We start from the raw sequence: 72,089 nt of genomic DNA, 5'->3' as shown, positions 1-72,089 counted from the left end.
TTGATAACCTATTTAGTGTCTAAACATGACAATTTTGCGTCGTTAATGAGTATATTGTACTATTTAAAATGAAGCAAGGCCATCATATTAGTTAATCAAATTATTAATGATATCTCCCTTCCATTTATTTTTATTTATTTTTAGTGGTAAATAATAATAAAAATTGAGTATTTCTACACTTTAAACAATAATTTGATTATTTTTACTGATTTTATGAGGATATCTGTCAAGAATAAAAACTATAGTATTTCAAAATTCCCTACTTATTAAAGAAAATATGTACTATGAAAATGCAATAAAATCCTCAATATATCCTATTTGACAAGAGGAGGGGAGATATATCTCATTTTGAATAAGTAATTTTTAGATGTAAGTGTGTGAACAAGTAATTTTTCTATTCTATGCATTTACAGCTGTTCTCAAACAAAACAAAAAAAAAAACAAGATCAAACTTGTAGGGTTAGTTGGATTTAATACAAATAACCATTCTATATTATCTTTAATTATTTAATCAATCATATTTTCATATCATTTAAATTATTAATTGAACTATTTTTGTTACATTTTTTAATATTGCATACTTATATTTTAGATTTCAATAACTCTAATTAATTATTTTTTCAAATAATCAATTACTTAAAAAAAAAAATACATCAACAAGCTCTTAGACAAAGAATCCATATAAATATAATACATTGAACTTGTTAAAGTCTTCAAAAACTGGATTCAAAATATAGTTTCAATTAGTTACAAAATACTGATAATAAATAAATTTTTAATTTAGTAGAAACTATAGGTGAATTTAGTTCATTTGTTAAAATGAAATTGGGCTGTAATATAAAATTAGTAGATAAAAAAAGTATTCGAGAATTTTAGATTATGTCATATTCTCTTCAAATTTAAATTTTTATCAAGTTTTGAAATAAAATATGTATGCCTAAAATCGTTTTGCACTTATCTCGGCTCTCTTTTGATCGGTACTCGAGTCGCCACCTAATTTGTTTATGAGAAATTATGATATAAGTGTTTGATTTTGTTTCACGGACACAAAATTATTATTATTATTAACTAGTTTTGAAAACTTAGTTTCAGTCTTTTATAAAAAGAAAAATGTATGGTTGACAATTATTTAATTTTTTTATAGCATTAAGCAAAAGTTTATAAAAAAAAACAATTTGTGTTATTGAAAACTAGAGCTTTAGCTTTAAGAACATTGTTTTAGTCACAGTTTTCTATTTTTTAGAGTTTCGAGGGATTAGTCTCTCGTGGTGTTATTTATGTTCTAATCTCCTTAATAATATTCTCTTATATTATATGTGTAGTAAAATTTATTTTGTTGAATCGTGTTAAATTTGTGTTATTTATTTATTGTTTATGGTTTCTTTCACAACACGTTCTAACAATTTGAGTGATGTAATCGATAAGAAAATGAATGAAATGTTATTTGATTATTAATTTTATTTTATTTTAAACTTAATGAAACCGGCTGAAATTATGTGTAGAACAATTACACATCTATATATATTAAAGATTAAAATGAGATTTATAAAGATAATTAGAATGTATAAAAACTGTTTGAATAGTTCATCCACCAGACTATTAAAATTAATACTAATGTGAAAATGATAAAACAAATAGGCAAAGGATAATTATATTGGTGGGTAGTAAAAATATTATAATATGTTTGATTGGTTTATTTATAAAATATCAATTTATGATAATTAAAAAAATTCAAAATTTTAGATAAAATTATATTTTAAATATTAATATATAACAATAAATGTTACGTGTTTGTTCGGATTCAAGTTGAGTAAGCGAAAATTATTATTTTTATAAAAACACTTTAAGTATTAATATATAATAATAAAATTATTTATTTATTTTAAATAATAAATGAAATGAAATAATATATGAAAAGACAGTGAAATAACGTTATATTTGTTTGATTCTAATTTCAATAATAAAAGAGATTCCAGGCCAATGTTTTATTAAATAAACCAATCCACAAGGCTTATAAAGAAGGCCCATTCCAAAGACGACATATTTTGAAAAGTAGAAAATAAAAATAAAGGATAAGGGCACTTAGAACGACTGTCTTTCGTAGTCATGTCGGGGCGTATCATCCGCACTTGGCACTGCTCCCTTTGGTTGCACAACATTTGTTGCAATTTCGAAAGCAATTGTTATTGCTCACGTTTTTATACAATTTACATATCCTTGCACAATCTATTTTACATATAGTCGTGGGATTAGGGGGCTTAACGGCTCGCTTAGGGATCGGCAACCATTTAGGCCACCAAGTCGGAGGCCACGTCCCACGGGGCCAGCTCCACTTGGCCGCTAAAAAAAAATTGTTTGAACTCGTCAGGTTAATAATAATAATAATGTTAAATTATTTAAACAACTATTCTATGAAATAAATTAGTAATAACTATTGTATATTTTCAATATAAATACTTAATATATATATATATATTGTAGGGAAAAAAAATAGATACCTTCGATAGGGAGCGGCGGCACAGGAGCTGCGGTGGAAAGAACGAGTAAGGAGAGAAGGAAGAGAGCGGTGAAATAAGACATGTTAATTTGAGGTGTGAATAATTAAGGATGAAGATCTAGTATAAATAGTAAAAAATTATGGCTGGTTTGATTCTTGTTTTTTATTTTTTAAGAATTTGTAGACATGTAGGCATATAAATAATTATATAAATTCAAAATATAATAATACTAGTTGGTGGTCGCGTCAGTACTATTTAATTATTATTATTATTATTATTAAATAAGCCTAGCCATGTCGAGATGGAGCCCATTTCTTTCTCATAATAGTAAAAACAACATTTTATTAAACATTCTTATCCTAATTTGAGATGACGACGATGGTGGAGGAAAAATAAAACATCTTATAATTTTAATTATTTTTTATATTAGAGAAAAACACAGAAGATGGTCCATATTGACAGAACACATCAATTATTGATTTTTTCTTTTAAATTTATAAATTCATCAATAACCAATTATTATTAATCATTTAATCAATCATATTTTCATATCATTTAAATTATTAATTGAACTATTTTTATTACATTTTTTAATATTGCATAATTATATTTTAGATTTCAATAACTATAGAATTAAATCTCTTTTCAAATAATCAATTATACTTAAAAAAAAATACATTAACAAGCTCTTAGATTGAGAATCCATATAAATAATAATGCATTGATCTTGTTAAAATCTTCAAACACTGGATTCAAAATATAGTTTCACTTAGTTAAAAAAAAATACTGATAATAAATAAGAATATAGATAAAGAAAAAAGTATTTGAGAATTTTGATTATGTCATATTCTCTTTAAATAAATTTGTATTGTATTCAATTTTGAAATAAAATATGTCCGCCTAAAATCGTTTTAGGCTTATCTCGACTGTCTTTCGATCGGTTTTTGAGTCGCCACTTAATTTAATTTATGAGAAATTATTAAAGAAATGTTTTTTTTTTCTTTTTCTTCGGATATTGTTTTCTAATTCGGTATTTATTTGCGTATCCACAGTGAACCATCACGTTAAATCTGTATTATATGTTTATTGTTTACGTTAATTTTCGTACCTATTGCCATCCCTAATTCTCGGATTATTTGAACTATAAGAATTTTATAAAATGTCCAAAATATGTAATATAAATAAATCAGGCCAATGACCTATGCTTGTAGAGAGTTTTGATACTAATATTGTATTTTTACGTTTTGCATGAAAATAGTCGGGAAAATAAAATATATATATATATAATTTTTTTTCCTGAAGGGCTCACCAAAAAACTACTATGGACGGCGGTGTTGGGCGGCCGAAGCCAGAGCGTGGCCATAAAATACTGTTAGAAGGAGCGATCAGCCGATGAGGCAGAATTGGTCAACTAGGCGAGAGGCACGGGTCAACCCAGGCTCAACCTAGTGAAATCGTGTAGAAGAAATTTGGGTATGAAAACCCTATGCATGTAAAGATCACGTGATCCTCTTCTTTAGGGACGAATCAATGATTTATAGTTTGGTTGGGTTTGGAAAAAAATTGGAGTGAACTTAAAAAAATAACGATTTTTTTTTGGATAAAATGAGTGGATAAAGTTAAGTTTTATAATATTTTAAATAATTAGATAAAAAAATAGTAAATTATATTGAAATTTTGTAAGAAAGTAGGGGTGATGCCACATTTCTGTCGTAAAAAATATTTTTTTTTCAGGATAGGTTTCAGCCCACTCGAGCCTCTACATAGATCAGTCTCTACTCTTCTCCGATTGAACTCTCGTTGAAGATGTTCTTCATTTGGTAACAATCCTCCAACATCAAAATTGAAGACAAAAAACTAAAAAATCGACTTGACAATTCACATGATGGGGATTTAGAGAGAGAGCGTGTGATATAAGTAAGTTCGTTCTTATTTTTTATCAACCAACCTCCTTGTATAATTTCTTCTGCCTTTTGGGAACCTTAACCGTCATAACTGCCTTATTACGCTAATTTCTAATTTGACCCCTCATCAAATTAGAAATACCTCAAGATATCCACAATTTAACATTCATAACAATAACGTCCTTAAGTCAAATCCCAACATCCTTAGATCACATAATATTGAATTATTATAATCAATGACCATATATATTCATTTAAATATTTAAATGTCCCTTTAAATTCTAACAATCTCCCACTGGACATATATATTTAAAAATGAATAATATATCCTTATTGTGCACAGTATTTTCATCGATTTCGAGAACATTAACAATCTCGTCCATTAATCATATTAACAAGGATCAAGGTGGTCTTCGTTGTATCAATCACAACTAAACCTTCAATGGTCACAAATATCAATATGACTAAATGACATAGATTAATCATGAATTTTTGGCATGAAAAATTACATTCAAGGTGATCTATTCATGTCAATTTTCAACTGGTCTTACCTTAACTTTAGTGAGATCAAACTTTAACTTTATTGTACAAAATGCAATAAATCGTACAATACTTTATCTGATCAGAAACTGAATTACATAAATATCCATAAAACAAACTGAAAGATAACTGAATTTACAAACTCCCACTTAACCTAGAGATCATTCATCTCTAAAACACCCATGTTAGTAGTGTGTTCATTTAAGACATTAGACGACAGACCCTTTGTCAATGGATCAACTATCATGGAGTTTGTACCCAAGTGTTCTATAAAAATTTGACCACTTTGTACCCTTTCCTTCACAACTAGGAACTTTATAACGATATGTTTTGACTTAGTCGAGCTCCTATTGTTATTCGAATATAACACAGCTGAATTATTGTCACAAAATAACCTAAGGGGTCTTTCAATCCCTTTCAAAATATGCAGCTCAGTGACAAAATTCTTTAGCCATATTGCTTGATTTGATGCCTCATAACATGCTACAAACTCTGCTACCATGGTGGATGAAGTTGTAAGTCCTTGTTTGGAACTCTTCCAAGAGATTGCTCCACCAGCCAACAAGAATACATAGCCCGAAGTGGATCTTAAACTATCTTGGCATCCCGCAAAATCAGAGTCAGAATACCCAATGATCTCAATATTATCCGACCTCCGATATGTGATCATGTAACTTCTAGTTCTCTTTAGATATCTCATAAGCCTTTTAACTGCCTCCAAGTGATCCAAACCTAGGTTGCTCAAATATCTTCCTAATACGCCAACTATGTACGCAATATCTGGACGCATACAAATTTGAGCATACATTAGATTTCCAACTGCCGAAGCATATGGAATCTTTTACATTTCTTGAATTTCCAAATTTCCTTTAGGCATTGTTGAGGACTAAATTGTCTCCCTTAGCGACCGAGGTATTTCCTAATTTACAATCTTGCATGCCATATCTTTTAAGTACTTTATCAATATAGCTCATCTATGACAATCCAAGAATTCCTTGAGAACGATCTCGATGTATTTGGATCCTTAATACAAATGAGGCCTCACCAAGATCTTTCATCTAAAAATTTCTCGACAAAAAAGTCTTAGTTTGGTGCAATAAACCAATATCATTTGAGGCAAGCAAAATGTCATCAACATATAAAATTAGATATATATGTTTACTCCCACTGAGTTTATGATACACACAATCATAAATTAAATTCCCTCCAAAACCAAATGAGAGAATTACCTCATGAAATTTATGGTACCACTAACGAGACGCTTGTTTGAGCCCATAGATGGATTTCTTTCATTTGCAAACCATATTCCTTAAATCTCCTAACACAAAGTGTTTTGGTTGCACCATATAAATTGTTTCATCAATTTCTCCATTGAGAAATGTTGTCTTTACATCCATCTGATGTAGCTCCATATCAAAATGTACAACGAGTGCCATGATTGTTCTAAAAGAGTCTTTAGTTGAAACCGAAGAAAAAGTCTCTTTATAATCAATCCCGTATTTTTGAGTAAAACCTTTAGCCACAAGACGTGCTTTATACTTTTCCACATTACCTTTAGAATCCCGTTTGGTTTTAAAAATCCATTTACATCCAACAGGCTTCACCCCTTCTAGTAATGGGACAAGTTCCCAAACTTTATTGTCTTGCATAGATTTATACTCTTCATTCATTGCATCAATCCACTTTGGAGAATTAGAACTATCTATGGCTTGTTGAAAGTTTATTGGATCATCTTCCATAATGCCAAGATTATCCTCATGTTCTTGAAGAAATACATATTCATCCGACATAGTACTTCTCCTTACTCTTGTGGATCGTCGTAATGACACTTATTCCTCAATAATACTTTCTTCTTGAGGTTGTTGAGTTTGTACCTCTAGGAGATCAACGTCGTCTTGATTTTCTGAAATTATTCCAATATTATCAATGATCAGATGAGAATCTTGATCATTATCTATACAAATCGGAATAGGAGTCAACTCCTTGTTAACCAAATTAGAAGTTGACTCTTCCTCAAAGACAAAATCCTTTATTTGATTCTTCACCCCAAACTCAACATCCTCAAAGAATACAATTGTTCTTGTCTCGAAAATTGAATTTAAGTTTGGATCATAAAATTTATAGCCCCTTGATCGTTCAGAATAGTCAATAAAGTAACTACTAACTGTTTTGGGGTCCAATTTATCCATATGATGCTTATAAGGCTTTGCCTCTACTGGACATTCCCAAACATGAAAATGTTTTAAACTGGGTTTTCGCCATGACCAAAGCTCATAAGGAGTTTTAGTCGTTGTTTTTGTTGGCACTCTATTCAAAATGTATGTTGCAGTATTTAGTGCTTCACCCTAGAGTGGCTTTGGTAAGGATGAATGACTAACCATATTCCTCACCATATCCTGTAAAGTACGGTTTCGTCTTTCTGCTACACCATTCATGCTTGGAGAGCTCGACATGTTGTACTGAGGAATGATACCACACTCCTCTAGGTATTTAGCGAAAGGCCCTAGACGTTGTTCACCTGAACCGTCATACCGACCGTAGTATTCACCACCACGATTGAATTTAACTTCCTTTATCTTTCTGTTGAGTTGATTTTCAACTTCAACCTTAAATGACTTGAACACATCCAATGTTTGAGTCTTTCTTGAATAAGAAAATTGTATGCATATCTAGAGAATTTGTTTATGAATGATACGGAATATCGCTGACCATTCCAAGACGGAGTCGGAAACGGCCCACAAACATCTATATATATATCAACTCAAGTATTTATGTAGCTCTATGTGCATTCAGTTTTCTATCTTTGGTTTTTTTTCTTTTAATACATTCAATACAGACATTAAAGTCCGTAAAATCAATGGAATTTAGAATCCCATCTAACACAAGACGTTCAACTCTATTTCTGGAGATGTGACCTAAGCGTTTGTGCCATAATGTACCCGAATTATTATTATTCATTTTTTTTTAGTACCTTTTGATTCCACATTTAGGTTTTCATTATATAAAGCAATTGTATCAAGTAAATAAAGATTGTCATAATTCATTAATGAACCGGTTCCAACATCCGAAGTACCAATAGATAACTTAAATTGACCATTTCCAAAAAAAACTAGAATAACCATGTTTGTCTAAATAATGAATAGAAACCAAATTTCGTTTAAACGAATGTACAATAAAAGTATCCTTTAAGTCCAAATAGAAACCAGAACTACGCAACAATCTAAAGTGTCCAATTGCTTCAACTACTACCAATTTTCCATCGCCCATAAAGATACGTCTTTTAGCATCACTTGGCTTTCGGTAGCTCAGGCAACCCTGTATTCAAATACTGTTGTTAGTAGTAGCACCGGAGTCTAACCACCAAGTATTTCCAGGTACTGATGCTAAATTAACTTCAGAACAAACCAGATTAAGAAATGTACCTTTCTTTTCGCGTTATGCACGATATTTAGTACAATCCTTCTTTAGATGTTCAACCTTATTGCAAAAGAAACAGTCATTGTTAAACTTTTTCTTTTCATTTGGACCCTGAACAGCATCAACATTCTTCCTTTTCTTGCCCTTATCCTTAAAGGTGCTTGCCAGATGAGCACATTCTGTCCTTTCTTGCTTTAATCTCTCTTCCTCTTGAACACAATGAGAAATTAGTTCATTCAAGTTCCACGTTTCTTTCTGACAGTTAAAACTGACCTTAAAGTGGTTGAATTGAAGAAATCAGAATGAGATGCACAAGTAAATCCTAATGCAAATCAAGCTTTAGTGCCTTAAGTTTTGATGCAAGATTAGACATCTCTATGATGTACTCTCTTATATTACCATTGCCCTTATACTTCATTGAAATCAAGCTCTTAAGAATAGTGCTTGTTTCAGCCTTATCGCTTTTAACAAAACGCTTTTCAATTTCTACAATGTAATCTTTAGCATTGGTGGTGTCTTCAGACACAGCACCCCTAAACACCTCCAGAATTGCACGCTTTATGATCATAAGACTCATGCGGTTAGAGCGTTCTCATTTCTCAAATTTAGCCTTCTCTTCAGGAGAGCTAATAACCGTAGGAGTAGTGGGTTGCTCTGTCCGTATCGCAAGGTCCATGTCCATGCAACCGAGAACTATTTGAATGTTCTCCTTCCAATCCTTAAAGTTAGAACCATTAAGAATTGGGACTGAACTTAAGTTGGCATTAATATTTACAACATTAGATGAAAACATAATTTAAACTGTAACTAACATGCTCAATTCTTTAATTTTCAATCAAATTTAAAATAATCAGCAAATCCCATCCAAAATATCTAGTGCACCATTAAATTCAAGTCTTTGGACAATGAAATTTAACTGTTATTGATATTTTGTTGCAATAATCAAACACTAACAATAATGCATGACAAATAACAAATCTTTTTTGGAATGATTTGATATTCTCATGTAAAAAAAATCTTTATAATTGTTATGTGCTTATTATCACATGTAATTGTGAATTTCGATCAACTAGTAACCTTCTTTTGGGTATTATCACAGGTAATTGTGAACTTCGGTCAACTAGTAACCTTTTTTTGGGCCGATTATCTAGTCACATTAAAATTCACCATTACAAACATTCAAAATTCGAGCTTAAACAAACTAAATTAGAGAGGTCACTTTGGTGATGTACGTAATAACTTAACTTATTTAATTTAAATAAAGAACAATCCGCTGAATTATTTAATAAGATTAAAACCTAAATAAAATTAAAAGAGTTTGACTCTTCTTTATATTAATTTAAGTAAATAAATAATATTATTTCTTAAAAAAATTCTAAATTGAATAATATTATTTCTTAAAAAATTCTTAAATAAAAAAATTATTTTCCAATAAAATAATTATATAATATTATTTTCTAATAATTATCCTCAGTAATAATATTATTTTTCCCAAAATAAAATATTTTACTGATTTTTTTTAATAAAAGATAATCAACTTTAAAATAGGAATTGAAATAATATTATTTTAAAAAAATATATTTTACTGAATTTTCTTTAAAATAAAAAAAAAATATTTTAGAGAATTTTTAATAAAAGATAATGAAATAAATTTAAAATAGGAATTGAAATAATATTATTTCCCGAAAATAAAATATTTTACCGAATTTTCTTTTAATAAAATCTTTTAATAACAGATAATGAAATAAAATTATTTATTTTTCAAAATAGGAATTGAAATAATATTATTTTCTAAAAACAATATTTATCATCCATTTAAACTTACGGTTTCTTATTTTCAATTTATGATTGCATAACTTCAGGATTTACCAATTAGGGTTTCTCTATAAAACAAACTTCAAAATTCAAAATAATGAAACCTATTATTTATTTTCCTCTAAATTCATGACAAGAACATGTCTTCCCTAAATTCATGTATAATAATAAGTCTTTATAATTCAAATTCAAGAACAAGTCTCTTATACCAATTATTGGAATTAATTAAAATAATTCCATAATAAACTTAAATCATGAACTATAATACCCTAAATTTTTTCCTGAGATATGAAAGACAAAAGCAAAGCGGAATATATATGCTGGATCCTTAGACATGCATGATTAGATAAGATGGTCTTCCAAAAAGGTAGAAATCCTTTAGCCTTATTTCTCCGATGATGGAGATTTAGAGATAGAGCATGATAAAAGTAAGTTCGTTCTTATTTTTTATCAACCAACCTCCCTTTTATAATTTCTTCTGCCTTTTGGGAACCATAACTGTCATAACTACCTTATTACGCTAATTTCTAATTTGGTCACTCATCAAATTAGAAATACCGCAAGGTATCCACAATTTAATATTCAGAACAATAACGTCCTTAAGTCAAATCTCAAACATCCTTAGATCACATAATATTGACTTATTATAATCAATGACCATATATATTCATTTAAATATATAAATGTCCTTTTAAATTCTAACACGGTGAAAATCGAGTCAACGTTAGCTGAAGTTACCCTATACTTTTTTCCGAAGAGAAGTCCAAGTACACTCGACCATTTGAGCTCCATAAGCTATCAAATTAAAGGTCTTTTGAGTTAGCTATTGTTTGACACCAACCATGAACTGTCATGCATATCGCATCAACCGTAAACTTACCCGTAATTAGCCCATGTCCAATTGAGGGGGACAACACCTTCCATCAGCGATTTGGGGAGTTAGGAACCACCTTGCCCGACGATCTTGCTATCAAAATTGAAGCCCCAAGGATAAACAACACGTAGGAAAACTGGGCACATCCTGCCCTTCTCTATGAGTAGACTGGGAAGTGTCACGCAAACTGGTAGATGTCCAAAACATAATGTCTAACTTGAGCTACTATGCATGGTTTTGGGTGAACAAGGAGAATATCAAAAAGACTAACCTAGAATTGGACTATCATTCAACATGAGTGACCCAAGCGTAACCCCTAAACTTTTGTCCAAGAAATTTAGGTGGAAAATAACCGCCTCTTGACGGGCTACATAAGACAAAATTCAGCCATAAGCTCAAAAAACACCATGACCAACCTCAAAGAGAAGTTAGAGCGTCTCATTTTGCAAGCTCAAAAAACACCATAACCAACCTCAAAGAGAAGTTAGAGCGTCTCATTTTGCCTCTAACTATTCTCGCCATTTCTGACTACTTTCCTTGTTGAAGCTTCAACCTCGTCGCAGATAGCATCGTCGTTGCCCTGGGATCCTTAAATCTCTTATTTATATTAGTCATAAGTCGGTTTAAGGCATTGTATGTTCTATTATCCAATGTAATTTAGTTTTCAAATAAAATGTAATTCATCAGTCATTTATTTCAATTTGTGATTCTATGTGTTGTTGTGTGTGTAATGATTGTATAATTTCTCTATAATCATCGATTACACGTTTGATTGTATATTGTATGTCTAAATAATTTGTGAATTTTCATCTTCAAGTTTCTGTTGAAAAACCTTGTTTGAATCCTCCGGCTCAAGGACACAAGGTCGGCCCATTGGCGGTGCAAGATGTGCACTTGCACAAGGTCAGAAAAAATGTAGGGCCACCAAAAAAATTATATACATATATATAAAAAAATTAAATACATATATGATATATTTTAAAAAAATGAGGCTCAACCCTAGGGTCGGCTAGTAAACCCATCCACTCTAACACCACACACCCAAGCGACAAGCACCCAATTTGTGAATTGTGACTAGCCGAAGGTTATCTCCAAAGTCCAACCCCGTCCTCTCTCCAAAATCCGACGTTCAACCATCGTCTCATCTCCTCAATTGTTGGTAATCTCTACTTCTTGGATTTTAGCTTTAATCATTGCAATTTTAAAAATCAATTCATTATTCTTCCATCACAATTTATTTTGTTGTCATTGTCATTTGTCAACTATGTTTATTAATGCGATGAAATTTAAAATGTTAGAATGACTCCTATAACTATAAGAAAACATGAATGGGGTAATTCCAAACTCAAAAGAATAAAGGAACGAGACAAATTTATTCAAAGTCAATCAGGGGCTATGGATAAATTTGTTTTCAATAAAGGGAACCAAACACAATGTTCAAGGGATATAGGGGTAGATGTAGACATTAATGTTGATGTAGAGGAAGATGTTGATATTGGCCTAGAAGAAAATATAGAGAATCAAATGGAGGAACCTTTTGAAGTAGATATTGATGTTAATGTAGAAGAAACTATGGAGCCTGGTTTGAAAGGGAATGATGATATTTCCAACATCTTTGATTCTAAAAATTGGGATAATCTTGCTCCTAAATTGAGGGATTTATTGGTGATATTAATTATTGTTGTGATCTTAATTGTTGGTGTGCGTAGATATTTATTTATGATATTATGTTTGTAGTTTTGGTGTTTTTCTTTTTTTGGAGTATTTAAGGCCGCATTTGATATATTGCACAAGACCTTCAAACATATTGGGCCGGCATTGCAAGGATAACGTCTAAAGTATCATAAAGTCTCTAGCTAATCTGTTAGAAAGTGTTAATCATACAAATTCGAAGGATTCTAAAGATTCTTCGATCGATTGTTTTATTTTGATTAATTAGACATTAAGATGTTTATTTTAAGATGTTTATTAGGTTTTCATTGATGATTATGAGATACTTAATTAATGAACTTAAATACGATCATGATCATGATGACAATTACTAGAATCCCTCATCTTCACATAATCTAACTAATTAAAAATAGGATACAACCAAGAGTTCCTTTCACGCCAGAGTTATCGATCTTCGTCTAGTTTTCTGGCTTCAAACCGACAAGGAGCGTACTAGTAGCTAGACGATGTTTGTTTGTGTTTGCTAACTGTTTCAGTCTAATCCACAATTCAAATGAGAAGCAATTGATTGGAGGAACTTGTCGACTGGAGAAGCAACTATTTTGGTAAATGTTGCGATTTAATAGGGTGAGGTTGATCTTAGGTGTCAAAAGAAAAAGAAAAATGCATGGCTAACAAACTTGATCTACGTGCATGTTGATTTCCGTTTATTTACAAGTTTGCCATTAGGCATAAAAAATGAAACAAAGGCAATAAAAAAATAAACGCATCTCCTTGATGTTTTTTTCTCAAATATGCCACTATAGTTGCATAATTTCCTCAAATATATATGCATCCATGCACCTATATATTCTCATTGCGACGGAGTGATGATTTAAAATTTACCTGGGCTAACACAATGTATTTGTTTCAATCGGATAGATAATGTAAGAATTATTGGTTTTAAAAAATGATGAAATATTATTTTTTTGTCTTCCTCTCCAAATTTGACATTAAAGAAGATCGTTGAATTTCAAGATTCTCAAAAATTATAATCAGAACATTTAGAGAATGAAAACAATTTATACATACACAAATAACTATAAAATTGAAATTATACTAACCTGGTGATAGAATAAATTTCGATCTAAGTCGGCCAAAAACTCATTTGTTTCATTTATTTATTCTTTTAATTCTTCTCCAATTAAGATTTCGAATTTTTTTCTAAAACTTTTAAAAAATATAAAATTATTTACAACGTTTCTCTTCACAAAAATAAAAAAATTATAACTTAGAACTCATTTGAATTTTTTTCTCAAAATTCATCAATTTCGGTATCTTATAATTTAAGTTATATTTCTAAAAATTATTAGAAAAAATTCTACATGTTTCTAATATTTTTCTCAATATTTATATACTTGAAAATTTTAATAATGGGACAATTTTGGATTTCAGCCCTACTTTATGCCTTCTAGTGACAAATTCTAATTATGGACAATACTATTAGTATTCTAGACTCACTTCTATAAATTGAATAAGCATAAACTTTTATTTTATTTTTGTAGGCATAATCTATATCCTTAAAAAAATCCTCTTTTCTAGCCTAGCGGCAACAATAGGTAAATATTATTAACTTTAAAGTTTTGAGTTTGAGCCCGTCAGACGGCAAGTTCTACGCCTGGTTAAGTGTGTTTACGGGTTATTTACTTAATTCATCGTCACATTTTTTTAGTAGTAGAAACAGTTCGTTTAGAACAAATGTGTGAGTTATAACGTCAATATTTTTTCTCACACGTAATCAAACACCGGACCCTTAAAATAAAATTTTAAAACTCTTTTTAATAAACAAATTTAGTACCGACTCTAAAAAGTCGGACAAATCGACCGACCGATTTGTTGAGAACACACATACATACTCATAAAAATCTATGTGTTTGAAAAACTTAATTAAAAAAAATACATAAGAATTGGTTGTGTTTTTTATCTTCTATTTTAATAAATTATAAATGACGGTTAACAATTATTTATATTCGATCTTATCATTTTCGTTATGTTACTTCTTCTCGTAATATTAGTAACGTATTTTAACATTTTGAACGAAATGTGTCGTTATAATAATTTGTAATTTGAAATTTGAGATTTTACATAAATACACTCAAATTAGTCGAGTTATTTTACGTTTATTTTAAAATATTTTAATCAGTTCTTGATAACCTATTTAGTGTCTAAACATGACAATTTTGCGTCGTTAATGAGTATATTGTACTATTTAAAATGAAGCAAGGCCATCATATTAGTTAATCAAATTATTAATGATATCTCCCTTCCATTTATTTTTAGTGGTAAATAATAATAAAAATTGAGTATTTCTACACTTTAAACAATAATTTGATTATTTTTACTGATTTTATGAGGATATCTGTCAAGAATAAAAACTATAGTATTTCAAAATTCCCTACTTATTAAAGAAAATATGTACTATGAAAATGCAATAAAATCCTCAATATATCCTATTTGACAAGAGGAGGGGAGATATATCTCATTTTGAATAAGTAATTTTTAGATGTAAGTGTGTGAACAAGTAATTTTTCTATTCTATGCATTTACAGCTGTTCTCAAACAAAACAAAAAAAAACGAGATCAAACTTGTAGGGTTAGTTGGATTTAATACAAATAACCATTCTATATTATCTTTAATCATTTAATCAATCATATTTTCATATCATTTAAATTATTAATTGAACTATTTTTGTTACATTTTTTAATATTGCATACTTATATTTTAGATTTCAATAACTCTAATTAATTATTTTTTCAAATAATCAATTACTTAAAAAAAAAAATACATCAACAAGCTCTTAGACAAAGAATCCATATAAATATAATACATTGAACTTGTTAAAGTCTTCAAAAACTGGATTCAAAATATAGTTTCAATTAGTTACAAAATACTGATAATAAATAAATTTTTAATTTAGTAGAAACTATAGGTGAATTTAGTTCATTTGTTAAAATGAAATTGGGCTGTAATATAAAATTAGTAGATAAAAAAAGTATTCGAGAATTTTAGATTATGTCATATTCTCTTCAAATTTAAATTTTTATCAAGTTTTGAAATAAAATATGTATGCCTAAAATCGTTTTGCACTTATCTCGGCTCTCTTTTGATCTGTACTCGAGTCGCCACCTAATTTGTTTTATGAGAAATTATGATATAAGTGTTTGATTTTGTTTCACGGACACAAAATTATTATTATTATTAACTAGTTTTGAAAACTTAGTTTCAGTCTTTTATAAAAAGAAAAATGTTTGGTTGACAATTATTTAATTTTTGTATAGCATTATGCAAAAGTTTATAAAAAAAACAATTTGTGTTATTGAAAACTAGAGCTTTAGCTTTAAGAACATTATTTTAGTCACAGTTTTCTATTTTTTAGAGTTTCGAGGGATTAGTCTCTCGTGGTGTTATTTATGTTCTAATCTCCTTAATAATATTCTCTTATATGTGTAGTAAAGTTTATTTTGTTGAATCGTGTTAAATTTGTGTTATTTATTTATTGTTTATGGTTTCTTTCACAACACGTTCTAACAAATTGAGTGATGTAATCGATAAGAAAATGAATGAAATGTTATTTGATTATTAATTTTATTTTATTTTAAACTTAATGAAACCGGCTGAAATTATGTGCAGAACAATTACACATCTATATATATTAAAGATTAAAATGAGATTTATAAAGATAATTAGAATGTATCAAAACTGTTTGAATAGTTCATCCACCAGACTATTAAAATTAATACTAATGTGAAAATGATAAAACAAATAGGCAAAGGATAATTATATTGGTGGGTAGTAAAAATATTATAATATGTTTGATTGATTTATTTATAAAATATCAATTTATGATAATTAAAAAAATTCAAAATTTTAGATAAAATTATATTTTAAATATTAATATATAACAATAAATGTTACGTGTTTGTTCGGATTCAAGTTGAGTAAGCGAAAATTATTATTTTTATAAAAACACTTGAAGTATTAATATATAATAATAAAATTATTTATTTATTTTAAATAATAAATGAAATGAAATAATATATGAAAAGACAGTGAAATAATGTTATATTTGTTTGATTCTAATTTCAATAATAAAAGAGATTTCAGGCTAATGTTTTATTAAATAAACCAATCCACAATGCTCATAAAGAAGGCCCATTCTAAAGACGACATATTTTGAAAAGTAGAAAATAAAAATAAAGGATAAGGGCACTTAGAACGACTGTCTTTCGTAGTCATGTCGGGGCGTATCATCCGCACTTGGCACTGCTCCCTTTGGTTGCACAACATTTGTTGCAATTTCGAAAGCAATTGTTATTGCTCACGTTTTTATACAATTTACATATCCTTGCACAATCTATTTTACATATAGTCGTGGGATTAGGGGGCTTAACGGCTCGCTTAGGGATCGGCAACCATTTAGGCCACCAAGTCGGAGGCCACGTCCCACGGGGCCAGCTCCACTTGGCCGCTAAAAAAAAATTTGTTTGAACTCGTCAAGTTAATAATAATAATAATAATAATGTTAAATTATTTAAACAACTATTCTATGAAATAAATTAATAATAACTATTGTATATTTTCAATATAAATACTTAATATATATATATATTGTAGGAAAAAAAAATAGATACCTTCGATAGGGAGCGGCGGCACAGGAGCGGCGGCGGAAAGAACGAGTAAGGAGAGAAGGAAGAGAGCAGTGAAATAAGACATGTTAAATTGAGGTGTGAATAATTAAGGATGAAGATCTAGTATAAATAGTAAAAAATTATGGCCGGTTTGATTTTTTTTTTTTTTTTTTTTTTTTTTTTAGAATTTGTAGACATGTAGGCGTATAAATAATTATATAAATTCAAAATATAATAATACTAGTTGGTGGTCGCGACAGTACTATTTAATTATTATTATTATTATTAAATAAGCCTAGCCATGTGCAGATGGAGCTCATTTCTTTCTCATAATAGTAAAAACAACATTTTATTAAACATTCTTATCTAACCAGCATGTTTGTCCTTATAACACAAATAATAATATAAAAAATCATCAAAAACAATATATTACGATAAAAATGTAATAATATTTTTAATTTTATTTTTAACCGTTTTAAGTTTATGGGTGGGTTAACCCACAATTAGATTCAAGTATCCATTTACTCTCACATTGCAGAACGATATCTAAAATTATGTGATAGTAAATGGATTGCCGGGTCGAGAGTTGTGGTTAATTTGGATATATATGTGAAAATAAATGGATATTTGGGTCGGATTGTGGGTTGACCCGCCCATAAACTTAAAACGATTAAAAATAAAATTAAAAACATTATAGATATGGTTTGAACTTACAACCTAACAAAACAAGTACAACATTTTAACTGAATAGACTAATAATACTTTATATTTTCAATTCAACACCAAATTTGATGAACGCGGTGGTTCATCAATAGTTTTTAATCAATCATAATTATCTTTTTACTCTGCGCTATAGATTTCACTATTATTAATGATCAATAATGTAAGAATTTCGTCATATTTATAGAGATAGGGGACACAATTCATATGGATATAGTAAGTCTCGCTTGGGCTACTTTAATGATAGTCTTTCTATTTTTCCTTTCACTCGTAGTATGGGGAAGAAGTGAATTCTAGATGTCAAACTAATTGAGTTGAAGAATCAAACTGTATCAATTGTTTTAGAAATCGTTCTGTAATGTGAGAGTAAATGGATACTTGAGTCTAATTGTGAATTGGTCTGCACTTAAACTTAAAACGGTTAAAAATAAAATTAAAAATAATATCACATTTTTTTCGTAATATTTTTTTTACGACCTTTTATATTATTATTCGTTTGCACGAAATACATATTAGATAGATAAGGACACATGCATGCTGGTTAGATAAGAATGTTTAATAAAATGTTGTTTTTACTATTATGAGAAAGAAATGGGCTTCATCTCGACATGGCTAGGCTTATTTAATAATAATAATTAAATAGTACTGTCGCGACCACCAACTAGTATTATTATATTTTGAATCTATATAATTATTTATACGCCACTTGTCTACAAATTCTGAAAAAAAAAAACAAGAATCAAAAATACAATGTTTTATATATATATATATATATGACATCGTTAAGCATGAGACGGTGGAGGAAAAATAAAACATTGTATAATTTTAATTATTATTTATATTAGAGAAAACACAGAAGATGGTCCATATTGACAGAACACATCAATTATTAATTTTTTCTTTTAAATTTATACATTGATTTTGTTAAAATCTTCAAAAACTGGATTCAAAATATAGTTTCACTTAGTTATAAAAAATACTGATAATAAATAAATTTTTAATTTAGTAGAAACTATAGATCAATTTAGTTCATTTGTTAAAGTAAAATTGGGCTGTAATATAAAATTAGTAGATAAAAAAAGTGTTTAAATGATCTCATATTCTCTTCAAATTTGAATTGTATTAAGTTTGAAATAAAATATGTATGCCTAAAATAGTTCTGCACTTATCTCGGTCTCTTTATCGTTAACGAGTCGCCACCAAATTTGCTTTAACAGAAATTAAGAAATAAGTATTTGATTTTGTTCCAAAGAAACAATACTTATTATTATTATTATTAACTAGTTTTGGAAACTTATTTTTGGTATTTTATAAAAAAGAAAAATGTATTGAAAAAAATAAGTTTCTAACCAAAACATTACATATTAGTGTGTTGCCTTAAAACTTTTTTTAGAATTTACACAAGAATGATATAATTATAGATAGGAAAACTAATAAAGACAGATAAATTATCCAATTAAATTATTTATAAAATTTGAATATTAAATAAAAATAAATTTAATAGTATAATTCAAACATCAATTTCTTTTTATCAAACAAAATTCTAATTTCATAAATATTTTTTTTCTTCAAATAAACCCAAATCAAACAAACTGTTAGAAAAATATAAAACAACTAATGGTTAGAACTTAGAAATTATCACCAAAGAAAACAAGGTAGGTTAACTCCAATAATAGTAGTTATTACTTCTAACCTTCTCCATACAGTAAAAGTAAAATTGATCCAAATTCTGGGGAAGTTTTTATATCAAAATTAAATGGTGATTTAATTTGTATAAACTTATCAAATAAATATTAATATTTTCAAAATATTATAGAAAACAAAATAAAAATAACTCTAATAGAAAATGTTAGATATCTAAACATTACGCTTAACTGCAGAGTTCGGAATGCATTAGTACTAATAATCGTACCCGAGATTATGATCTAAATAAAAGTAATTTTTTTAAATCCACGTCAAACATGTATACTTCAATATGAAATGGTCAAAGAACATTTGAAAAGCATATAAACATGTTGGAAACAGTGATTTGAACCAAGTTAACATGGGCAACAAAGCCTCCACCACAAAAACCTAATAGAGATTAGGCCAAATCTCTTAGACCTCGTTTGATTCAACAAATACTGTCTATAGTAGTTGAGACAAATAAGTTGTTGTGAATAAGCTTGAATCAAAGGAACCTAAATTATTTTGGCAAATAAGCTAAAAACGACAATAATCGAATCACACACACTAGCAATATGTTGCTAACTTAGCAAATAATTGGAACGAAAAAGCTGAATCAAACGGGCATGCACTGACAAATAAATTGAAAAATAAAACTCACCAAATGATTGCGATGCGAATAAACTCTACACTACTAAACGCATTGAAGCAATTAAGGTAAGCTCAAAAAAACGTTAATTGTTTTCATAGGTATCGGGCGGGCACAAGCTTCAATAACTTAACTAGATCAAACGACTTGAAATCTTTCCCATAACACAGGGCTAGATCCAATGCTGTTTTACCAACCTGAAACAATTTCAAATTATACAATATTCAACCAACAATCTATTCATACTAAACAACATAATTTTCAATAAACTACTTCAAACAAGATAATTTGACCTAAACTTTTTAGAATTGAGTTGTTTAAAAAATGAAGCAGTTTGTTGTTTACCTTATTTCTTCTGTTCTTGTCTGCACCATTGACAATCAAAATCTTCGCAATATCTCGGTTTCTCCCTTGAATCGCAACGTGTAGAGGAGTCCACCCTTCCTGTACCATAAAACGAATCAAGCATTGAAAAAAACAAAACGAAGATGAGAAATGCAAGAAAGTTAACTCCCCCCACATTATCTGCACCGTTTAAGTCAACATTGTATTTGATCAACAGCTTTACAGTTTGTATCGCACCAACTCCAACCGCATAATGAATTGGAGAAGCCCCATCCTATAGAAAAAAAGGGTATGAGCAATTTTAAACCTCCAAACAACACCTTAGTTCTTGAGAGTAACCAATAGAATGAATAATAATTGTCTTACCGCGTCTTTAACATGAGGATTGGCACCTTTTCTCAAAAGATGACTTATGACAGCCTCTTTTTTACCTATAATTGCTGTGTGAAGTGCAGTTCGTCCATCCTAGATCATTGTTTACCAAAACAAAAGCACATTTCTGTTAGATGAGACTGCGTTTCGAAACAAAAGTTTAGTTACAAGGGTCTTACCCAGAAACCAAAGGTCTCAGGTTTGACTCCCAGTAAGAAAGCTCTGAATTAAAAGAGGGTCATGACTCTGTGGGGGTCATGCCGCCGGGAATAAACCCGGTTAAAAAAAGAAAAACTAATCCCTAGATCATTGTTCACCAAACGCAAGTCCATTCTGTGAGATGAGTTCATGTTTTGAAAACAAAAATTTGTCAGACACAGATTAAACCTTAAACCCTTGATCATTGTTCACCAAACACAAGTCCATTTCTGTGAGATGAGTTCATGTTTCGAAACAAAAGTTTGTCAGACACACAGATTAAACCTTAAACCCTTGATCATTGTTCACCAAACATGAGTCCATTTCTGTAAGATGAGTTCATGTTTCGAAACAAAAGTTTGTCACACACACAGATTAAACCCTAAACCCTAAATCCTGGATCATTGTCGACCAAATACAAGTCCATTTCTGTGAAAAAAGTTCATGTTTCGAAACAAAAGTTTGTCAAACACACAGATTAAACCCTAAACCCTAGATCATTGATCACCAAACACAAGTCAATTTTTGTTAGATAAGATCACATTTCGAAACAAAAGTTTGACAGACAAACATATTGAGAAACTTATTCATGGTTTCTCATCTACAACTGGATTCAGATCCAGAAACAGAAAGTGTTTTCAAATGTGTATTAGATACTGGACAGGGCTTGCCTTATCTACGTCGTCAATGTGAATTCCACTGTCAAGAAGCATGTCCATATGCTGTATCTGCCCTGCTAGGGCAAGAGAATGAAGAGGATTCCACTTTGCCTGCAATTTATGACAGTATCTGTATCAATACAAACCGATTTCACAAAAACTTTATTCATATTCATCAACTGTTTTAGAATCTTACAGTTGATAATTTGTCCAGGTTAAATTTCTCATTCTTCTGTAAAATTTCCCTTTCATCAGGTCCCAAAAGCAATTCAACTTCTGCAGGTAACCAAAACAATGGTATTTATGTGGGGGTTTTTTTTCTTTCATACATATATGTTTTATAGTAGTGTTCATTTTAAGAGAATGAATGTTAAAACCATGAGATAAAAAGCAGACCTTTTCGAAGATTCTCATCGTACTCCTCTGCTGTTGAATTCTTCAGGTAGGCTGAGGATTTAGCCTCGAAATCCAATTCGTTTTCTTCATCGTCGTTCATGTCGTCGTCATGATCGCTTTCGCTCCCATCGTCAGGATCCTCCCAAAATTCAGGCGAAGGTGAAAGCTGGCTATGACATGTGACAATAATAAACCTTGGTTTCCTAGAAGAACAAAGTGGAGGATATGTTGAAGAACGGCTAACTAATGAGACAGGCGATTGTTGTTTCTTCACAAATGGAGCTGAAACAGATAAAGGAAACGTTTGATTGGACCGGTGAATTCTGGCACAAAACGCCGAACGCAGCTGATTTCTTGGCCGCTGGAGATGAGAGGAAGCTACGTATGAACTCGCGGCAACTGAAGGTGAGAAGAGAAGTTGATTTAACTGCCGTTGATGGATAAATGCTCGTTGGCCGAGCTCCATTGTTACTAGAAATTGGGGGTTTTGATGTTGAAGAGGATTGTAGGCAATATGAGAGGATAGAAAGAGTAGTTCGGCGGCGGCGGCGGCGGCGGCTAAGTACTCTCAGGGACCGGCGACGGCGACGATGGACTTGAGCTCTTATCAGTTATCACGTTCAGGTATGACTGAACTTGGAAACCAATGGCCAGATGTTCATCTTCTGTTCCCTCGCTAAACAAAGAGGAGATCATGGAATGACAAAAATGTCCTTTTTGCCCAGCTTAATTTCAAAATCATTTTAAGGATAATGGAACAAACATTTGGTTATTTTGGTAATTTAATAGTAAATAGGTTATTCAATTAAAGTTGTAATTGTAACCAAAACCAATGAACCACCTACACTAAACCCAACAAGAGTATATAAAATCTATTAAATCGAGATCTCTTTACTTATATGACTTAGATGTCTCGTCTTTCTCGAAAAAGTGATTTGATTAATGAGATTTAGTATGATACTTATGAGATCGATTATGCTTACAAAATTGATCAAGTACTTTATGGGTCGTCTCATACATTGTGATTGATGTGTATCTCCCAAAAATTGAAAGATCCAAAATAAGATTAGTTATTGAAACAAAAGAATAAATTTATATGAAGATCAACTATTAGCGAGAGAGGGAGCCACTTGTTCTCTGATCAAGGATAGAACAAGATCATTTTTGCATCATATCTAAGGAAGGGATTTCTTGATTCGGTCCGACGAAGCAATGCACTTTTCTTTGATCAAATCTTAGGGACATGGTCTAACATATGGGAAATTTGACGAAATAACCCTGATAATAGGGTTATTTCCAAATTTAGCATAGGACATATAATTTTTGCAAATGTAACCTTTTGTTCATGGAAAAAGTCCATTTTGCCCCTAAATAAAAACATAACATTTCCCCTTTTCCTTCCCTTTCCGTTTTCTCTCCCTCTCCTCTTTTCATTTTTTCGAAACACCCAACCCCCTCTCTCCCCGTATTCTCTCTTCTTCTCCTCTCCGACGACGATCCAAGCCTAGCAAACCAACGGACGAAGGAAGTCGATCGATCATTTCAGGTTTAGGGTGAGTTTTTCTCCGAGGCAACGAACTCCCCGAGGCAACACCGCATCATTTAAGGTGAGTTTTTCCCGTTTTTCCGTGTTTACCTTGCATGCATGCTGAAATAGAAGAATGGTTTAGGGTTTTAGCGTTTATAGTTTAGATTTAGGGTTTTATGGGGTGACTGAATGGTTTTGGGTTTAAAATGTATCTGTCGCAGGCAACAATGTATCTATCGTAGGCAAAAATGTATCTGTCGCATGCGAATATACATTTATCGTAGACGAATATGTATTATTCTCCTACGACAGATGCATTGTCGCATGCGACAGATGCATTGTCGTCTGCGACAGATGCATTGTTGCCTGCGACAGATGCATTGTCGCCTGCGACAGATGTATTTTCGCCTGCGACATATGTCTTATTTGCTTTTTTAAAAAAGTGGTATTTTGCTTTTATTAGTCTAACATAATGTTTTTTTGCAGATGGCACCAACCAAAAGCAAAAGCAAAACCAAATCCATTATTAAAAACTTTCTGGCCGTGTTTCATGAAAATCCACTTGTACCTGCTTGTTAAAGACGAAGGACAAGTTTAATAACTGTGGTCTTATGGATAGGGTTTTGCAGACTCAATTCCAGCATCTATTGAAAACCCCGACTGTAATTTTCTCAGGAACAATAATCCATCAGATGTTGATGAGGAAAAGTAGCTCCAATTCGAAGGGAATAAGTTTCCTGGTCAATGGTCAGGAGCTCTACTGGGGCATGAAAGAATATGCCTTGGTGACAGGCCTAAACTTTAGAAGATTTCTTGTGGTCGAAAAATGGCACGTTGAAGAATGTCCACCCCTAGTCCGTAAATATTTTGGGGCAAAACGATTGTTAAAGTGAATGAGGTTCAAACAATTTTCCTCTAATGCTCTGATAAGGAGGATGCATGGAAGATTGGGCTCATAAACTTGATTTACCAGTGTCTTTTTGGATCTGATAATAAGAGAAGGGTAAATTTGAAAATCTTCAGCATGGTGGAGGACATGGAGATGTTCCTTCAATTTTACCAGTTCAACCCTGAAAGGTATTGACAAAGACATGAAACATCTCCGGGAGCTATACTTGGCCAAGAAGGAAACCTGCAAGGGGAACTGTGATGTCGCTTATACTATTAGTGGGTTCGCAATAGTCTTCCAAGTTTGGACATATTTGGTTACCAAGACATTTGTCCCCAAATTTGCGGATATGATCGAGGAACAACATATATGCCTAAGTATATTACTCTTTACAGCCTCCAGGAGCAACACCAACACTGTCCAAGAGGTATCCACTGCCCTCCTGAAGTGCAATGTGAATCTTTTCATAATATGGAGATAAATATTTGTTGTGGTTGGTAGATTTATCTCTTCTTTAATGAAACCAATCTTGTATTGTAAATCTTAATTAGTCAGCTAATGTTGTTATGGGATATTTCATAGCTTCCATGCTCTAACTATTAAAACTCTTCGTGTAATTGCTTATCATTTGATTGTATTGTGAACCGGTGAAAAAAACACGACCCCATCTCTCCACTCTAATTTGTTTCAAATACTTAGCAATCCGATGATCTTTAGTTCCGATCCTATCAAAATGCAGATGAAACATGGACTCGGTGTATACGCGAGAAGCCAAATCAAACTCAACATGGCAATTATCAGTTTTAAATTTGGCCATAATATTCATTTTGATGTGGTATGTGCATACACCGTGATGTGCTTCTGGAAAAACCGCGTACAAGGCGTTGGTAATATTTGGGTGTCTATCGGATACGAAGACGAGATCCGAGACTGATCCAATTGTCAACTTTAATTGTTGCATGAAATATGTCCAAAAGTTATTATTATCTGAATCAACGACGCCAAAAACGACGAGATATAGTTGCTCATTCGCATCCAATGCTATCGCAGCCAGTAGTTGACCTCCAACTTTGTGCTTAAGGAAGATGGCATCGACGCACAATACATGACGACAACAACCTATGAAACTCCTAATTGAGACCCCTAGGGACATGAACATACACCTGAATTGGCCTTGCTCATTCGTCTGGATGTCAGTTATGGTACTTAGGTTCTTCTTCTACAACATGAACAGGTATGATGGCGATTTACCATAGGAATCCTCCACAGTTCCTCGCACCGTCATTAAGGTCTTTTCCCTGGACCTCCAAGCCTTATTATATGTCAGAGTTAACCCATAACTTGTATGCATGTCTTCCATTATTTTCTTAGGCATGTGGTCATGGTGATGGTCCATGTATTTACGTTTGACGCACTCCGCAATTACCCATGATGGTGTTTGCCTCACATTCTCTTGTCTCGTCAAAGTTGAGCATGTGTGTTCTTTTATAAATTTTCTGATCTCAAACATCTCCAGGAATTTTCCTTTTTTAGCACGCAATTTCCACTTGCAGTTCCAAAGATTTTTTGTTGACTTCACCACTTTGAGGATAAAATGATTAGACATCGCATGTCTATGCAACCTCAATTGTATATTTTTTTTGTTATCAAAAAACGTACCCACTTCCAATCTGTTTTCAATTAATTGAGGAGGTGTTTTAATCTCAAGTGGTTCATATGAGAAGTGTTTGGTTCCCTCAGTATGGCTGAATGTTTTCCTAGCATGGGAAGTGATTGATTCCCATGGTACTTCTTCTGCGTGGTTTTGACTTGGGAAGACATCTTGCTGCTTAAAAATATCTCGCTGCTTAAAATCATATTACTTCTCAAAAACATCTCGCTGCTCAAAAACATCTTGCTGCTCAAATATGTCATTTTATGGTCTTTTGTTTTCTTGAGTTAAAAGTATTGACTTCTTTACTAAAGAGACACACAGTGGAGCGCAATGATTGGGCAGTGAAGACGAAAGTTCTTGAAAATAGAATGCCACATTGCTATCTCGAATGATTGTTACAGGAGGAGAATTCATCATAAACATATTATAGTTCACTTTGAACACTAAATCATATCTTAATTTGTCCACACCAATAGCATCATAGACAATGGAAGCTAATTCGTCATATGTAGCATTTCGGGGTACATTCACACCACAACATGAACTTGAGACAAAAGAACTAACACCATCATCATCAATTTTCCAGTCTCCATTAAAGAGGAGAAAAATACTCACATACATGTGATCTGCAATTGATAAAAATTCACAGAAGTCAGTGTTAATTGTGCAAAATGCATCTGACGAAGGCGAAGATGCATCTGTCGAAGGCGGAAAATGCATCTGTCGCAGGTGGAAAATGCATCTATCGTAGGCGGAAAATGCATTTGTCGCAGGAGAAAGATGCATATGTCGCAGACGAATAATGCATATTCGCCTACGATAGATGCATTTTCCGCCTGCAACAGATGCATCTTCGCCTTCGTCAGATGTATATTCCACCATAAAACCATTCAACCACGCTCTAAAACCATTCAGCCACTACCTAACCTAAACCTTAAACTCTAAACGCTAAAACCCTAAAACATTCTTCCATTTCAGCATGAAACGACGGAAATACGGAAAAACTAACCGGAAATGTTGAAGACGTTTCGGCGTTGCCTTGGCTTCCCGGTTTCCTTCGTTTTGTTGGTTCACCTGAAATGATGAAGGATGTTGGTTGTTGCGATCATGAAAGGGAATGGCAAATTGGAGAAAAGGAAAACTGAAACGAGGAGGTTGGGAGAGGGAGGGAAAAGGAGAAAATAAACTGAAAGGGACCCATTTTTTATTTTTTATTTAGGGACAAAAGGGACTTTTTCCATGGACAAAAGGTTACATTTGCAAAAATTATATGTCCTATGCTAAATTTGGATATAACCCTATCATCAGAGTTATTTCGTCAAATTCTCCTAAACTTTTTATTTTGTTATTGAAAATAATTCTAGTTGAGTTATTGATACGGTTAAGTGATAGTCGAACAGTCAACCCAAAAACAGGTAAGTTTCAACTTACATAAATATTTACCATAGTAATTAAGTTTTCAACCATTAACTACAATACATGGTCTTAACTACGATGCATGGTTAACAATTTGGCTATGACCTAATAAACCGATTGTACCATAATTCAAATAGGCTAAAATTCTAAATATCTTGTAACTCTTTTTTTCAATAATGAAATTTTTGTACATTTTGATAAATTTATAGAATATTTTTATAAGTTGGTATGGTTGATAAGAATCAAAATTGAGATGATGATAAATCTCTTAGTCCAAATATGTTTCCACTTAGTTAACATTTGTTATATAACGAGAGATTTATTATTACTATTTGCATGAAATATGTCATTTTGTTTATAAATGCAAAAACTCTTATAAAAGAACAAATTTTGACAACAATCAAAACATACCAATATAAACACTAACATCACATGAATGAAATACATAAACAAATAAAAAAAACAATATTCAAGTCATAAGATTAAGTAATTAAGCTTAAAACATGACTACTAAATAAGATTTTACATAAACATATCATCTAGGTGTTCACAAAACAAAATAGATGAAGTGATTTCAATAGTAGATAGAGAGTGTCACATATCCTATGTTGTAAGAGATATTTGTAAAAACCCTAAACTTAAAAGCAAGAGAAGTTGAATATGGAATTATAGACCATTGGGTCGTACATTGGGTTACTACGAGAAAATGTTGTTGACATTGAACTTACATGTTAGAGATTTTAATGGAACACCATTTCTTTTCTAAATGATAGAAAAATATTTTTATTTATTTAAAAATGTGCCTTTTTAACTAAACTAATTTATAATACAAATAGTCTAATAAATTAAATATTTATTTTATCCTTTATACAAAATAATAAAAATAAAACATAAATACACTTTGTTGACTTTATAAATGCAAACTAAAATTAGATAGGTGACATTGAATTTTGGGTCAAACAAAAAAATTACCGAGTTGAGTCAATTTAGATCGATTATTATATATACAGATTTAACTGTTATCCATGCTCATAATATATGGATTAAATTAGGTGACAATTTAGGTCATAAATTCAACCCGATTGATATATGTGATGCACACGGATAAAAATAAAAACAAAATAAATTTAAAAAAAATTATAATAATATGTATTCAGTGTTTAAAATTCTTAATAAATCACGAATAATATATTAAAATAAAAAATAGAACTTTCATTCCACATTTTATTTACTTCGGTAAAACAACTTATCTTCTCATATATTTCATCACATGTTTTTTCCGAATAAACATCTCATCTCGTAACATTACACTTTGGTCAATCAAATATTTAGTTTATATTTGTTTAACGACTTTCAATTGATATCGGCCTGTTATTTCTCGACAAACCACCCATCAATCACACTTGGTTAAAGGTTGTACTTGTTTTTGTTAAGTTGCAAGTTCGAAACATACATATAACATTTTTAATTTTATTTTTAATCGTTTTAAATTTATGAGTGAGTCAACCCACAATCCGACCCAAATATCCATTTATTCTCACATATATATCCAAATTAACCACAACTCTGGACAATCTGGATACTTTAAAAATTAAGTATAAATATCTTTATTTAAAATATCAATACAAAAGAAAGAATCAAATTTTAACATTTTTTATTAATTAAAACCCAAATTTTCATGTTAGAAGTTGATGCCCTAGTTGAAATGAAAATAACTCTTAAAATGGTAAAGAAACTCTAAATAAAAAAAGAGAAGGGTCAAACCTAAAAGAGAAAAAAGAGTTGAGCTGAATTAACATTCTTCTTCTTACTCTCACCCACCCATCCCCATTTCCTCTCTTGATGATACCATTTGCAGTAGTACTAATCTCTCTTTCTTCATCTTCTTCCTCAAACCTCAATTTCAATCCAGACGATTGACCGCACTTTCCCCTTTCTCTCCGTTACTCCATCTCCCGTCTCTTCGCTTCAGACTTCAGGTACGTCTTTCATCGATTCATTCATACATTTTGTATTCTCGCTTTATATCTCCAATTCTCGATTCGCCTTTACCAATGTTAAACTCTTAATCCTCTCGATTTTCATCTCCTAGGGTTTTTCAACTCATTCTATGTTTCTAGGTTTTCGATTCAAATCAAAATCGTAAGATCCCTGAATCTGAATTTGTTCTTCGTCTTCTCTACAGAATTCGGATTCAAATTATGTCACAAGGATTTGCAATCGAGCTTTACTTCGATCCAGCTCTAGAGAATCAGGTATTGAAATCATGGAACGTATTGGCTCGTCGTCAAATCAGTACTCAACTAATCGAGATTTCATCTAGGCCACACATCACGCTGTTTTCAACTCCCTACGTTGAGCCTTCAAAGCTTATAAACGTTGTGAAATCTCTAGCTAACAAGGAATCAATTTCAATTTCTTTCTCGTCAATTGGTAGTCTTCCAAATGATAACAATGTTCTCTTTATTGCACCAACTCCAACTACTGCTTTGCTTCAGTTTCATTCTCAGCTGTTTGAAGCTCTTAAGAAGGAAGGTGTTGAAATTGGTGATGAGTATCATCCTGATTCTTGGATACCTTATTGTTCTGTTGCTGAAGAATTGCCTAAAGGTCGAATGGCTGAAGCTTTCACTGTTCTGCGAGATCTTAAGTTGCCTGTTACCGGTTTCGCTACTGATATTGGTGTTCTTCAGTTTTCGCCCGTTAATGAACTCTTTTCGGTTGCACTAGGTAGCAATATTGAAGCATGAAATCGCACTTTTATTTGTTCTCATTTATGACAGTTTGATTGGGGTAGCATTATAAAGAACTTTGCTTTCATTGCTGATTTAAACTGCTTCTTCTTATACATTAATTTAATTTAGTCTTTTAGTCATCTTACATAACATGAAATACATAAATTTATTAGGTCAGGTTCAAGTTTTTCTTCGCTTTCTCCTCAAATTGGGCATGGCTCTTAGCGAGAGTCTTACTTCTTGTTGGTCATAATCTTCTTCCAAATCCTTATTACCAGACAATGCAGCATCTTCAATCTGATTTGAGATTGATTCAGTTTCTGGTTGAACAGGAGGAACCTTGCTGACTTCATCTTCTTCTTTGTCCAAGCAAAACCCGCCTCCCATTCCGAGGTAATCTGAGGATTGACCTAGCTCTGTTTCAAACAGATCATCTTCTTTAGGAACCTTGTTTACTTCATCTTCTTCTTTGTCCGAGCAAAACCCACCTCCCATTTTGAGGTAATCCGAGGATTGACCTAGCTCTGCTTCAAACAGATCATCATCTTCTTTAGGAACCTTGTTTACTTCATCTTCTTCTTTGTCTGAGCAAAACCCACCTCCCATTTTGAGGTAATCCGCTTCAAACAGATCAGCGTCTTCTTTACGAACCTTGTTTACTTCATCTTCTTCTTTGTCCGAGCAAAACCCACCTCCCATTTTGAGGTAATCTGAGGGTTCTGCCATCTGGCCAAGTTGATCATCATCTTCTTTAGCTTTAGATCCTTCACAGACTTCATCTGCTTTACTCAGTTCATCATCAATTTCCATAATATCTGGATTATAACTCACAGCCTTTCGTGTTCGAGTTGACTGTTACAGTTACCAGACAAAAAAGAGTTGTTATTGATAGAAAACTGCATTAAGAGCTTATTTGATGTTGGTAAGAAAAAAATGGTAGTTGGGTTAAATGGCTAAACTAATATTTTGAAACCGTACCTTCCTTAATTCGAACGGTGCTGCTACTGCTCCACTTTGCGATTCATTATCATATCGATCATCTGGATTGCTTTCTGATGACAAGTCTTTCTTCTTCCTCCTCTTCTTAGCCACATTTTGTCTCTTATTGGGTCTGTTTTTACCTTCTGTTTTAGACATAGGTTCACAGTTTCTTGCTTCTTCTAGAGAGGAAACTGCAGGAATAGTTTCTTTGGAGTGCTGCTGCTCGGCAGTTGATCCATCTTCCATAGTTTCGCTTTGTTTAGCCTTCCGTTTCTTTCCTTTCTCAGAATGTTGAACTGGCTTACCGACGATTCCTTTGACAGCGTTTTTAATTCTCTTACTACGAATTTTTGCAAATTTTTCGTTAAAACTATAAAATGCTTCCATTCGCAGTTGAGTCTTCATCATCCACAGCCAACAAAAAAAACATATACTAAAATCAGTTCCATCCCAGAGATATAGAAGTTTAAAGGAAACTATAGGAAGTTGTTTTAGAATATGGAATTCTAAACAAAAATATAATTTAGCAGTCTCTAAAGTCGAAAAAACATCATGCTAAAAAATTTGGCTTAATTCAACTAGCATCCACTTAACTCGGTAATATAATACATAGACAACTTTAACCCTTGAACTAAATCAAATTACTTTTAAGAGCTCATTGACTTGGAAAAAAAACACCTTGTTTGATAAAAAAAAACGGGTTATTTGTATTTAAAATTTAATAAAAGTAAAGGTATTTTGATATTTTTATTGATAAATTAAGTAACTGAATCGTTAGAAAAATAGTGAAGTGATAGAGATAGAAGTTTTAAAAAACCTTAAAAAAATCAAAATAACTCAAATAACCCAAAAATTAAACGCAATCTAAGTATTTTTTCTACGACCCTTAAGGCTTAGTATTCATATCTAACACTTAATTTTCAATTTTATGACCGAGCCTGGAAGTAAAAAGGAGGTGAAGGAGAGAGACCTCGTGTTTGTTGTACTCTTTGAATACAGGTAGTAACAACTCGTCAGCCTTCTGATAATTCCATCCAAACTTTTCTGAACAAAGTCTGTATTTTTAGACAAGAGTTCAATTAGAGGATCCAAAACATTGTTAATTCTCAAGCATATGAGCATGCTGCAATTGGATTTGAAATTAAAATACCGAACTAACAAAGTCAAATAAGAAGATGCAGCAATAGTTATTTCCAAATCCAAGTTCACAGTTCCATATAGAAATTGAACTTACTTGCGAAGAATAGAGAGGTCTGGCTTTCTCCAAGAGAAAGACTCGGTTGACTTGTCCACTTGTGGATAAGCATACGCAGCTATTACAGCTTCACTGGGAAAAGTCGAGGGAATATGCCAGTTCTTGCTCACATTTCTCTGTAAAAGGGAAAGAAAATTGCAAGCAAACATGTTATTGATCACAAACTAAATACTTGAGAAATGAAATAATGGGTTGATTGAAGCCTACATGTTTGTCCATAAATATTTGCTTTACGCTTTGTATGTCATCGGTATTCTTGGTCCCACTGTTTGAACCCTTTCTTGGAGTAACAGATCCTGTTTTCACATCGGTATTCTTGGTCCCACTGTTTGAACCCTTTCTTGGAGTAACAGAGCCTGTTTTCACATCAAGCTTTCCCAGAATGGCTGGATCAGGTGATTCAATCCATTCACGAAACTTGGAGAACCCATCGTCTTCAGGAAATGCATTTATAACTTCGATGGCATTAACAATTCCAATGCCGCTGCAGCAAGATAATCAACATTTGTTATCTTGGTTAAAAATCACAATGATCTAAAAAATAATTTGTATTTCAAATGAAATAACAAAAGTTAGAGTATAATGTATTTGGATAATGATTTATTGAATACCGCACCTTACACCTTCAGTATAGTCACTCCCAAGAAGAAGAGCTATGCGGATTAGTTTCTCTCTGCTTAAACCAAGTTCGCTATCAATGTCCTGTATGCCATAAAAGATATGATTTTTTGCACGAAACCATGAAGAACGAAGGAACAGGAAGAAAAACTTAGATGTATCACGTACTTCCATGAAGTATGTTTCAACATATTTGCGTTCGTCAAATATATTCTTGTATACATGGCTTGCTCCGAATAAGAATGCATCCGAGTCATCTGTAACAACTCCATCAACAAGGTTTGCAAGTTCCAAAAATGCACACTGAGCTTCAGCTTCCATGGGTGCAATAATGTATGGTAAGCCAAACATTTGAAGCAGCTCCTGAGATCAAGCATAAGTGTGTTATGAATTATGATAGATAAGGATCAATTAACTCCCCAAAAAATGATTTTAAAATGCATGAGGCCGCAACCTGACATTCAGCGAACATTTCAGAGCTAACTGATTCTGCATTACGCTCGAGTCTTCTTTGCTCATTTCCGAGATCTGCGCGTTCTTGATCTAAATTTTGTATTTCTTCTTTCAATGCTTCGGCAGTTTCAATTGAATTCATTGCATCTGTATCAATAGGCTGTTCCCACAAACTGTCAAGATCACTTGAGTTTTGAATTGGGGGCTCTTCCCTTTCTGCTGTCTTGCTAAAAGAAGAATGGGCAGTAACCTCAAAGTCAAGTTTTGAAGCACCATCCAGAATAGAATCAGACATATCACCAGATATTGGATTAGTATTTTCAGGACCTAGCATATTAGAACTATTTACTTTGGCATGCATCTGACCCTGAATATTGGAAGAAATTACTATCTTCTCTCCACTCGACGGTACTGTATTCTCTTTCATCATTTCTTTCGGTTCTTTAAGTGAAAATGACACATTCAAATGCTGGACCTCATCGCAGCCATTGGAGCTCCTCACAGACAAATCATCAGCATTATCATTCAGATTATTTATGGCATGAAGAGTGGAAGAAATTACAATCTTCTCTCCATTCGATGGTACTATCTTCTCTTTCATCATTTCTTTCGGTTCTTTATGTGAAAATGGCACATTCAAATTCTGGACCTCATCGCAGCCATTGGAGCTCCTCACAGACAAATCAGCAGCATTATCATTCAGATTATTTATGGCATGCTGGTTATCAATTCTACCAATTCCAATCAAAAGACAATCGGGCGATTTTTTTGGAGTGTGGACATCTTCTAATGGACTATTTGATTTGGTCCTATCACCTCTTACAGGACTTGATTCAAGGGAAACAACTTTGTTACCCATTTCTCCATCTTCTTCAAGTTTAGAAAATTCTGAATCAGCAGATTTCTGACATTTCAACTCCTGAAGGCTTCTTCTTATAGCTTCCTCGATATCAGCTTCTTCTTCCAAAGTACCTTTTGAGGTTTCTCCTAATGCAGATGGGTGTAAAGAAATAGAATTTGGAACAGCAGAATTTCCCTCCTCCCATTCTACATCACCAGTGTCACACTTTTCAAAAGATTGTTGATCATGACCTAAAAAATCGTTTTTTACTGCAACCGGTCCTTCCTCCCAGTCAAAATCTGAATCAGGATCATAAGAGTTCTTTTCGGGATTAATTTCAGTAGATTTATTGACTGCATGATCTCCTCCTGCCACAAGCTGAGCAAACAGATCATCATCATCATCATTCAGAGTCTTGCTTTCCCCATCATCCTCAAATGATATCTCAATCGATTTTTCATTCTTAAAAATGAAAGGATAATTTTTCTCGCCAAAGCTAGGAGGTCTGTTACTAGCATTATCTGATGTTTCATTAAGCTCAGGGTTATCCAAATCGATAATGTTTCCCAGTTTGTTACTGGTTGCAATCGTATCTGTGCAATTTCTATCCTGCTCAATCTCTTTCATAAGGTCAAGATTTCTTTGTAAATCTCTTGTCATGCGTATTCCCATGGCTCTCACTCTACTGAATCGAGTCCTCCCCCTCTCATCAACATATGTCTCCACATCTTTATTAAATTCTGTACTAGAATTATTCATCGTTGCTCCATTTGTAGCACCAGACATACTTGTAGAAGCCACACTGGACACAGACTTTGAAACTGGAGGTTCTGTTGGAATACGAGGTAGTTCATTGTTGCTTCTCTCAATTCCAGCAGATACAAGAGCTCTGAATTGTCAGAGATTCAGGAATTCAGAAATTAGTACAGGAAGCAATAACTCAAAAGAGGTGCATCTAAGTTTTGATTCTTCTTATGAAGTGGTAGATGTTTGATAATTGTGTATCGAATATGACTACAACATGTTTACTCACTGTTTATCACCGGTGAAAGAAGAAGAGAAAATGAATTCTCTATTTGCTTCAGATGCTATTCGGGAAGTCTGGACACCATCACCTAGAACCTTTCCAGAAGCTGATTTTTGCACTTCATGAATCTCACGTCGAAATGCCACAGTTTTAAGATAGGATTGAATTTGTAATTCTGAAAATTTTGCAGGAGCCTGGAAAGACAAAAATAAATAAAATCTTGATAAAAAAAGACAGTTTCCAATTATTATACCTTTTTGACATAATAAACTAAAGATTGCAAGGAGAAACAAATAAATTGATGTTAGAAAATGTACCACCATCAAAATAGATCATACTTTGATAATTGCACCAAATATGTTGAATTCTAATACAATAATAGCGTTCATCTAAGTTCACAATCACAACCTGGCATATAGATAAATTATAGGGATTGCAATTACTTAGGTCTCCGTCCTATGTGAATGAAAATAGATCACCGCTGTATTAAAGAGCTACAAACAAATCTATCAATCAACATGTGTAACTTGAAATCAACACCCACCTGCTTGACTTTCTGATACTTTTGTCTATTCTCTGCCATCAACCTTTCCCTCATCTACAAAAAGGATATCCAAAGACAGTATTCAATCAACTTGAAAAGTATCTAACATATGAACCCGCATTCACTTGCCTGGACGAGGAGATCAAGTTGCATTGATGGAGGTAAAGCAGCTAATATTGCAGGATCAACATCTCCATTTATTGTTGGCTGCAATAAAAGTGAGTTAAAATCCGTTGCCTTTCACTTTTTCAGTACTATAGGTTCACACTCACAACTATCATCTCTTCATCTTCGTCTTCTTCTTCTTCTTCAACGGAAAAATCTCCTCCAGAGGTCGATGGGTTAGTAGGAAAGCCCCCATCTTCCTCCGCAGCAAGGGAAGCTGCCAACCTTAATCATCTCAAAAGTCAAAACAATGAAAAATCAGATCATCACATGTTGAACTGAATGTAAAATCGGTAATAAGTAGACGAGGAAGCTTACATTTCATCAAGGGCCTCCTGTTTCTTATTATGTTTTCTCCCCTCATTATCATCTGAAGTGTTTACTTGACTAGTTAAGATCTTCTTACCTTTATTATCATTCATTTTCCTTTGGTTCTCAAGTTCATTAGCCAGTTCTTTCAATCTCATTGCCTTTAACTATTAATTCGAATCACGAATCAGTCAGATTCAGCGCGATATCAATCAATACAGAGTATAGAATAAAGATCCTCACATGATTGAGAAGTAATTTCTCAGCAGTTTTACGAATCTTAGCCTGAGCATTCTCACGTTGACGGCGACGTGCAATGACGGTTCTTCTCTTGAGAGCAGGTGTTCCACCGTCGAAGACGAAAACAGGCTTGGTTCGAAGGAACAGAAGTTTGCAGATACGGCGAAAGAATCCGAGTAAATGTGCATTTCTCACCATTTCACCTCTATCATCTCGCATCGCCTTCATGAACTGTACCATCCAAATACTAGCATCTGCAAGGAAATTGATCACTTTAATCTTTCCTCAATCAATGAAATTAGGGTTAAGGTTAGGATTGAGATAATCGGCAAACCAATTGCGAGTTTCTTTCCGGCTAAGGTCTCGACGGAAACACGACGGCCGACCGGAGCTAGAAGCTCCCATAGACCGTGAACACCCATGGCTTTTTCACGAGGTTTGTACGACGGTTATTGTTGCCGCGAACGCAAACGCCAGAGTTTACAAGCAAACGAAGTCGGCGTCCTGAACAATTAACTACTTTGTTTTTTTTTGAAAGTTGATTAAATCACATTAATTGTAATGTTTAATCTTATAGTATAATTATATAGAGCAGTTACCGGGATGGTAATTGGGAGATTCGGGTCGGGAATCAAGTTACTATTCTCGATTTTTTACGAAAATTTTAAATATAAATCATTACGATTCCGATCGGGAACTATGTTTTTCTGTAGTACACGTGCGTGCGTAGAATGTAAATATCATTCTCGCTCCAAACTCTCGTTAATATATTTTGAGTTTTTTTCGATTCGTCTTGATTCTCGATCAAAACAAAAAATACATCCTCAATTCAAAAAAAAAATAAAGTAAGAGTTGATGGAAAAAACAATTAATTTAATATAAATATAAGAAAGGATAAGGTGTTACAAATAGGTCACTTTAGACCCAAAATTGACCATTTGATATACATAAATTAAAAGAGAAAGACAATACAAATAATTGGAAAGATTAACCTTAATTATGTAAGCATCTATATTTATCCTTTTTATTTTCTTCAATTGTGGCTTAGAAAAAGAATAAACCAACAATGGCAGAAGTAAATGCAACCACCGATGTCGATATAAACTTCAAGGTGGTTGCATCGCTCGCGGGCGCATCTGCATCAGGTCCGCCTGCGCCCGGGGAAGGAGATGGTGCGCCCGACATTATTGGTGAGGATGCAATCGATCCAGAAGGTCCAGGTGGAGAAGGTGGTGATGTCATACCCGCAACTATTGGTGCCTCGGATATTGGTCCACCCGACAAAATACCTGGACTCGAAGCGGGTGATGGGCCTCCGGCCGCACTCTTGGGAGTTGAGGCCGGAGAACCCGATGGTCCAGGAGAAGATGCTTTGGGTGAGATGGCACCCACAACCTTGTCTAGTGTTGGGGAGGGACTTGGGGCGGTCCCGTTGTGGGAAGCGGACGTAGCGTTTGAGCTAGATGGAGACGTGGCGTTTGAAGAAGGACTCGAGGCGGGAGATTCGGACGAGACGAAATCACTGAAAAACGCAAAGAATACAATGATGGAAATGAAAACGAGTTCACGGGCCATGTTGGAGAAATGTAAGTAAATGTTTTTTGTTTTGAAAAAAAAATAGTTAGAAAGATTATTGAATAGTATTTGATTAAAATGTGTTGGAGAAAGGGTGGAAATTGTGGAGAATATGAATGAATGGATTTGAAAGAAATGTTGGGGGATTTTAAATAAGAAATTGGATTAATGCGAAAGTGGCGGGAAACCAGAGATGGAATATTTTGAGTTGTTATAAGCGCAAGTGTTGGATAACCTCTCTATATAATAGCCAACATTATGCTAAATATAAACATATAAAATCATCCCATTTTAATTTCATATAATTATGTGTATAAATTGTAATATATATATATATATATATTAAGTATCTTGGGCTTTTTTTTAATATGGGGCTTTTAGAAAATGAATTATTTAGGATGAATTATTAAAATATTTTTTTATATTTAAATTAAAATTTATAAAAAAAATAAAAATATTTTATTTAAAGAATTAATTGATTTAATGATTAGAATGTTGGTAATATAATAATATATGATTTTTGATTTTTGTTAAGTAATGTAATATATGAAATATTTTTTAAGTAAGATGATATGATTTATTTTTAATTAAAAAACAAACAAAATCTTTGAATGAAGATAGTTTTTTTAAGTTAAGAAAACAGTTGAATAGTTAATTGAAGCTCAAACTTTAAAGATTATAATATAATAATAGAGGATTTAACTATTATAATTTTAGTTATTCAAATTTTTTAATAAATAAATAAATGTTTTTATTTTATTTTTTTAATTAATTTATTAGATTTGTAAGAACAAAACAACAATTATATATATTTTTTTATATTTCAATATATTTTTACGCATTATACATTTATTAAGATATTCAAACCGTATTTGGTGTTTTGAATACGTATATCTCGAATAATACTAAATTTAAAATATAAATTTGTCCAAATTAGTAAATCGTACATAATGTTATCTCGTTATTAATTTGTTTATAAAATATATTTTTATTTAAAAAATTTCTTACATTACTATTTTTGTAGCTACACAAATTAACTTTAACAAATTAGAACGAATAAATTTAAAAAATAATACTTAATTTTAAAATTATACGTCTAAAACGTCTATAAATATCATTTTATTTTAAAACGTGACAAATTAATTAAAAAATAAAAATAATATATTTTTAAAACTTTCTGTCAATTTAGGAAAAAAATAAAATTACTAAAATTTTGATATTGAGTCTTATTCGATGAAAACGACCCAAATTCGAATATCAAAATAATTGAGCATCGAGAAAAATTAATATTATAATTATTTGAAAAATATTGATAAGCGATCATTTTAAAAATTTGTATTTTTTTATAAAAAGATTTAAAATGTATGAACATATAATAATAATAATATTTTTTGTTTAAAATAAAATAAAAAATATTTTAATAATTTAATTGAATAATGTTAACTATAGAAGATGAAATAATCACATGTTTTGATTGTGGTTAAATTTTAAAAAAAAAATAAGGCCTTAATCTTTTATAAAAAATTATAGATAAATTATGTTTAATGAAATATAATAAATTCATTTGAATTACTAAAATCACATTAAATTGAATTATGAGTCATGTTTTTAAATTTTAGATCATAATTTGAAAAAAAAAAAAATATATATATATATATAAACAATAAATGAAGTATTAAGAAAATTGACCTTTTCTTAATGATATCATATTGTAACAAAAAAACAATTCATACCAATTGTATTAGATATTCGACCTGTTTTCCAACCCTAGTGGAAATGCAATAGTTCTTGTCTTAAAATGAAACCAATAAAATTCGATCATATATAAATCAGTCTTCTTCATGCATACATGGCTGAGAAACTCGAACTTTCTCGAGTACAAAACCGATTTTTCGACATTCATCTTCCAAACGGTTTACTTGTGAAGGTCCATCATTACACAACACAACTACCGCACCTCCACTTCCTGTAAATTTCGAAGCTGCACCCAATCTTCTACAAACTTCCACCATCTCTATGTTTATCGCACCAAGAACATCCTCTCCAAACATCATCCTGCAAATGTAAATATATGGTTTTTTTGAAAATGCAGGCCAAAACAAATAGAAGTTGATAAACAAAATATATGTACCTTCTTAAGTCAAAATTACGGTTCATGAGGCTGGCGAGTTTGGCATAGTTCTTTTCAAGCAAAGCCTTTTGTCCATCTAAGGCTATAGTTGAAACTTCTTCCATTGAAGATATTATGAAGTTGTCGCCATTAAGCCATCTTTGTCTAACACTACTGTGAACCTGCAAATAGTCGGTTCTAATATATGATAACAATCCTCCATTAATTAAGAATTTGGAATTTTTTTATTTATCATTACTAAGAAGAAATACAAGATATGACTGCAAGAAAATTAATGATCAATGAGATGAAGAAGAAAAATCAAAATGAGGAATGTTTTGTAAGTTATTTTTTTGAAACCAGAGTTTATTCTTTGAAGGAAACTAGCATAACATAAGTGAAAATTGAACTTGAGACCTTTCGTCTTATAGGTAAGGATCGAGCTGGATATTTATTTTCAGTGCTGAATCCATTTATCATGTGTTTCAAGAAACTTGAAATGCAAGTTTTCTTAGATCTCTTTGATCCATGTTGAAAACTAATGGGAGCTTGGGACAAAAGTTTTTTTTAGCGAATATTGCAATTACGTTAGACTAAACTAAACCATTTCAATCCAACTCATGACATCATTTGAAACAAATTAATCACACAAAAAATAACAGGAAAACATTAGATAAACAAAAGAGAACATGAAATCAAAGCACCAAATCAAAAGAACTTAGATCAACGTGGATCTCCACTCTCTTGGTTGAGCGAGCATTGTCCCGAAGTATCTATTAATAAATGTAAGATTTTTCCACTGAAAAATACTTTGATTGAAGTGGGGTCATAGCAATGGAATGTTGTGCTAGCCTCCCTTCCCCCCCAAAAAGGAAGAAAATAGGTTATTTGTGGGATTTCAATGTTGTGTGATATCATAATGCACAAAGTTCACATACCAATACATAGTAGTGTTTCAGTAGTAAGTAATTTAGTGTTTCTTCGGATTTGTAGTTTATCTAATAACAACCTCCGTCCTCAATTATCTCGTGTTTTCTAGGTTTTTGCCTACAGTTTTCCTTTATGGTTGCACGACGACAACTTTATTAATACAAACTTTAACATTTCAAATAAGGAAAGAGCAAGATGAGTTAGGCAATGCTAACCTTTCCAGAATCACTAGGATTCTGGGCATAGATAAGATATAGAGGGGGAAGAAGATTGACATCCATGGGCGTATAAACTCCGTGCCCAAATTTGTCCATATACTCCTTGTTAAAATCCTGTATCAAAACAAAAACAATAACAAAAACAAAAGAAGAAGATTATATATGTTATTACAGAATAAAAGGAATTAAGAAAGAACCAAATGCAGACCATATAAACAAGTCCTCCATAGATCTGTGCTACCCTGTCTTGCAGACCAGCAACAATCCCTAATTCTCGTTCAGCTGCGAGGACAATGCTAGGTCTGATCTCTAACTTAATCAAATGCCTAACTTTGTAGAAGTCGAGAAGACAATTTAGAGCAGCAGATACAATAGCACTTGAACCAGAAAGCCCAGTCTGTAGATCCCAAAAAATGCAATTAGGAATTTTAATAGACATTAGTTCAACTGGAATCTAATCTACAAGCTTGTTCTTTATCATCTCATTGCAATGAGTGGATGTCACTTTAGGTCAAACATAACAGAATTCGAAGAAGAAGAAGAATTATAATAATTTGGTTAGAAATTAGTTCAACTGGCATCTAATCTACAAGCTTGTTCTTCATCATATAATTGCAAAGAGTGGAAGTCACTTTAGGTCAAACATAACAAAATTCGAAGAAGAAGAAGAAGAATCATAATAATTTGGTTAGAAATTAGTTCAAGTGGCATCTAATCTACAAGCTTGTTCTTCATCATATCATTGCAAAGAGTGGATGTCACTTTAGGTCAAATATAACAGAATTCGAAGAAGAAGAAGAATCGTAATAATTTGGTTCTAAATTAATTTAAGTGGCATCTAATCTACAAGCTTGTTCTTCATCATATCATTGCAATGAGTGGATGTCACTTTAGGTCAAAGATAACACAATTCGAAGAAGACAAAGAATCATAATAATTCAGTTAGAAATTAGTTCAAGTGGCATCTAATCTACAAGCCTGTTCTTCATCATATCATTGCAATGAGTGGATGTTACCTTAGGTCAAAGATAACACAATTCGAAGAAGACGAAGAATTATAATAATTCAGTTAGAAATTAATTGAACTGACATCTAATCTACAAGCTTGTTCTTTCATCATATCATTGCAAAGAGAGGAAACACTTTAGGTCAAACATAACAGAATTCAAAGAAGAAGAATCATAATAAGAAAATGGATTCGTAATTATGCATCTTCTTCACCTGCCGCGGGATATTTGTGTCGTAAGACAATGTAAAATTACGTTGATGAAGATCAATCTTGTTCTCATTACAATGATTATGAAAAACTTTACAAATTGCCATAAGAAGACGAACACCTCCATAGTAACCTTCCGTGTTTAAACGATCAACCTGTTAAGGATCGCGATTGAGAATCGACAAAACATTTATGAGCAAAAAACAAATAACGCACCAAGTTTGATAGAGATTTGAACTGGACGAAATCGTGAATAGGATGAGGAGTAACGATGAGATGTTCGGAAGGAACAAGACGGACGGAAGCACTGAAGTTGTCAATGGTGAAGGAGATAGTACGGCCATAGTAGACATCACTTGGATTTCCGAGCAAGCCTATCCTCGCATTGGCCTTATGCTCTATTGCCGACGCCGCCGACGACGATGATTGAACAATCGATCCATCTTCTGCCATCTGATTGTTTAGCTCCCAGTATCAATCAATCAATCAAACTGGATTGAGATTTGGATCGGTATCCCCTTCGTTGGAAGATCAGTTTGAGCATATACTGAAAATCAATGCGAAGATTTTGCTATAAAATCAGTAAATCTAGAATTGAATTCAACAAGGAAATTTATGAATATTATCCATTAGTCAATAGTTTGGATTGAGTAAAGATAATTTTCATTAAATAGTTTATTTTCTGATGTGGGATAATGTTATTACAGAAACTATATTTAAGTTAAATTTATTTAAGTTAATTTTATCCCCGTCTAAAAACAGAATAAAAAATAAATTAACGAGGTTTAAATTATTGTCATATCATCTAGATAGGTACTTTTTTTTTTTGTTTTTTTTTTTTTTGTTTTTAATGTAAGTCATTTTATTCATCGCATCATGCCTCTTCTTCAGTGCGTTCATCGAAGTTCGGCAACGAATGTTCATCTTTTAATCTTGTTATTGTTTTATGCGGTGTTATTAATGGAGGCGGAGAAGATGGAGAAGAACGGAGCTTCGAGTTGTACTACGACGACTACGCTAGTTCTGACATTCGATCGCTTGCTTTATCAGATATTCTAATGAAATCTAGTTTATAAGTATGTAAAATGACTTATATTAAAAATAAAAACCTATGTGTCTAAATGATATGGCAATAATTTAACGTCGTTAACTTTTTTTTATTATTTTTAGATAAATATAACATAATTTAAAAGTTTACTGTTTTTAGACTGAGATAAAATTAAGAAATTATAATCTCATAGTTAAATATATAATATTTTTCTTGAAAATTTTTTTTATCAATATTTTTGATATATTTAAAATGTTAAAAATATTAATTTTTTTTAATAAATACAGAAAAAAAGATGAGATATGATAAGAATAAATAAGTAAAATTTAAATGGTCATTAAAAAATAATGAATTTTAATATTATTGATATTAATAGTATAATAATATTACATACTAAAATCGTGATATACCTATGCATACAATAATGAATATAAAATTATGGTATACCTAATTCACTCATTTTACTGAACCCATTATTATACTTTTAAAGTTATACTTATTTGTTTATCAATTTCAATAATAAGACAAACTAATATTAAAATAATTTAAAACAAAAAAAATCTAATAAATAAATAAAAAAGTAAAATAATAAATGTTATAAATACACTTATTTGTTTTGTTTGACAAATTGTGACACTAATTTTGAAAATAAATCAACAAATTCTTAATGCTTAATGAATAAATATTTGAATCAAACTAACCCCATTAATAGAGTAATAAAACATTTTGATTTATTATTTGAGATTCCAAAATAATGTTTTATTAATCAAATAAACATTTTTTTTAAATAAATCAATCATCTCATGAAGCATTAGATTATCAAAATAAATTTTAAATATCTTTATTTATTTTCTATACAGTTTTAAAATATTTAACCATGTAAACTCTATTTTTGAAGATAAAACAAGTCATATTACTAAACAAATTGTTCATCTGAAATATAAAACAAGCAAATAATTGAGTATTTAACAACAATTTCATTTTAGTTGAGCAAAATGACTCAAATTCAATCATTCTGGAGAATAATAACAAAAATAAAAATACCCAAAATTCTTGAAATCAACCAATCCCTACCATAATCAAACTAATTGAAGAACTGTTGATTAAAGAGAAGATTAGCCCTTACTCCTCATCAAGAACATGATGATTTCTTTGGCTTGTGAGTTGTGACATCAAATTCAAAACCCTAGTTTTAGTTTTTTCGAATGCTTCCCCCGATGTTTAATTCATGAAAAACGACGACAAACCCTAATCGCTATCACTATCCCAATTTTCATCCAACTGTTTAAACGATTTAACCTTCTTCACATCATTTCCTTTCTCCATGTTTAAATTGTTGTTGTCACCCGCTTCATTACTGTCACTTTCAGATTGCCACTCCAAATCATCACTCATTTCATCGCCCGAACCAGAGCCCTCTTCTTGCATTATTCTCGGGCCATCTCTTCCACTGAATCCTCGATGATTATTCGCTCGAACATTGTAGTTTCTTTTCCCTCTTTCGTTAGTTCGATCATGAACATCATTTTCATCGCTAGAACCAGAGTCATCTTCTTCCATTCTTGACGAACCTCCACGAAATCCTTGATGATTATTGGATCGAACATTGTAGTTTCGGTTGACTCCTCTTCTATCATTGTCATACGACACGTTCTCATCCTCATCGCTCTCATCGTTTCTTCTAAACCTTTGATCTGTATTTTCTCGATTCCAATACCTAATCCTACTGAGTTCTTCTTTCTCAGCTTCTTCCTCAGCAGCCCACTCTTTATCAGCAGCATCCTCTATTTCAGCTATAAATCTATCCAGCTCCTCCTGATCACTGTCTTCAGCAGGATCAAATTGTCGAGCCCCAATTTTCGAATCTTCTTCACGAGACAACAATGGCTCATTTTCATTAAAAACGTAAGGACTTCCTTCTTTCCTGTCAATCGCGTTAAAGAAAGTCGAAGCTACTCTCTGTATACTTGCTACAGCCACTGGATCTTCCGGATTATAACCCTTTCTACGAAGATCCTGTTCATATTTCTTTATATTCAATTTCTGTGATTCCAGAGCTTGCTCGAATCTAGCCTTAAACAATGCCTGCATAAAAATGTACATGAACTGATCAAGCTACCATTCATAGATTCTGAAATGAACAAAATGCGAAAATAAATGAACCTTTCTTTTCGTAAGGGTGTTGATTGGTATCAAGTTCTTTGGTTGACGATAATTTCTACCACGATACATGATGACAGTTTTCAGATTATGAATGTTGATCACTATGCCTCCACTTAAACGTGCTAGCATAGACGACATCTCTTTAATCTTTTCCTTTGGGAAGTTATCGCAACAAACTTGAACTGTTTCATGGAATTTCCAATGAAGGTGCATGTTTTGAACCACACCACCAAAAACACCACGAACACCAACAGGAACGTAGTTCTTGTTTCTGAAACCGATCTTCTTATACGCCTGAAGTTGCTCGGATGTTAACAGTTCAGGATCATGCTTCGGAGATGGAAGTTCAGGCAAATCATACTTTTTCAACTTCTGAAGAAGTAACGCAACTTTTTTCTTTGCCTAATCAAAATTCAAAAGATGAACTAGTTCATATTTGACAATGTAAACAGAAAACATGAAGAAATTTGAAGAATCTTACTCGTTTTAGGTTGAATACAAGTCGTTCTTCTTCCGTCATCAGTTTCTTTCTAATGTTAGAAGCTCGTCGAATCTCTCTTCGCGTTTTCCCTGTCTCCTTCTGCATCCGTCTCTCCACCTTCTCTCGCATACTTCTAGGCGGTCCAGCTCCAGACCTAGGTCCAGTGTCTATCGGCGGCCTTCCGGTTGACAATGGACGGGAAATTGAAAACGATGATACATTTTTGAGCGGCGGAATTGAAGAAACAACATTGTTTGATATAAGTTTCAATAATACATCCCTGATACGAGCAAAATGAAGGATTAATTCATGAAATACACTAACAATGACGGTTATTTTCTGAATTTGGACTGTTCTATATACCTTGAAGATGGATGAGAGATGAAGGCGGAGAGTTTAGTGAAATTCCTTTGCATATTGGACATTTCTCTGTATTAGAGGCGAATCGAGTTGATTTTGATTGTTTTAGCTCTACTTGTGAACTCTTTCTGACTTCGTCGTCTTCGTATGAATCTTCATTTGAGCTGAATTCATAGTTCTTACGTATAACTTCCAGTTGCGATTGAATCTGTCAATGGAAATCTCTGGTTCTTCAATCTAATGGGAAGAATGGAGAAGACAAAGTTTTGTTCGCGGCGGCCGGATCTTTAAAGTCTTAATCGGATTCGGGTTAAATAACCTATTGTTTTGTAATGGGTTATTTGAAATAACCCACGCTGTTTTGTTTTGACAATTTTACCCTTTTTATTCATAACATTTACGTGCCAAACCTAACATGTTTTCATTTTCTCTCTTCTCAACCCTTTTTTTATACAAGATCTCTTCATCCTTAAAATAATGTGATTTTTTTTTTTATTAGATATTATATTTAATAAATTTTGTTAAACAATAATAATAACTAAATATTTTGTAATAAAAATAAATAATTAAAATTATATTATAAATTAATATTATCAAAATAATAGTTAAATAAATAAATAATTTGTATTCTTGTATTTATTATATTTTATAATTTTAAATTTTAAAATTGATTTTTATAAAAATAATTAATAGTTTTAAAATATTAATAAAAAATCAGTATTAAATGAATAAAATTTTGATTTAATGTTTTTAGTATAGTTAAATAATTATATTAGTTAAAAATATTAATTTTTTATTATTATTATTGTTAAAAAATAATTAAAATAAAAATAATAATTAGAAATAACAATTAAAAAGATTCATGTCATATATATGGCTGTATACATACATGTATTCATATTCGCAATTCCACAAAACCTTATTCAAAACAAAACCTTATTCAAAATATCTTAAGCACCGTTATTAATAATGTTAAAATATTAATAAAAATAATTAGCATTAAAAAATATTTATTTATTTAATGTTTGTAATAAAGTTGAAATATTATTTATATTTTAAATTTTTATCATAAAATATCTTATTATTATTAAACAAAAATAATAATTAATAATTATCAATACAGAGTAATTATATTTATTTAATATAAACAAATTTAATTTAATATTAAAATAAAACAAAAAATTTAAAATAGTTAAAAATAACAGTTAAAAAGATTAATTAATATTTGTTTAAATGACACTAATAATTAAATAAATTAACTAAGCCAATTTGTTTGTAACATTTAAATAACAAATTTTAAATTTTAGAGTTATTTATAAATTTTTTAAAATTTTATTTATTAATATAAATAACAAAATCAAATACTTTTTAAAAAGTAATATGATAATCAAAATAAAGTTTAAGGAGACAAATTATCCTTTAAATGTAAATATGTTAGGGCTGTTTAGTATTTTTTTTTTTTGTACAAATGTAATATATATTTTTTTAATACAATTTTTGTATTTATTATTAGTTTCTTTATAATTTTACCGCTAAATTATTGGATACAAGTTTGATTAATACATTCCTATAAAGTGAAATAATTAATAATTAATTAAATAAAATATAATAATTTTTAATTTAACATTACCTTAAAATGTCTTAACAATAGGCACTACACATTATTAGGCATGAAATAACACAATTTTACTGAAATGATAGTAGTCACAACAGCACAGTAATTTTTAACATTTTCTGGCGTTTAAGTTAAGTTTAGTTTGTAATTTTTTTTTGATAAATATAATTTGAATCACATTCATTTATTAAGTATTTGTATAATGTTAATTAAATTATAAAATCTTTAAAATTGACGAGGATAATAACCTTTTATTTTGATACTAGACAATGATGCTACTAATCTTCGTTTATATTAATCTTAATTTATAATATTTTAATAATTTAAATTTTGAATAACAAATCAAATCATTATTTAAATCTAACATTTATGATTGTATTTCTTTATTTTAATATCAATTTAGAATGTTCTGAATTACACATTCATAATTTGACACTTAGAAAACACAAACCAAATATCTAACTAATATATTCAAACTTATTTGAAGTCTCAAAAAAATATACTTTTAAATTTTTTAAGAAAAATATATTTTGATTTAGATATTTATTTTTGGTTAATGTGGTAGCAAATTTAAAGATGTCGTTTTTATTTATTTATTTTTTGTTCCAAATTTAACGAAATCAAATTTGGGTTGATAATCTTTTTATTTTGTATTGACCATTACATGTGATTGAGAATAAATGGAAGAATTGCAATGAAATTCTAAAAGTGACAAATTTGTATGAAAAATCTTAAATCTTTAACATATTTTATTAGTTAATTAGTGTTATTAAGTTTCTTTTGTTATAAAAGAACAATCCTAACTTATGATATAACATAAATTTAGCTTAAAATATCTTTCATTTGTTTAATTGACTCATTTCTGTTTAATTATTAATTATTAAAAGTTAATATGGTACTTTTTGTTAGAACCAATCAAAACCATGAGTGGATGAAATTTGACAATTTTGTCTTTAGAAAAAAAAAATATAAAATTAAAACTTGAACTTTAATTTTATTAAAATCTTATAATTTAAAAAGGGTCAGATTATTATAAGTGTTATTTTAGTATCTTTACAATAAACCTATATCACACAAAAACTGTCATTTACAAATAAATAAATATATATATATATAATATGTATAATGATACTTAATTTTTAAAATGTTCGGATTGTCGGGTTGAAAGTTATGGTTAATTTGGATATATATATGTGAGAGTAAATGGATAATTGAGTCGGATTGTGGGTTGACCCGTCCATAAACTTAAAACGATTAAAAATAAAATTAAAAAAAACTATAAGTATAGTTTGAACTTACAACCTAACAAAACAAAAACAAGGACAATCTTTTAACTAACTATACTAATAACACTTTATATTTAAATTTCAACACCAAATTTGATATACGCAGAATATTTTAACAATATAAGTTCAAACTAATCTATATATATATATATATAATGATGCTTAATTTTTAAAATGTTCGAATTGCTGGGTCGAGAGCTGTAATTAATTTGGATATATACGTGAGAGTAAATGGATACTTAAGTCGGATTGTGGGTTGACCCGCCCATAAATTTAAAACGGTTAAAAAGAAAATTAAAAATGTTATCACATTTTTACCGTAATATTTTTTTTCACGATTTTTTATATCATTATTCCTGCAAATGCAGGGAATAGATGCGTAGTTAAACCTAAAAATGCTTAAAGTCTCACTTTTTTTTTTTTTTTTTTTAAGATAAATAAATTTATTTGATATTAGAGCTGATAATTTTTTTTAAATAACTAATTACCATTTAAAAATTGAGTAAACTTTAAGATATCATTTTAAAATTTCTTAATTGAAATATTTCTCCATTTATTAATTATGCCGACATTCATGGTTTCAATAGAGTTAACCCATTAATATGTTAAAAAAAACATTCTTTCATAAATGTTTATGAAAATGGTGTTAAATTCATAAAATAAAATAATTTAACCACAAAAATTGCAAAAGCATATACATATATATAATTCTATGACATATCTTTATGAACTTATCAAAGTAATACCAGATGAAGATGAGGATGATGCCTCTATTGATGAAGTTAATGGTCTAGAAGCTAAACTATTGATACTACCAGAATTCATGAATGGTGGTTGATTAGGTTCAGGAATTTCCCCATCTCCTTCAACAACACTTAGCATTTCAACAACTTCCGCCATTGATGGTCTTGAACTAACCGAAGCTTGAGTACACAAAAGCCCAATCTGCAAAACCCTCTCTATTTCTCGAACACTATAACTATCCTTCAGCCGAGAATCAATGCATTCAACCAATCTTTTCCCCATGTAAAGCTTCCAAACCTGATGAAAACATCATGATCATCATAAGTATTAATATAAATCAGCAGTTAACTTTAAGAGGACTTACAGTTTGCACAAGTGAGCCAGAGCCATTGATGATTGAATTGTTCTTTCTACAGCATATGATCTCAAGAACAAGCACTCCAAAGCTATAAACGTCGGCCTTTTCTGTTAATTGTCCTCGAACTAGATATTCTGGAGCCATGTAACCTCTGAGAAGAAGCAATGGCAGTTTTGAGTTTGTGTTAATAGTTACTATGATTATGTATGAATCTTACAATGTGCCTGCTATTCCTGTGCTAAGATGAGACTTGTCTGGTGCAAAACATCGGGCTAGACCAAAATCTGCAATCTTTGGATTGAGATCTTCGTCGAGAAGGATGTTGCTGCTTTTTATGTCTCTATGGATGATTCTTGTTTCGGTTCCACAATGGAGATAATTCAATCCTTCAGCTGTTCCAACTATTATCTTTAGCCTATCTTCCCATTTTAGTCCCAGACTATCTTTTTCTTCATCGTCTGTTAGCTCCAATCAAAGCAAAAAGATCTTCATGAACACAAATAGTAATAATAATAATGGATTCTACCAATTCAATGTTTACTTGATGGATGATTATGGCTTCAATTTCTTATTCAACATTATTCAGATCTAGTTCGGCTTGAGTCTCAATCTCAATCTCAATCCGGAACAATACAGTTGTTCATTAAACAACATTTAGGTTATGCGTTCAAGATTTATTACAAATGTTTGTATTATAAGTACTAACCTTTGGGACAACTTTACAAACTTCAATAATTTTAAAAAAGAATATTAATAATGGCTCCTATCCTATTGGAAACTGTTTCACTTGGAAATTTGTTTTTAAAATACAAAATCCATTTACATTTCATTTGGTATAAAGGCGCATAAAACTATGATAATGTTGTTTCAGGGATAAAATATGAACTCTAATTAGAGTAGTTCAAGTGACATGCCTAAAAACTCAAAAGTCGTGGATCCATTCTCATTAAAAATGCATTAAATTGAAGTGGGAACTATGACGGTCCTCAATTCGAGTAGGATACTTAGAAACACCCATTTCCAAACTATACCATTTGAAAACACTTTTATGGAACTCTAACTGGGTATGGATTAGAAAACGTTGATAACTTTCATTGAAAACACATCTTTTGTATAAATATCTTATCTTAATGTTGATTTAGATGAGATAATGTTGATTTAGATGAGATAATGTCCTAAGACATAACTTACTTCTTCCAAACTCAGCTTCAATTTCAACTCCACAAAGTGTTTTCAAATATGACCCAGGTTAAATTCTAGATACAAAATAGTTTCCAAAAAAATAGACATTAATATATGATAAGAGTGAAAAAAGGATTTACCAAAAAGAGAATGATCAAGACTACTATTAGGAAGATACTCATAAACCAATAAGCTTTCAGGACCTTCAATGCTACAACCCAACAACTTAACCAAGTTCTTATGTTTCATCCCTCTTACCAAGTTAACCTCATTGAAGAACTCATCCACCCATTGTCTACTACTAAAGAACAATCTCTTGATTGCCACAATTTCCCCATTTGGAAGTTTCCCTTTGAATACACAACCTGCTCCTCCTTCTCCTATTTTCATCAAAGGATTGAAATAATCCGTCGCCTTCTCTAGTACCTCATACTTGAAATTCAAACCCATCTTGTTAAATGAGTTCGAGACATGAAAACTACTATTCCCTTTTGAAAACCTTGACCATCTCAAGTAGAATGCATAGCCAGCAAAGAATGTTAACATCAAGAAAGCTATTGATGCCAAACCGATTATCATCTCCACCTTCCCTGTTTCAGAATCCAGACCCTGAATCAGAAACTACAAGTAAATACAATGAATGAATGTTTCATTCTTACCGGAAATTCCCCTAAGGGGATGAGAATGAGGAACTTGATTATAGAATTTGGTGGTGGAATATCTTAAATAGCAGCCTGCATTCATCCCTCTTCCTTCATTTCTAGGTAAACAATGTTTCAATTCTTTGGCAGCTTTAAACAAACATTCTCTACATCCTTCACTACTCAATGTTTCCCAACATTGTGCTAAACCAAACACACCCTTAATCTCTCCTACACCAAATCCACCGTTCCCCACAGCTAGTTCAGTCAAATTATCAAACAGTTGATGGACACTTAAAGTTTCAACCTTTAAGCTTATGGAATCGGTGCAATTAACTCTATCGTTAACTGGGTCTGTAGATTCGTTAAAGAAATTGTAGTTGTCGTACCTGAGGAAGCAGCCATCGAGGAAAATACGGGCGGATGATGAAGGGAGACAGTGAGGGAGACGCGTGCGACAGACGGCGAAACAGAGAAGGCAATCGGTGTGGGTTAGATCATGGTGGCATTGTCCTAAGCCGTAGATTGAGAAATTTGATGAGGAATTTGAAATGAAATGGGCATGGTGATTGTTGGAAATGATTTGGGAGAGTACTTCCATGTCTTTAACGAAGGTTGGGATGAAGGAGGAGTTTGGTAACGGCGTGGAATTGCCGCAGAAAAGACCGGATTCTTCGATTCTTGGATTGGAATGTACAGGGAGTGTGGAATTGAAGAGGAAGAGGATGAGAGTGAGGAAAAGTGAAATTGAAGAATTGGGTATTTGGTGTTTTCTTTGGAAAGCCATTACTACTACTGAATTTCATGCAAATTTCATTTCTGGAGAAGAAAGAAGAAGAAGCTTCATTCAAAGCTAAAAGGCAAATCTTGTCTGGCTCTGCTGCCCTGTGTATTTGACTATTGGGTGATTTTTATAATTTTCAAAATTGGTGGATAGTTTTAACTTTTAAAAAGATGGCCTAATCCTTTTTTTTTTTTTTAAATTAAAAAACTAGCCTATCATGACTTTCACTATCCATTTTGTTTTTTTAATTAATTTTTATTAAATTATATTATTTAATAAAATATAACATCTACAAAATTAAAATCAATAAGGGAGGATTGCATATATATTTAAAAAAATGAAATTCTCCGATTAAATGATACAACAATTATGCAATTTGTTAAAAATTTCTTCAAATACGAACTTAATTGAGTTCTTGAATAATGACCGTTATAACAGAGCAAATCAAACGAAACAATAAAATGGTATAGAAAGAAGAAGAAAAAATATTTTAAGTGAAAATATAGTTTGTTTGTTTTTTTTTTTTTTTTTAAATGTCCATTTATATTAAAAATGAAAAAAAAAAATTCGTTTAAGCACAACGAAAAACAAAAAACAAAAAATAACAAATAAAAAATAAGAAAAAAATAATACTTAATAAACTATTAAACTCGTAAATTCCCGAGAAGAACGATTAACTTTACGACAGACTCTATTGGCTTTCCTGAACGTATCTCATAAAATATCATAATAGTAGTATTATGAATGTTATAGTATTATGAATGATACGCATCATACGACTACAATCATTAAAGTTCAACAATTTTTTTTAAATAAGATAGTCCACTATGTATGTATGTCTGCTCAATGCTCATATTAGGCGCATCATTAATCCAAACTTCTTAACAACTATACATCACCAAACAATAAATTATTTTAAGTAAAAATATACTTATATTAAATATATAAGACACTTAAATCATAAATATTTAAAAAATTAAAGATAAATTTGATTTTTTTAAAAAGTTTTTTATTAAATTTGATTCTAATCTCCAAATCACTTCATTTATAGTATAACATATTTTTTACTTACTTTTATTAAATTTTATTTTAAATATAAAAATATATTTTAATAATTCATTTTTAAACCAATCTTAAATAAGTCATGTTTTTTAATTTAAAATTTTCTTGAGCGGCAAATGAAATCACTATTTAAATTGAAGCATTAGATGAATTTTCACATTAAAATATCCAACCAAATTGCCGGTTCAATTATTGGTAGGTTGAAATATTTTGATTTAAGGTTATTATTAAACAAAGTTATTATTAAATAATATAATTATATTTAAAATTTGAAAAATAAATGATTGTATATATTATTTTTGAAAAATAAATGATTGTATATATTATTTTTGAAAAATAAATAACAATTTATTTATGTTGAATTATCTATTCATCTTAGATCGATGCAAATTTGTTTGTACTTAACATGTTATTTTGTTTACACTTAACATATTTAGTGTTGTCAGACTTTACCTATTATTACACTCAATGTCTTTTAAATATATGGATTTCTCATATAAACTAAATTTAACTATCTAAATAATATTTTACCACTCTTCTCAACATTTCTATATAGTATTAGAGCATGTTTTTTCATCTTGAAGAAACATGTTCACAATTTTCTGCTGCCTCCTCCAATGGTGGAAATAGCCATTGGAAGAGAACTCAAATAATTCTATTATCTCATATTTTTCGAAATTATTTATGACAAATTCCATAGCATTCTTGAGCTCTTTCTTGGTAGTTTTGTCATTTCAAAAACTGTATTTTATATCTCGGCCGATATGTCCATCTTTGTGTCTCGACAAATTTTTTCTAGACTTAATCTGTTTAAACATTATCACCGTCCAACTATATGGTATAGTCTATCTACAAAAAAAATCAATCCAGCGACACTCCGACGATTCAAACGTCACTTGTTGTCATCAACATCTAACAACACTCTGGTATTCAAACGTCACTCGCTGTCATCAACATTCAGCGACACTCCGACGATTAAAACGTCACTCACTGTCATCAACATACAGCGACACTCCGGCGATTCAAACCGTCACTCGTTGTCATCAACATCTCATCCCCTTGGCAACATCCTCTCCGCTCTCATAGTTGTCCAAGCCTCTTCTAGCTAACATTCCCATCAAAACTCTTCTCAAGTCGATTTGAGAAAGTATGTGACAAGTTGGTCAATCTCAACATGTATTACCCAACTTGAGAGGAGTGTTGAATTATCTTTTCATCTTAAATTGGTACAAATTTACTTGTACTCAACATGTTTGCTTTGTTTACACTCAACATATTGAGTGTTGTTAGTCTTTACCTATTATCACACTCAATGTCTTTTCAATATATGAATTTCTCATGTAAACTAAATCAAACTATCAAAATAATATTTTACCTTTCTTCTCACCATTTCTATAATTTATATTGTAATTTAATACTTAAGAACTTAAGTATTAAGAAAATATTTATATATTTATAACTAAACTATGTATATTTTCATATTTTAATTATAACAGGTCATTTTGTTAGTTAATTACTAACCAAATTATTGAGTTATGTTTAACGATTTTTCAAACCAAACAATTTTTTATAAATTAATAAAAGTAGTATTGTATCGTATACTAAGTTAGTTCAAACATCAAATGACAAAAATAATTTTAAAAAAAAATCAAAAATCACATATTCAATTCTCATTATCCGTGAAGATTACGCTGACATCTAACTTAAAATAATGTGAATCTAGTCCTTCTAAAATATTATAAACCCTCATTATTAATACACAAACTTTACTTGAAAAATATACCAAATTAGTTTGAAAAAAATGCATGAACTATATACAAATCCAGGTAATTATGTTTGATTAGTGTGGAAGTGAACTTGAAGATGTCAAATTTTTGTTGATTGGTCTTTAACAGAATGATTGAAATCAATCTTTCCATTTGTGCCCACCAATTTGTGTGATTGAAAATAAATGAAAGAATTGGGATGGAAGTCATAAATTTGACAAATTTGTAAAGAAAATATTAAAAATATTTTATTTAGATAATTAGTGTTACATAGTCCATAAATTTAGCTTAAAATCTCTTTATTTTATTTTTATTTTTCTCATCTCTATTTCACTACTAATTATTTCATTTTCTTTTATTTTAAAGTTTATTAGGAATTTTAGTTAATTAAATTGTGATGTTAATTATATTTCATTATTAATGATTGAAAAGACAGTATGGTACTTAAAAAAGTTGGAACCAGCATAAAGGGCATATATAATAATTATGAAAATTGACAATTGTGTAGACTTTAGAATAAAAGGGGAAAAAAAAAAAAAGTCATTTTCAAATTAAAATCTTGAAAACTAAATTTCAAAGTTATCGGCTACAACAACTAAAAGGAAATTCGGCTTTTTTTCATTAATAGTAGACTTTCCTAACTCCTACCACCTGTCCACTATTCTTTTATGAAAGAAACAGACTGCATTTATTATTATTATTCACAGCATTCCTAATAAATTCTGAGTTGTCACATTCTTTAAATAAAATCTATTTTTGATAATATAGTTGAGCTTCATATTAAGCAATTTTAAATTAAGCACACTATTGAACCCTAAATAATAATAATAATGGAGCCTTGTCAAATCAAACCCACATGTCAAATACTGAAAATTTAAATATTTTATATTTCAAAATTCAATAGGCACGACTAGGAGTGATAAGTTGGATAATTCAAAAAAAAAAAAAACTTCAAACTATTTGGATTGAATATGATTTAACATTTTTCTTTTATTTAATTGCTTAGTATATTTTTATTTTATTTATTTATAATAATTATAAAATAATTTAGTCAAGAATTTTTTTTTTGTCCAATAATGACTATAAATGTATTTAGTTAAACAGAAAATTTGATAGTTGCTGGAATAAAAACAAAATAAAAATTGCTTGTGGATGAAAAAAAAAATACAAAAGAAAAGTTAGATATAATATATTAAATTCGATTTCAATCCAAAACAGAATAGCTATTAGTATTGCAAATTCGGAACGGTAATCCGTTATATGCCCTATAATATAGTGAAATCATTTAATGCACATCTATCGTTTAAGTGAAAATATATTTCCTCCTCTAATCTATTGGCAAAAAATGAGATGATACCTCCAACCTCTTTGACGTCCTGGGTTAGAGCCCTTCAGACGATAAGTTTCGCTCGTTTGTTTAATTGTTTGAGTATGTTTGCGGGCTATATGCTTAACCCACGAAAATTAGTCGCAAAGACACAGCGTTCTCAAAAAGTACAAAATCGGTTTTTCTTTCTCATCGGTCCGAGAACTGACTATTTTACTTGATGAACTTTTAAAAATAATTTAACAAAAATAACCAAAAAATTAAAAGATAACAAAGCTCAAAGCCATTTATAAAAAGTTTTGAAAGCAAAAATGAACTTTCCTTAAATATTACTAAAAGAATATAACTTTGAGCAACCAACTCAAATATTACATTCAGAACAATAATCCCACAACAACAAGTTAAAAAGAATACCAGTCAAACTGTTTATTTAAGTAAATTTGCCTCTTCATGATTCAAAATTTTGTTTCAATGCTCTAAAGATTGAAAGTGCACTTAATTTAAACCATACCTTCTCCAATCTTCCTCGTATACTAACTTCGTTTCGCGTAAAAGAAACTAATCATCATCCTTCACCAATGACATTACTGGAATGCCTTTGCTAGAAAAGGTTGAACATTTCATACACAATACCTGCCCTACTTCAAATTCTGGCGTACTATCATTTCCCTGAAACCGCAAAAACACCAGATAATAAGATACAAGTAACAAAAGGGAGGGAGGAGAATAGATCACTCTAGACAAAAACAACATTCATCAAATCAACATAAATCATGCATCTTCACTAACCTAACATATCCTCCTTTTTAGTTATACATTAGGTTGTTTTCTTACCAACTTTTTTATGTTGATCATCGTAGAATCAGGTCCAGTTATGTAGCTTTGGAAGTTTTTTTTATCGTACCAATAGAATTGTTCTAATAGGTACCAAAAATACACTATACTCTAGATAATGATAAAAAAAAATCAAATAATGAAACAAAAAAAGGAAAGACTTTCAATGTGATTGAGATAATTGACAAAATACTAGTTTCCAAATAGGTTCATATTAGGACTGGATAATATTGTAGACAAATACGGCAAGTTCTTTTGCTCCATTCAGAGAGAGTAAAACAAGGTTAGGATTTTTACCTCAAACCGATACATGCCTCTGATTCCATTCCCCAAATCCAGGACTATTCCCCGTGCACGAATTTGATGGACCTTCGCCATAACTTGTGTACCAATCTTTAGCTTTTGAGCATCTAGTCCACTCGTAACTGTATCTTCATCCTCGCCTACCACATCATCATCAATATAATAAGATTATTAATTGCCTAACATACTTTTTTGAGTGACAGAACCCAAATCGAAATTAAGATATTTTGTGTTTTGGAACATAATGACAGTTATATACCTTTTTTATTTAAGCCAACAGACTTCTCCTCCTCATCACACTCTTCTGCACTTCGGATCAGAAAGGGTGGTGATGGCTGAGAAGTCTTTGTGTCATCATTTTGGCATGTTGTATCCCTATTTAAAATACCAAGAACTGAATGTTGATCTACATTCTGCCTGTCTATATTGCAAACAGATGCCTGGACAGGAGCCTCTACTGAGTGTCTTAGTAATCCTTGAACAGTTTTATTTAGGTTTGAAAAATCCTTGAGAGATAATTTGATGTTACCACGGACATCCTGCCCTATGCACTTCAAGTTAAGAAGTTGCCCAACTGATACCACGTCTGAAACTCGAGACACCTAATGAGAAACGATGTCATAAGCATATCATCAGAGGAAGATCTTGATGAATTAAAGGCCTTTTGTTATACAATGTGAAAAAAGGAAGTAGACTTAATGTTTTTGAGAGAAGCCAAACAAGCAGGGAAAAAGATCATTCTAACTTGAGAAAAAAAAAGACATCAGATAACAGGCATGCATGCAGAAGATTAAATCCTTTATTTTTTACTATTAATCTAAATCCTATCATTATGCTATATAAAATTAACCAAGAGACGTCAGAATCAATAAGAACTAATTGGAAAGCAGATCTAATAACAAGTAAGAAAGACTTGCATCAACCCAAGTTCGAGCTCGGCTCGTTTAGAGAGCTCGTTCACAACAAAGAGGAAGGCTTCAGGTTAGGTGAACAGCTTCACATTTTTTGGGGGGTTAATAAATATTAAACGAGGTTTTAAACGAACTTCTAAACCAACATGTTCGCGAGTATATAAACGAGTCTCTAAACAAAAATGTTCACGAGTCCATTAACAAGCCTCTAACCGAACATGTTTGCAAGCTCACGAGCCGAATTTCTAAAAGCTCTATCTTAGCACGTTTAAATTTTCAAGCTTTTAAATGAGCTCGGCTCGTTAAGACTAACGAATGAGCTCGAACGAGCCTTTTTACTGAACCAAGATTCAAATAGCTCGCGAGCAGCTATGCTCATTTACATCCCTACTCCTGGGTATCTCAAGTAGCAAAATGTCTAAGGTTCAATTCTCACTAAGAACGCTCTGATATAAAGGGGATCATAGCATAGCAATACAGACACTCCTGTCAGTCCCTAAATCTAGGGTTGTGCTAGCCGCCCCAGGGAATAAACCCCAGTCACGAAGAAAGACTTACATCACATGTTCAAATTATTGCTAAAAAATACCACTCCATAAAAAGCAAGCAAATAATGTCAAATTTCAATCCTTCTTACATACCAATTTAGTCAAAATCCAAGAAAACACACTGTCTGGCCTATTTATAGTATTCTTCCTCTCTCTAAACACACAGTATGAGAGGACATAGAGAGTTCTTTGCATTGATATATGAGGCAATACAGACACCCCTGTCAGTCCCACAATCTAGCCAAGTCTTCTGATAAGTTGTGCAAAGTCTTCAATTGTGAAAATGGGAGAAGAACACAGCAAACGAAAATGGATGATGTTGCCGATAGCATAGTCCAGTTTAAATAGAACGGTCTATTTTAGACAACAGAACAAGATCTAAAAGGAGTTAAAAGTCTGGTGGATTATTTAAACTTCTTTCCAAAGTAATTACATCACTTAGAAGCATTAACCAATAGTTTGTGGACAGCCAAGGAGCTAGGTGGGATAATATAATACTTAAAGAGTTATAGTACATTCTGCAATACATTCACATGCCTACAAAGTAATGTCATTAACTAACTACTTCAAAAAGGTTGCTGCTAGGGATTCATTACTATGCAGTGTTTCCCATTCATAATGATCAACAAGTTAGCAAATTAATAAATCTTAAGGTGCACAAGGCCCTTGTAGTGCCTTGGACTTGGACATACTATCAAAGGCATTACTTGCTAGTCAATAAATACTACAAATAAGAGAATCAGGAAAAAAAATCAGCTTAAAAATGGAAAAACAGTATAGTTTAATTAATGTTGCAATTCAATTGGTTACCTACAGGTTCATTTGACAATTCAGAAATGTGCAGCAACCCTAGCTGACCACCGCTAAGCTCCACAAAAGCACCATATTCTTTGACTGATTGCACAATTCCTTTGTATGTCCCTCCAACTTCAATTTCACAACCGATTATGAAGTCCACCTGATGATCAAACAATGCACATACATCTGGGTTGATCATTGATGTGAGACAGTATCTTTTAAAGAATGCTTAGAAGTGAACTAATCACACATCAATGTGGTGTCAATCATCAGAAGTAAGAAGAAACACTATTGCATTTCAGAAGATTAAGAACAAGCATTAATCGTGTATTCTGTTGAAGCAAAACGTAATTGAAAAGATCACCACGGAATTTTTTTCTTATTAAAATATAGATAGGTACATATAAAGGAAAGCAGAGGCTTAGTAGAAAAGAGTATAGAAGAAGGTTCCAAAACATTTGAAGAAGATCAACGGAACAGCACAAAGAGACAGATAATAAAATATGAGATTATGTTCTTCAGCAAATAATAGTGCTGAAACACAGAATGTCATGGTTAAATGGGCTGTTCATGCTGGTCAGTAAATAAACTTCCATCTTCCAATCAAGCTCCACTAGTTTAAAAAAATCAAAAATTGTTGGAAAAGAAAGGATGATAACACTAAATTTTCAATTAGATTGCTAAATGATAACTGAAGATAAAGGAAGGAGTACCTTCTCAAGAGCTTTTTCCAACACTGCTTGATTCTTTGCAGATATAGTGAGTGTGCCATCACCAACAGAGATCCGTGCGCCTAAATATCAGAAGGAAATTATCATTATTAAAGTGCCCATGATATTTCTCTAAGAATTCTGGGTAATTCCAATCAGTGATCCAGTGAAAAAGAATACATCTTCTCCTTCTAGACTTTATTAGGCTTATAAAGTACAAAAGGTCAAGATGATGTCCCAAACTTATTATGAATCAACTCAGAAATAAGTGAGCAATTACCAAGCTTGCTTGTATCCAAGCAATCATGAATTTTTTTCAAGTAATTACCAAGTAAGAAATGCCAAAAAATTGAGTTGTGAAAATAGGAATGAAGAAACCCTCGGAATCATCACATAACTTTAAATGCATACAAAACAGTCAATTTTTTAGCTTGATGATGACAAGAGTTTGTGCATCTTATACTCTTCCATGGGACATGATCAACCCTCGTGCAAGTCCAAGACAAGGTAAGCTCACTTCTTACACTTCATTTTATCTAAAAGTCATATTTGGGGATTTTTGTGCCCAAACCCAGATTTGGGCATCAAAGTACAACTACATGAGATTAGACATGCTTATTGGACATCCAAGAAAAGGCAAGTGTACGATTTAACAGGAGGGAGCAGAACACAACAAAGGATGGATCTGGGTAAATATTCAACCACACATATACACAAGTTGATGAATAAGCAATATAACAGTAAGAGAAAGCAAAAGTAACAAATTGCTGAAGTTCTCAAGTAGCAAGGCAAAAATCTGAAGAGAATGCAGCCTAATTAACACCACCTGTTTCTTCTTCAATTTTTTTCCTCGAAGCACCAAGAGGCCCAAGCAAACGTCGGAGGGATTCATTGTTGTAATTCAAAGTCACTACAGCACAGAATGTAGATTACAAAAATTGTTAACAAATTAAGATTTAACAAACAGAGAAGACATTAAGATTTACAAAATAAAGTCAAGTTCACCTAAAACAGCAAGAAGCAATCACATACCTATTCGAGGAGAAGCTCTTTCACCCTGAGTACGTGGTGAGTCTATCTCTCGCTCCATGTGATCAAGAATTTGTAGCCGGGCTTTTAATGCAGGCTCCAAAGATTCACATATAATGTCCAAAGGAATCCCAGCAGGCTTTATATCCAGTTGAATTGCAGTAATTCCAGAACGTGTGCCAGAAATTTTAAAATCCATATCTCCAAGATGATCTTCTAAGCCCTAGTCGGGGATTAAAGCATATAATAAAGAAATTATATAAAGGAAAAATTAAGAAAATATATATTAAAAAACAATAATTTCAAATCAAACTTCTTAGGATGACAAAGAGGCCCCAGTTCATGAAAATCAGGGAAGTGAGGCACTGTTTGTGATACCAGTGGTGATACAAGATTGATTGTGATTGGGGCATTGTGTTATTATCTCATTCTAACTGTTACAGGCATCCACAAAGATTTTACAACAAGCTTCAGGCACCATGGGATAGGATCTCTACATAATTCTTGCAGTTTCTAGATTATTAACTCATTACTCATTTAATCTATTGTCATTTTGCATCCTGTGGTTATGTAGTCATGCGCATATCATTAATCTCGGTCTAATAGTTGCTTCTTCACTTCTTGGTATTCGTGTGAATGACTTTTGACACAAAATTGAGCTTTTTTATCTTGTTTTAATACAAATTATGATTTAAATTATAAAAAAAAATAGCTTTTTATCAAACTGTTGGTGCACCAGCAATTTGATGCCTTCCAGAAAATTAATTGATCCCTAACTTCTACTTGTCTCTCCTATTTCATGGGATCCTTAAGGTTTTGGTATGAAATTATTTTTTACCAAAATTCCCTTCAAATGTAAAGAGAGAAAGATAAATAGGAAGTATTGTTATAATGATGTTAATTAATTTTGGGATTCGGGAGTGGGAAATAGTTTTCATTAGGAAATGAATAAATAATTAAAATCAATTGTAAATTGTGTTGTTAAATAGTAAATGAAATGACCTGAGAGATAAATGGGATTTTCTTTTTAAAACATAAAATGGGATGGATTGAGTATATTATACCAAAACAATGCTTGATCGCTCAGCCAAGACCCTTAAACTTTATCTCGTATCACAATGATAAGGGGGAAAACTTCTGAATTAAAGTTACCACGAAACAATCAAGAATAAAACTCACCAAAATATCAGTCACAATACGGTAATCCTTGATTTTGCCTGTTGATTTGTCAATGTCAGTAACAAGTCCCACTGAAACACCTGCTACATGTTCTCTTAAAGCAATTCCGGCATCCATCAAAGCCATGCTGCCTACAGTTTGACACAGAAAATAGCAAATGATTTTAGCAGGGGATTGCTGATGGAAAGAACATGATAGTGCACGAAGATATAGAAGTATCAACGTCTTTATTTGAAAGTGCTCGTAAGGTAATTCTACAAATAGAAATACATAGCAAATGAAAGACACAACCATGATTAAGAAAATCCATACCTCCACAAACAGTTGCCATTGATGTTGAACCATCAGAAGCCATTACTTCTGAATTAACACGAATAGTATATTTTAAATCATCTTCAGGAGGTAAGACTGCAAGCAGAGCTTTCTCAGCAAGGGTGCCTGTGGACATAAAATGATCCAGCATCAATTAGCTACTAGGAATATATAGATGATGAAGTATCATGCAAAGCATCAATAGTACCAATAGTTTCAGAATACTTCAATGGAAATTGATAAATAATAGACAAGTTGCAAACAAGACAAACTAGCAATGCACATCATGGGGGAAAAATGGCGCAAAAAATCCCAAAGTGTACATCACATAGTGAATTCAAGCTCTTAGTTTGCTAATCAGGACAGATTGTTCATAGGTCCTTCATTTGTACATGCTTATGAGAAAAAAAAATTATGTTTTCTGCTAATTATGAACAATACATCTTAAGGGTAAAATTAAAAATGATATCAGAACTGGCCAAAATAACAAATGAAGATTTATCAGCTATCATAGTTAAGGATATAAATTTTGGTCAGTAGAATTAGAGGAAGCAACTCAATTTGTTGAAAAATGGCAATGTAAAAACTTAATTGGCATTACCATGCCCAACTTCACGCCTGTTCAATCCAGTTCTTTTGCCTACTTCGTTGATACAAAAAGGTGGAAAGCTGTAGTGGAGCATGAATCGCTTGGTTGAGGGACCAACCAAGGAGGCCAAACGCTGAGCATCTTGAGGTGCTCCAAGAGTCACAGTACACAAAACCTGTAAATAGCATTAGATGCATACATTTGTGGGTATGGTAAGAATTTGCACCAACATAAACATTTTCAAACATACAAGTGATAATAACAAGCAACTAACCTGAGTATCTCCACGTGAAAAAATTGATGATCCATGCAGTTGAGGCAGGTTTCCAGCTTCACAAAACACAGGTCTTACCTCATCAAGACGTCTCCCATCAACTCTTAAACCTTTGTCAATAATCCTTTTTCTTACAACCTGATATTTCAGGCAAGTTGACATAACCATCCTTATTAGATATAAAACCAAAAATACTATAAAAAGAAAAAGTAAGTGAATGTAACAGGAAATTAATTAAAAGGCCACAACATAGGTCACTGTGAGACACCCTTCCCTTGGGATAAAAAAAACTAAGGTGCAAGTATTGACATAGAATGTTATCTTCCTCTTTCATAAGGAGCATTTTATCACTGGGATACAACAAGAAATGATGATCTAAAACTAGAATAAGCAAAAGCCAACCTTACAGGTATAAGAATAAACTTACCTCCTTCCTAACTGTATCAACTGTCTTTGGCAGAAATTTTAAGCTTTCTTCATCACATTCTTCTTCTAGTACCCTCTTTACATCTTGTGTGATCTTATCAAGCGCCTCTCCACGTTCAAACTAAATGGAGAATTAAGGATAAGTAACAATAATTGTGACAGGTCATCAAATAAATAAATCAAAATTTATATAATTGACTTCCAACAAATATATCAGGTGCTAAAAGAGAGTGTGCATACTTTTCCATATGAAGGATCTGTGAAGACTGCTTCAATTGGCGATTCAGACAAGCTCCGAATCTTTTCCAGGGACTTTTCTGATACCATGTACAATTTGTATTCCTTCTTCTTCTTGCCGGCTTTAGCTGCTAATCTAACTTGAGGTTCAATATATTTTATGGCCTGGAAAGAAAAACTATAACATATTTAACAGTGATCAGTTTATCTGGTGCACTTCTGATTGTAGTCATGCAAATACTCACTTCAGGATGAGCAATCCTTAACGCATGCTCAAAATCTCTTTCAGAAATCCCACGAGATTGTGCATCTATCATCAAAGTTTTGTCCCTTGTGCAGGCATACACCAGGTTAAGATCACTTAAAGCCAGCTGCATAAGACCATATGTCAATGCTTGATATTAATAGAAAAATAACACTTCTTAATAAACATAAAATGTATAGCAGAAAGTTTAAATCAAATAGCTTCAAGGTTATCAAGGGACAAAATATCCACCTGAATTATAAAATGAAACAGAAACGAAACATCACTCTGAACCAAATGACTGAGCACAAATTTAACGAATAGAATTTCATAATTAGTAACAATGATTTCAAGCTAATATGAAAATTTTGGGAATACAAGTATAATTTCTACTAAGCATGGTTTATACAGGGTAACTGGCATACATGTGATGCCCAACAAAGGTGAACAATATGTAGCCTTCATGATACCAGGAATCAGTCTTGTAGGTGATAAAAGTTCAAATGCATTACTATAGCTAAGCTAGAATACTTTTCATGAGAGAGCTGCATGGTGTCTATGCACATAGCTTGACTGTTTATTACTGGACTTCCACAGGCAACAATTAAAATATGGTGCTTATTACCTCATCCATAGTTGGATTAACAATAAACTCTCCCGATATCCTCCCTATACATATTACTCCAATAGGGCCACCCCAAGGAATATCTGACAACATTAGAGCAGCAGATGTTGCATTAGCTGCCAATACGTCTGGATTTTGTTTCCCATCACAAGAAAGAACACTTGCAGTTACCTATAAAAACAGGGACAGTGAGACAAAGAATATAACAAAGAAATACAATACAATTAAGAACCAGACAAAAAAGCAACGATAAAGAACCTGAACTTCATGGTAAAAGCCAGCAGGAAAAAGTGGTCTTATGGGTCTATCAATGAGACGACCACATAGAAGTTCCCGCTCTTTAGGTGCCCCCTCCCTCCGCATGAATGTGTTGGGGATTACCCCTTGAGCAAACTGTTTTTCTTGATACTCAACCTAACAACCATAAATATCATTAAAAAAATGGATGAACCATATGAATCAAAGCTTTGACAGAAAAATGTATGATATCTTATGAATCAAAGCATCGGAGACTTAAAAATATGGTTATATTGACATAAGAAACATTATTTTTTGAAACAGTCGTTGATATCAAAACCACTGATTACCTCATCTCATAATCATTTTTTGTTCAATCCTACCTAAGCTGATCTTACGGTGAGAAAATAAAACAGTTGATTAAGTAATGAGTTATCAAACATACAGATAGAGGTAAGAAGTCACGAGCTGCATCTCCTTTAGCAGAAGCAACAGTAGACAAGACTTTAGTCTCTTCAACTCCAATTAAAACTGCACCATTAGCAAACCGAGCTATCTTCCCTGTTTCCAACTTGATTTTGCGTGATCCTATCTCGAATTCCTCGGAAAACGTCTCGAGAAACTTCGTTCCGGCAACAGGAGTCTCGGAATCAGGTAGGAGTGTTGAAGTTGATGCCGACGAAGAGAAGGTATGGCGGCCATGGGAATTGATGCGATGTCCAGCTCGATTCAATGCAAATGCATGCCATAAGGATGTCCGAAGAGGAAATCTTCTGCTCAATAGAGGTGTCATGGAGAAGAAGATGAAGTGAAAGATAGTGTGGAGGTTTAGGGTTTAAGGGTTCTTCAGTATAAATAGTGAAAACTTTTTCAGTTTTTCATTTTCTTTTAAGAGAACCCTTGATTGTTCATTTAGTGCAATATTTAAATAAACTTGTTTTTCTTCTTTTTAATTATAATTAAGGGTATTTTCATTGAACTTATTTAATCTAAATTATTCATTGAAGTCTAACATTTTGTATTTGTTAAAATCTTGATATATATTTTATTATTTATAAGTGATATTTATTATTTAAAATTATTTTCATTTAAAAAAATTTGGAAATTAGTTCACCCGTTTCCAATAATTGTTATGTTAGGGACAGATATTCCTTGATTTGATCCGTAGTTGATCAAGAATGGGATAATAATGGTATTTATGTCCATCCACCTAATTTTATCCCGAATACTAATAAACATAATTAAATATATAACAACATTAATTAATTTATTTATTTTTCTTATTTTTTTTAAGAATTTTAAATTTATTTCTGTATAATAATATAAATTTTTAATATATTATGGTATATATATAATATTAAAAAAATTGTTTATATAGTTTTATCATTTTTTTTATAGAGAATATTGTATAATAGTGTCTCACAAAATTATTAAAACTTAATAGAATGAGAATAATAGTAAAAAAATTCTCCTGAATTAAAATTGTACAAGGATGAACTATAATATCAAATATATCAATGATAGGTAAAATGTGTTATATACTATTATATCATCATCCCGTATGAGTTTATTCCCTCTCTTATCTTCGAGTAAATTACTTCGTTTCTTTTGTGATGAAAAATTTTCTAACAAAAATTAGCCTTCTATAAAAAAAAAAAATCTAATTTTTTAATTACATTTAGAAATATATAAATATAAAACATATATTTAATAAAATATTTTAGAAGTCTAATAACAATCCTCTTTTTTTCAAAAGATAAATTAAGTTTGAAGCCAATATAATTTATTTATGTTTATTCATTTTTTAAATTAAAATAGGGTATTAACTATTAAATTATGTTAGTTTTTTTTATATAATGAATTCTAATTTCGTTTTTTTTATGAAGTTCGTAAAATGAAGAGTAATGTTATCTTCATTTGATTATGAATTTGTTTTTATTATTGTTATAACAATAATTCATAATATATAATAATATAAAAATTCAAAAGATTCGCATAGCACTTTGACACAAGAGATTAAGACAAAAAAAAATATGTAACTAAAAATTAGAGTCAATAATCTTATCTTAAAAAATTAAGAACAAATCTACACATGTCTATAAATTAAATTAGAGTTGAGAGATTTAATTTAATATAAGAAAAATAATAATATATACTTTATTTAACCTACATAAAAAAAGATTAATTATTTTTTTAAAGTGAATTTTAATTTTTTATGTTTTTGTTAATAGTACATTTTTATATGGGTATAATAATTTTTATAATTAAAATTACAAATTTATAAAATATTTTTTATTTAAAAAATTTATATAATGTAAAAAAATGATATGAAATAATATAACCTTTATTTATATAATAATAATAATAATAATGTAATTTTAAATTTTATCTTTTTCTTCAATCAAATTTTCTCAATTTTTATTTTAAGTTTAAATAACTTTAATAAAAATAAATTATTTTTAAAATTATAGTTATAAACTCATAATATTATTTATTTATTTAATTATATATATATATTTAATTTAAATGTTATTATCTCATATAAAATAATATTTAATATAAAAAATCAAAAAATTTATATGATTTAAAATTCAAAAAAATCACATAGCACTTTGACACAAGAGATTAAGACAAAAAAAAATATGTAACTAAAAATTAGAGTCAATAATCTTATCTTAAAGAATTAAGAACCATCCAGTAAATCTACACATGTCTATAAATTAAATTAGAGTTAAGAGATTTAATTTAATATAAGAAAAATAATAATATATACTTTATTTAACCTACATCAAAAAAAAGATTAATTATTTTTTTAGAATGAAATTTAATTTTTTATGTTTTTGTTAATAGTACATTTTTATATGGGTATAATAATTTTTATAATTAAAATTACAAATTTATAAAATATTTTTTATTTAAAAAATTTATATAATGTAAAAAAATGATATGAAATGATATAACCTTTATTTATATAATAATAATAATGTAATTTTAAATTTTATCTTTTTCTTCAATCAAATTTTCTCAATTTTTATTTTAAGTTTAAATAACTTTAATAAAAATAAATTATTTTTAAAATTATAGTTATAAACTCATAATATTATTTATTTATTTAATTATATATATATATATATTTAATTTAAATGTTATTATCTCATATAAAATAATATTTAATATAAAAATCAAAAAATTTATATGATTTTAAAAAATGACATAAGATAATATAACTTTTATTATCTAAATTAAGTTTAAATATTTTCAAACATAATAATAATAATAATAATAATAATAATAATGTAATTTTAAATTTGATGTACCAAATTTGTATTTTTTTTATTTTTATCAAAATTTTTTAAATATTATTTTAAGTTTAATTTATTTTTTTATTCAATTTTTGTTTTTTATCTTATAATTTAATTATATTTTTTGATTGATTATGTATATAAATATATAAATATATGAATTATATTTTTTTTCTTTTATTATTTTTCTTGAATTTGGAATTGAATAATAAATAGGTAGATAATGAATCTAAAATAAATATCATATCATTAAAAGTTAATTAGAAAATTACATTAATTTTGAAATTTTTATAATTTATTTTATTTTTCTAAAAATATTTAGATTAACCTTTTAAAAGAACTTGTTTTTTTTTCAAATAGTTTGATAATGTAGTTTGTATTTTGTAAGCAAAACTTATTAGTTAATTTTTATTGTTTTATTTTTTTTTATATTAAAAAGGCCTAAAGATCATATTTTTTTATAACTATTATATTTTTTATATTATAATCTTTGATTTAAGATATTTAAAAATATATTTTTATTTTTTTATAATAAAAACAATGCAAATATTTTCACATTTTATAGTTCGACAAATTATTTTAAGGATAAGAAGTAATTGTGAAGCTAAATTTTACCACCTAAAAGTTGAGTAATATAATATAATGGTGTTATTTAAATTTTATATTAAATTTTTTTATTAATTCTAAAATTTGTTTGATAAATATATTTATTTATTATAATATGTCAAATTATAATACTTTTAGGTCAATAATAAAGTTTTTATATCTGAAATTGATCCAGATAATGAGTTGGACCGATTAAATATAAAAAAACGGATAAGCAAGAGAGAAAAGGCCAGGAAAAGCTTGGATATATATTCTTTTGAATTACAGTAGGAACTTGACCAATCTATCTTGAAAGGCTCCCATGTCCCGTTAACCTTCTAAAATGTAAGGTCATAAAAATAGCTCATAGATAGTAAAAGTTGGGTCTCACATAATCGGAGCGACTCCATGTGCTCTCCTCTCCTTTAATTCTATAATTGTTATTTGTTTATTTTATTTATTATATTGTTAAAATTTTTTGATTATTTATTAATGATCAATTTCAGTTAATTTTTTTGTTAAACATTTTTTATATCTATAATTTGTCATATTTAAAGGTATTATATGAGTCTTCTCTTAAAAGTTTAAAATAAGATCTATTTATCTTTTAAAGTACTTAATATTATAAAAATGAGAAAAAATATTTAAAATATAATTTATTAGTATAAAAATATGTCATTTTTTTAAAACTCACTCTAATATTCATGAATGGTAGTGTGATTTATATAATATTATAATTTTAACGTTATAATGTAATTAATTTACACTTATCTTTTATCTTATTCTAAATTGTAATCAACAATATTTATCTTTAAAAAATTGTTTATCATGTGTAAAATACCCCTACAAAGTAGGGAAATAACTCTAGTTTGAATTAGTCAGGCTAACTTTCTGTATTTAAACAAATAAAAAAAATATTTGGTAAAATTATAAATTCAAACTCTAATTAGCCATTAAAATTGATAATAAGAAAAATCTAAATTTATCTCAAAAGAATAAGAATATATGTACTAAGGAGACAAATTATGTAATTA

General features: G+C 30.8%; 7 protein-coding genes across 7 annotated transcripts; 1 reads left to right on the top strand and 6 right to left on the bottom strand.

Moving 5' to 3' along the window:
* Nucleotides 1–20,459: 20,459 nt before the first annotated feature.
* Nucleotides 20,460–23,062, bottom strand: LOC124935781 (ankyrin repeat domain-containing protein EMB506, chloroplastic). The gene is made up of 7 exons (XM_047476205.1): nt 22,392–23,062; nt 22,192–22,271; nt 22,008–22,106; nt 21,133–21,231; nt 20,942–21,040; nt 20,767–20,865; nt 20,460–20,618 (listed from the first exon to the last, which is right to left on the bottom strand). Exons 1-7 carry the CDS (start codon nt 22,855–22,857, stop codon nt 20,517–20,519), a joined length of 1,044 nt encoding a protein of 347 aa, XP_047332161.1. The 5' UTR covers nt 22,858–23,062; the 3' UTR covers nt 20,460–20,516.
* A 6,581-nt stretch (nt 23,063–29,643) lies between these two features.
* LOC124933487 lies at nt 29,644–30,725 on the top strand. Its single transcript, XM_047473895.1, has 2 exons — nt 29,644–29,857; nt 30,064–30,725. The coding sequence occupies exon 2, from the start codon at nt 30,080–30,082 to the stop codon at nt 30,626–30,628; it is 549 nt and encodes a 182-aa protein (XP_047329851.1). The 5' UTR covers nt 29,644–29,857; nt 30,064–30,079; the 3' UTR covers nt 30,629–30,725.
* On the bottom strand, nt 30,678–37,542 carry LOC124933486 (DNA repair protein UVH3). The gene is made up of 15 exons (XM_047473894.1): nt 37,381–37,542; nt 37,050–37,300; nt 36,816–36,973; nt 36,605–36,722; nt 36,462–36,539; nt 36,333–36,386; nt 35,795–35,982; nt 33,922–35,650; nt 33,636–33,830; nt 33,466–33,551; nt 33,057–33,333; nt 32,829–32,965; nt 32,565–32,649; nt 31,592–31,993; nt 30,678–31,465 (listed from the first exon to the last, which is right to left on the bottom strand). Exons 1-15 carry the CDS (start codon nt 37,466–37,468, stop codon nt 30,794–30,796), a joined length of 4,518 nt encoding a protein of 1,505 aa, XP_047329850.1. The 5' UTR covers nt 37,469–37,542; the 3' UTR covers nt 30,678–30,793.
* Nucleotides 37,543–40,330: 2,788 nt separating this feature from the next.
* Nucleotides 40,331–43,713, bottom strand: LOC124934455 (glucuronokinase 1-like). The gene is made up of 6 exons (XM_047474993.1): nt 43,312–43,713; nt 43,101–43,250; nt 42,088–42,276; nt 41,877–41,993; nt 40,753–40,913; nt 40,331–40,676 (listed from the first exon to the last, which is right to left on the bottom strand). Exons 1-6 carry the CDS (start codon nt 43,546–43,548, stop codon nt 40,451–40,453), a joined length of 1,080 nt encoding a protein of 359 aa, XP_047330949.1. The 5' UTR covers nt 43,549–43,713; the 3' UTR covers nt 40,331–40,450.
* Nucleotides 43,714–45,169: 1,456 nt separating this feature from the next.
* Nucleotides 45,170–47,410, bottom strand: LOC124934330 (CRM-domain containing factor CFM9, mitochondrial). Its single transcript, XM_047474848.1, has 4 exons — nt 47,151–47,410; nt 46,788–47,067; nt 46,307–46,708; nt 45,170–46,228 (listed from the first exon to the last, which is right to left on the bottom strand). Exons 1-4 carry the CDS (start codon nt 47,210–47,212, stop codon nt 45,392–45,394), a joined length of 1,581 nt encoding a protein of 526 aa, XP_047330804.1. The 5' UTR covers nt 47,213–47,410; the 3' UTR covers nt 45,170–45,391.
* Nucleotides 47,411–50,691: 3,281 nt separating this feature from the next.
* Nucleotides 50,692–53,808, bottom strand: LOC124936198 (cysteine-rich receptor-like protein kinase 42). The gene is made up of 5 exons (XM_047476678.1): nt 52,992–53,808; nt 52,473–52,922; nt 51,368–51,608; nt 51,157–51,301; nt 50,692–51,089 (listed from the first exon to the last, which is right to left on the bottom strand). The coding sequence occupies exons 1-5, from the start codon at nt 53,758–53,760 to the stop codon at nt 50,772–50,774; spliced, it is 1,923 nt and encodes a 640-aa protein (XP_047332634.1). The 5' UTR covers nt 53,761–53,808; the 3' UTR covers nt 50,692–50,771.
* Nucleotides 53,809–58,219: 4,411 nt separating this feature from the next.
* On the bottom strand, nt 58,220–67,988 carry LOC124936483 (polyribonucleotide nucleotidyltransferase 2, mitochondrial). Its single transcript, XM_047476985.1, has 18 exons — nt 67,614–67,988; nt 67,190–67,345; nt 66,932–67,102; nt 66,308–66,433; nt 66,066–66,227; nt 65,827–65,946; nt 65,400–65,537; nt 65,138–65,300; nt 64,537–64,662; nt 64,225–64,355; nt 63,049–63,268; nt 62,843–62,926; nt 62,020–62,099; nt 61,323–61,466; nt 59,309–59,651; nt 59,044–59,189; nt 58,459–58,581; nt 58,220–58,427 (listed from the first exon to the last, which is right to left on the bottom strand). The coding sequence occupies exons 1-17, from the start codon at nt 67,959–67,961 to the stop codon at nt 58,471–58,473; spliced, it is 2,769 nt and encodes a 922-aa protein (XP_047332941.1). The 5' UTR covers nt 67,962–67,988; the 3' UTR covers nt 58,220–58,427; nt 58,459–58,470.
* Between the last annotated feature and the right edge of the window lie 4,101 nt (nt 67,989–72,089).

This window comes from Impatiens glandulifera, chromosome 4, assembly GCF_907164915.1.
Source record: "Impatiens glandulifera chromosome 4, dImpGla2.1, whole genome shotgun sequence".
Classification (NCBI taxonomy): domain Eukaryota; kingdom Viridiplantae; phylum Streptophyta; class Magnoliopsida; order Ericales; family Balsaminaceae; genus Impatiens; species Impatiens glandulifera.
This window is presented reverse-complemented; position numbering and strand designations above follow the sequence as displayed.

Coding starts and splice junctions, on each gene's coding strand:
- LOC124936198 (XM_047476678.1), bottom strand. CDS start 53,760: ATGGCTTTCCAAAGAAAACACCAAATACCCAATTCTTCAATTTCACTT. Junction 52,923..52,991: donor TCCCCTTAGGGGAATTTCCG/GTAAGAATGAAA, acceptor ATTCTGAAACAG/GGAAGGTGGAGATGATAATC. Junction 51,090..51,156: donor CTGGCTCACTTGTGCAAACT/GTAAGTCCTCTT, acceptor TGTTTTCATCAG/GTTTGGAAGCTTTACATGGG.
- LOC124934330 (XM_047474848.1), bottom strand. CDS start 47,212: ATGTCCAATATGCAAAGGAATTTCACTAAACTCTCCGCCTTCATCTCT. Junction 47,068..47,150: donor ATCTCTCATCCATCTTCAAG/GTATATAGAACA, acceptor TGCTCGTATCAG/GGATGTATTATTGAAACTTA. Junction 46,709..46,787: donor TTGTATTCAACCTAAAACGA/GTAAGATTCTTC, acceptor AATTTTGATTAG/GCAAAGAAAAAAGTTGCGTT.
- LOC124935781 (XM_047476205.1), bottom strand. CDS start 22,857: ATGGAGCTCGGCCAACGAGCATTTATCCATCAACGGCAGTTAAATCAA. Junction 22,107..22,191: donor ACCTGGACAAATTATCAACT/GTAAGATTCTAA, acceptor CATAAATTGCAG/GCAAAGTGGAATCCTCTTCA. Junction 20,619..20,766: donor ACAAGAACAGAAGAAATAAG/GTAAACAACAAA, acceptor AAATTGTTTCAG/GTTGGTAAAACAGCATTGGA.
- LOC124933486 (XM_047473894.1), bottom strand. CDS start 37,468: ATGGGTGTTCACGGTCTATGGGAGCTTCTAGCTCCGGTCGGCCGTCGT. Junction 36,723..36,815: donor CAGGAGGCCCTTGATGAAAT/GTAAGCTTCCTC, acceptor GAGATGATTAAG/GTTGGCAGCTTCCCTTGCTG. Junction 32,650..32,828: donor GACCTCTCTATTCTTCGCAA/GTAAGTTCAATT, acceptor CTAAAAATACAG/ACTTTGTTCAGAAAAGTTTG.
- LOC124934455 (XM_047474993.1), bottom strand. CDS start 43,548: ATGGCAGAAGATGGATCGATTGTTCAATCATCGTCGTCGGCGGCGTCG. Junction 40,914..41,876: donor ATCCTAGTGATTCTGGAAAG/GTTAGCATTGCC, acceptor GACTATTTGCAG/GTTCACAGTAGTGTTAGACA. Junction 40,677..40,752: donor CGTAATTTTGACTTAAGAAG/GTACATATATTT, acceptor TTACATTTGCAG/GATGATGTTTGGAGAGGATG.
- LOC124933487 (XM_047473895.1), top strand. CDS start 30,080: ATGTCACAAGGATTTGCAATCGAGCTTTACTTCGATCCAGCTCTAGAG.
- LOC124936483 (XM_047476985.1), bottom strand. CDS start 67,961: ATGACACCTCTATTGAGCAGAAGATTTCCTCTTCGGACATCCTTATGG. Junction 66,434..66,931: donor TTAATCCAACTATGGATGAG/GTAATAAGCACC, acceptor GGTCTTATGCAG/CTGGCTTTAAGTGATCTTAA. Junction 65,947..66,065: donor CAGATCCTTCATATGGAAAA/GTATGCACACTC, acceptor TTCTCCATTTAG/TTTGAACGTGGAGAGGCGCT.